The 72,089-nt window shown below is 37.2% G+C and overlaps 1 protein-coding gene across 3 annotated transcripts; it reads left to right on the top strand.

Annotated features, from left to right (window-relative positions):
- Positions 1-23,415: 23,415 nt before the first annotated feature.
- On the top strand, positions 23,416-70,298 carry RBM26 (RNA binding motif protein 26). Of its 3 annotated transcripts, none has more exons than XM_054271448.1 (22): positions 23,416-23,529; positions 34,208-34,326; positions 35,022-35,158; positions 36,078-36,166; positions 36,733-36,944; positions 38,812-39,072; positions 41,205-41,444; positions 42,934-43,074; positions 43,457-43,597; positions 44,616-44,727; positions 45,502-45,661; positions 47,051-47,215; positions 50,641-50,772; positions 51,763-51,834; positions 54,973-55,101; positions 57,246-57,320; positions 57,971-58,141; positions 58,806-58,910; positions 61,375-61,584; positions 63,285-63,371; positions 66,185-66,298; positions 69,564-70,297. In XM_054271448.1, the coding sequence occupies exons 1-22, from the start codon at positions 23,459-23,461 to the stop codon at positions 69,651-69,653; spliced, it is 3,033 nt and encodes a 1,010-aa protein (XP_054127423.1). In that variant the 5' UTR covers positions 23,416-23,458; the 3' UTR covers positions 69,654-70,297. The 3 variants fall into 3 exon arrangements, with proteins under 3 accessions (XP_054127423.1, XP_054127422.1, XP_054127424.1); XM_054271447.1 differs by having other exon boundaries at positions 42,934-43,101; XM_054271449.1 differs by lacking the exon at positions 54,973-55,101 and having other exon boundaries at positions 42,934-43,101; positions 69,564-70,298.
- The last annotated feature ends 1,791 nt before the right edge of the window (positions 70,299-72,089 follow it).

Below are 72,089 nucleotides of genomic sequence, written 5' to 3'. Positions count from 1 at the left end.
ACTGGCTATATAGCTCTGAAGGGCATGAAATGGGGCAGAGGGAAATATGGCAGACACCATCACTGAAGTGGAAAAGATCTGATGGAGAATGAAAATGGATATCTTTTTATTTTAAAGAACACAGTTACAGAAAAATTGAGAGAATGCTTGCTTAAGCTTCTTAATTATCTCATAAGCAAACAGCTTTTTCTGGAAATTAATATAGCAGAAATATTTTTTTAAATTAACAAGAAGAAATCAAACTGCTTGGAAACAGCAAAATGACATGCTGGTAAATCTCTTGATTAATTATAAAATGCAAAAGGACAAAACAAGAGGACTTAACAAGCTAAGTTTAGAAGTCAGAAGATATCTCAGTGGAGCAGATCAACAGTTAGACATAACAAGTTTGGAGAAAGTATGATTAGATTAATTTGAAAGACTATCTTAGCATCTCTATCATTAATACCATCTTCACTACACAGTCCCAAAATCAAAGGAAATGAGAAGGCAACATCAATAGGAGACTTAAAGCTACTCCTAAGGGATCAAATGTTTTATATTTGTCAGCTACTTAAAAAAGAACATGAAAATACTGTTAAATTTATTGATTTTATAAAATCAGTTGCAAGGGGGAAGGCATATTGTGACATTTCATAAAATAGCCTTGGGTTGTGATGAAAAATTAGTAATCTTAAAATACTTGAACAATAAAATTAGGGGCTGGAAGGCAAAAAATGTACTATATAGATAAAGAAGGAAGTCTCTTCAGTATATCAGTTAAGGAGTACTCCAGGTTACACAGTGGCTTGTTTAAAATGAGTACTGAAATTTTTTTTAATAACAAGATAAATTTTTCAGAATATCACAACTACAGAAGAGTTCCACCATCTTTTTAGATATGCTAATAATTTGGTTATGAAATAAGATAGACTTGGGGGGAGGGGGGGAAAGAGTTATTGGATTGGACAAAACAATTTGAGATCAATACCAGCAACAAATAGAAACTTATTGTAACCTGACAAATTACATTAGCCATCAGCCTGTAAACATAAACATTAGTAAGTTAAAGCAACTGAAATTAGTACAAGCATTAACTAAGAATAATTTGGGGACAGAGTAAATGATGGCCTGGGGACAAAACCAGAAGGCTTATAATTATTCTTCAGATAACTTCAATACCAAAAACTAACTGTGAAATACTTTCTCACATACAAGATTTTTAACAAGGTTTTGTTTGTTGTTATTTTTACAGGTAGAACATTTGAGTGAGAAAGACAATTCAATATTGTTATTATTGTATTGCAAAGCTCCCATACCTTCTCAGTGATTTCTCACGGTCATCTCCTTCACAGCACAGCCAACAAACTCCAACTCTCTCTTTGCCCAGCTAACCCCCTCTTTTGTGGCACTTGTCTTCATTGGACACAGCTGTGGCCTGTTAAGGGCAGGCCTGTTCCTAATCTTTGGTGATTTGTACAGCTGCAACTCCTCAGGGGTGAGATTGCCTTCTGCACTATCTTTATTTTCTTACATTCTATCCCTCCACACAATATATTATAAAATTGAGTATATATTTGGGTCAGTGAATTTCATTTTTTTGTAAATTTTTAGAACACAATTTTCCTTTAAATTTTCAATCCCTTCTTCAAGAATACCTTGAAAGCATAAATAGGTTCAAAAGGAAGAATACACTCAAATGTCATTTTCATAGAAAATAAGCTGATTTTTTCACTTTCCCTGAAAAATTTTCTGCTTTGAGTTATTAAAGAATCACCACCTCATAAGGACCATTGAAAATTCTGTTCTTTAAAAGAATTAATTAATTGAGACAATCATATCAACAGAAAAAAAAAAGAAAGTTGAAGCATGTAACACATTGCTGTACAATACTGATGCCACTGTTCTTCTTAGTAAAGCAACCTGAGGACTGAGGAACATCAAAATACTGAGTTGTAAGTTATCCCTTTAATATTTTCATGGTTCATTGAAGCCAAAAGAAGCTGCGCACTTCAAAGAGTGAAGTGTCTGTGCAGTGTCTTTTTCTTCCAACTTTGGGCATTTAACATGAGGATATATTTTACATATTTTCAGCCTGAAACTTGTTAGTTTGTCAATTAGTTTTTAGGCATGACTTGTTGGAAGGTGCATTGCTGTAACAAAGACAGTAAAGGAAGATAAGCAAATCAAGTCAAGTAATTAGCATTGCTGTTTTATTCACAACAATTTGCTGACAGTAACCTAAGTCTTTCTGTGTGCCCAAATTATAACAAATGGGCAATGGAGGGAGCATTTCTGGACATTTACGAGCAGCCAGAGGAGGGGAAAGCCAATACAGTGCTCAGGAGGAGTGATCCAGCTGGCAAGTGGCATCTGGCATGTCTCCTAGCCATCAAGTTCCCTCCCACATTAAGGAAGAACTCTTTGCCCTGTACTCATCCAGTTATTCAGGCCAATGTAGTTTTTAAAACAGGTCTATAATTAGGCCCTAAATCCATACATTCAACTCAAGCAATCGAACTTTCTAAATTATCAGGCACCTGGAAATTTCCACATCGGCTTGCTGGGCTATATTAAGAACTCAAATGTACCAAGGACTCTTTGCTGGCACTGAAGGCAATTGGCATGGAGCAGCCCTCACCCCCATAGCTATGTGAGAGGCTGTCCTGAGCAGGGTGTCCTGACCTAAACTGCCTGTTGGGAAAGGTCCCTTACCCATGCTGTTCCCCATACCATGCCTAGGAAATGTTAGATAGCTGGGCAAAGCCCTCACTTCTCCTAGGGATTGTAGTTGCAGTTTAATGATACAAAGCATTAAATTAAAGTGCCTGAGGATTCTCTCCAGTATTTTGAAATTGCTAGCACAGTCATGGCTAGTAAGCACTCCTCAGTGCTCAGGATTTCTGAAAAAAGAGCCTCTCATTTGGCTGGGTTTTGTACTATTTCACTGTTCCTGTTTGCTAAAGATTAGCCTAATCCACTTGGTTCTTTTATACTAACATCAGTGAGAAAAGACCTTCCCACCACATCCTTCCCACAATATCTTTCCCACTAGACTAGGATGTTCTTTCCAGCTTTTCAGCACCTCACTTTCTCAGATAGGATATTAAAATATTAACCTGTGAAAAGCAGACTTTGATTGTGCAATCCTTTGTGGATTCAGTCTTGTTCCTTGCATTGTATTTTTTAAGCAGGCAGACTATGATCCTCTTGCCTGTATTAAAAAGTATCTCACTCTGAGTAGTCCACTGGCACCAGTGTGATTACCTCTGCTGGAAATAAATAACAATGGTAAAAAACACATTGGTAAAAAATGGTATATGTAGTTCTTGGGAGTCAATCCCCACCTTATTTTCCATGAGTTTGTGATTTTTTTCCTGATCTCTGTCACACAATAGTTGAAACTTGGACATTTCACAGGGTAATAAATCAATAAAGAAAAGGAAAACCAGTATTGTGATGCTGGTTTAAAAGTAAAAAGTTTAAAATGCTCATGGGAAGACCAAAGCTATTTTAAAAGGAAGAAAGATTAGACAACTATTAGCATCTCTTCATGCTTGTTTAAGCTTCAGCAAAAAAAAAAAAGTAGTCATTTGGTTCGAAAGGCAAAACATAATGAACTTTTCAAAGACAAGACAACTCTTGCAAAGTTACCTTTGTGAATTGCTGTGTTTCACTGTTAAGCAGAAATATGTCCTTAGTTCCTCAAATATCTCCAGGCACTTCCCAGCACGAGTGAGTGGTGTGAGATGTACTGATGGGACTGTGCCATGGAAGGACAGATGGACTAATCAGAAAGGAGCTGCCATCAGCATTACATGAAAGGAAAATTAGAGACAGGAAAATTCCATTATCCAGTGGGCATTAAAGAGTTGTATCAGAGTCTAATGACACGTTTTAAGAAAACAATATTCTCTCAGACCTCAGATTGCTTTGCGATTCTTTCTATTCAATATCTAGAAGGTCTGAGAAAGAGAACAGTGATCTACCTTACATAACTCTAATTATGTGATAGCTGACTTCTATAATCTGAAAGTTGATTCAAACTGAATTAAATAATTTTAAATCAAAATCTAATTAAGGAGATTTCTGATCTGTTTGAATGAAAACTACAAGGAATCATAAAAGGAGCTGCTATTCCTCCTGGTTTGCTATTAAAAACAATGTATTTTGTCTAAAATGCTTACTTCTGGCATGATTTAAGGAGAGAATTATCTACACATGAGATGTTGAACCAATGTTTTTGGGTTCTACTGTAAAAGAGAGCAGCTAAATAGTAACAAAAGCTAAGATTAAGGCTTCAATTTCCTCCATAAGTAAGCAAAAAGGCACTGCTTCCTATTGAGAAAGCCTTAGGATCTCTCAGAGAAAGAAAAAAAAATCTTAACAGAACTTTGAGGAGAAGCTTTCAAGCATCTGGTACAATTATTAGAGTGGCTGCCTATTGTGCTCACGTCTCCAATTGAGCGACCTCAGTACATCAGTACAAACACAGATGGAAAAGGAACTGGAAAATATTTACTGTATTTTTCTCCATTCTTCAGAGAGGTCCTTTTCTTTTCTTTTCTTTTCTTTTCTTTTCTTTTCTTTTCTTTTTTCTTTTCTCTGAAATGACATGCAGGGTAAAATTCATCCTTTCATTACACCAGTGAAATAAGCAGAACTGAGCCAGAGATTATTTTTCCCAAAGCATATAAAGATCTAATTTGAATATGTTTTATAATTTACATTTATAATATCGAAAACTTCCTTATAGGTTATACTGCGAACAATCAGACTTTAGAAGATACTTCATGAAATGAGAACTACAGAAATCCTGATTCTCATTTTTTCATCTTCATGTTCAGGCTGTGCAAAGGACTGTACATGGATTTTGAGACTCCAAATTCCATTTGAAATATTATGTAATACTCAAAATGCATATTACTGTTACTGACAGCAGTAACATAATTACTACAAGAGTAACATCTAGCAAAATAGAAAGGCATTATTACAAATAGGGCGTAAAATGGCGTACATATTCTCATATAACCATAATATTTTTTTTTTATTTAGACTCATCAGAACACAAAATGGAATATTAAGTGGCAAACCCAGTCACTAGCATTTGTTTTTCTAAAAAATGAAATAAGCAAGAATCTAGTATGGGGTTTTCATTCTTCATGGATACACAAAAAAATCTAGGTAATTACTTCAGTTTACTGTTTATCAAGTCTTTAGCAAGTCTGAAATCTGTGTTTCTAAACACCTTTTCTCTCTGAAATCGTCACAGGCATTCAAGTGAGAGTGCTTTAATCAAAGGCCACTTTCTATTTTATCACAGCGTATTTTTTATGTGTGAGGCATAGGCATAGTTGCTTGCATATTTGAGCAATACCTTCTTTAATAAATAGACATGAATATCAGTTTTAACAATCAGGCCTTAAATGAAAAACATAGAAAGCTTGTATGAAAGCACATTTTAATAGCATTTATTTTCATTTCTGCCATTAAAGTAGGAGGTTGTTTGGCATATATTAACAAAAAAGTACTGGCTGGTTCAATTTAATGGAAAGAGAAACTGCAGAGTTCCACATCTAGAGACTGCTCAAACTAAATAATTGGACTGAGTTCAGTAAACAACATGAATAAAGACAACAGAAGGCTGACATGTAAGACTTGACTCTTTTTTCTGCAAATATCTATTGGAAATACATTCAGTAATTTCACCTATCACAGCTGCAAGAAAAATACGAAGGAGAAAGAGAAGTCTTTTAATCCTAACTAGATAATGATAACAACACCAGCCTGAAAAAAGTAAACCTAGGCTAGTAAGATCTGTCCTAGGCCACTTATGGTCAAGAGCCCATATTTGAAAGAAAAATTCTGGTAACATAATGGTAATTAATTTTACTGAGTTCCTAAACTCAGTAAACTCCACTTCCTAAAGAGAAAATGTGACTCTTCTGCAGTGGCCTTCAGGCAAATAAGTGAAGCATGTCAGCAAAGAAAGATTCCTGTGTACAGCAGATGTTCCAATGAAGACCTTGCAACAGCATTAATGTTGTCAAGTGACAACAATAAAAAGGATTAGGTTAAGTTAGAGTTTTCTGTAATAGACTAGTACAAAATAAATCTATCAATATGTCTGAAGTCTACAGTTTGCAATAATTACAGGAGAAAACGTACATGTCTGTGAGTGAGATGCCAAAATAAAAGAACGGTAGCCAGTCCTTATTTCTGTGCTCAGGAATCCTGACTTGCACCCTGTTGTGAATTAGCAATGCAAACAAAGTCCAAAAGGAAGTACACATTCCCAAGGTTCAGTCACACATGTGCCTCAGGGTGGTGATGTTTGAAGACGAAATATACCGTATAGAAGGAGGAGTTGTGTTAGGAAGATGTAAATTTTCAAATGCAGGATCACATTCTTGCTTTGAATTATTATGAGCAGAGATGATGTTGCTCGAATCACAAAAGAAAACGGTAATAACATGCTAAGTGATAGAAGAAGAGCAACACAAAGTGCCTTGGTATAATGAATAAATATGAAAACAAAGGTCATAAAGCATTGAACACTAAGAAGGCATGAAAAACCATGAGTATTATTAAGCTAAAGGCATGATTTTGAGAAGCCTAGAAATCAAAGTGGCATTGACACTCCATGGAATTATGGACTCTTTGTAATAAAAACAGGCAAGAATGGCAAGGGCACTTCTAGGAAGCTTAACCTTTGGGATATTTTTCTCCTGTGTAGTAGATCCATACATTGAAATGGATGGAAAACTACTAACCTTTTTCATACAAATAACCTGAATAGAGTTTTCAGGGAAAAAATCAACAGTGTTATCCGTATGATAATTTATTGATGTACTAAATTATATTGTTTGTTTGCCAACACCTTATTAGCAACATAAATAAACATGTCACAGTTTTTTATGTCTATATATAAAGCTACAAAATATATTAAGGAGTTCATGCTGAGTTAAAAGGACTGGTAAAAAGAACAAGATGCTGTGGTAGCATGAATGTTATTTCTCTAGCCTATTGACAAATTACATGAAGAAAGATATTTTTAAATAATTCAGTTTAAAAATCAGATTGTGTCCCTTTGCCACAAATCAAAGTCCCAGCAGAAGCAACTAAATCAGCTACTTATAATTTTTCTGGTGCCAACAGAGGCTAGTTTTAGCAGCAGCCATTACATTTCCTGAGGAACAGAACTGGCCCTGTGGCTGGTTCAGGAAGAAGGCATGCATCCATGGAAGAGAGGGACAGAGCATGGCCTTGTGCAAGGTGTAAGGGGCCAGAGATGGGAAAGGGAAAAAATCAGAATTAACAGAGATGGAAAATTCCACGCTCTACACATTTATTAGTTTGGTACCAAAATATAAGGATTTGAGGAATGCATTCCAGATTTCAGGTATCCTTCTCTTGGAGGAAGTGTTTCAACTGCTCTAAGGCTGTACAGAAATAACTCCTTCCTTCCCTCCCTGGAATCTAATTGGGCCCTTCAGGGAGCACAAACACCCAGATGGGATCCACCTGACCTAGTTTTGGACACTTAACGTCTTGATAATTAGATCTGAGTTAGCTGTCTGAGCTGTTTTCATGGTGAAGAAACAGTTGTATAGCACCATTCCTCTCAGTTTAAATAAATACCCATAATAAATAGGTCCAAGTAATAATTTCCTAGACATGTTGTTAATTATAAAGGGAGACCAAGGTGACTAACAGAGGCACAGGGTGAGTTCGTCCTATAAAGGACTTCAATAAGTCTCCAGACCAACCTCCTGCTCACTGAAGCCAGACCAGGTTGCTCAGTGGGTGTCCAGTCAAGTCTTGACCACTTTCAAGGCCAGAGATGGCAAAGCCTCGCTGGAGAGCCTGCTTCCCTGCCTGACTGTCCTTGTGTGGAAAAAATTCTTCTTATGCCCAGTCTGTCTCACTTTGTGCTTGTCATCTCTTCTCACCATGCACCACTGGGAAGAACAAGGCTTCAACTCCATGCTCACCTCTCCCCTGGCACTGTTAGGTGAGGGCTTCTACAAGATGCCCCCAAATCCATGATTTTTTCAGGCTGAACAAGCTCTTGTCCGTAGCATCTTTTCACAGGTCCCAAACACTCTGATGGTTTTCCACTGAACTCACCTCAATTTCCTGTACCAGGGAGTCCAAAACTGAATGCAGTATTTTCAAAACCATAGAATGTTTTGAGTTGGAAGGGATCTTTAAAGACCATCTGGATCAACTCCCCCTGCTGTGGGCAGGAACACCTTTCACTGATCATGTTGCTCAAAGCCCCATCAAGCCTGGCTTTGAACTCTTCTGGGGATGAAGCATCATAAATTTTCTGTGTAGCCCACCAATCAGTGTGGGCAGCAGGAAGGGGCTAAACACAGGTTAAAACTAGGGACTTGAGGAGTAAATGGTGGCAGGAAAAATCTCAAATCAAGAAGTGTTTCTGCTTAGGATAAGATCTAAAGAGCCATGTTAAGTCTCTGTCTATGTCAGGTCTGTCTGAGCTGCTGGGGCCATGCTGTGCAGTCTTGAATGCAACAGAACAGACATGGAGGCACTGTGGGGCTCTGGTTTTTGTCTAGTCTCAGTACCTCTTTCTTTCCCTCACAAATGAATAAGAAATTGATGTCACAATCTGCCTGTGCCTTGTAGCTGTCTCTGCATCTTCCCTGAGAAATATGAAAATATTCCTGGGTTTGATAATGCAAACATTATTATCATGGTCACACACTGCTCAAGCAGTGAAAATGGTTCACGCAGTATAGTCAGAGAAAAGAAATCCCCTAGTACTGACTCCAGTTGTGTGTCATGGCCACTTCCAGCTAGGAATACACAACTGATAGTCACAACCAGGGAACCTGGACCACTCATCAGCCAAATGATGGACAGAAGACTTGTCTTGCACAGAAATTGTGAAACAAAAGTTTAGGTCTTCTTGTATAATTTTGGGTGAGTGCTCCTTCTCACTTGGAAAATAGGGCAAATATTGCTATTTTCTGTTCAGCTTTTAAACTTTTCTACTACAATCTTTTGCTAAGCATTGACATTCTGACTTCTCAGCATCAGCTGTTTTAAAATCAGCTGTTTTGTAGGTATTTCAAAAAATAGGAACAGTCAAATTGAAAAACAGCAATGTAGTATTTTGCCATGTTGCTGGCAACAACAGTGTTTCAATATTCGAGATGAAATGCTGACTAAAGCAAAAAACCAACCATGTATCATTATTTTGAATGGTTGCAAGAATCCTTTTCTGATCCACTTATCCATTATACCAGAACCATGACCTTGGATTTTCCTCACCACTACAGGCTTGCCTGGAGATCACTGGGTGGTTAGCTGACCTTAATATTTTGTCACAGACACAATCCTCAACACTTCCCTTGACTTCCCAGACCCCTGCCTCATCCCCATGGACATGTCTAGTTGCCTGGATTGCTGGCTGACCTGGTTCCCATCACCACCTCTCCCCTTTTCCCTTGTCTGGGCGATGGGAATTGCTGTCCTGCCAGCCCCTTCATCCCTCCCTGCTGCCAGCCCCACTGGCCTTGCAGAGTATCCCAGGGCTGCTGCTTCCTGACAGAGCCTAGCTGTAAAGCAGGCAGCACACACAGCTGTGTATTGAGCACCAGGAGATGCAGATGGATAATTTAATTATAGGTTGTTCTACTGACATTCAGGGAAGTGCTTGCAATGTTATGAAGCAAATAACCCTTCTTCCTCATCCAACTTTCTCCTTATAACACTGTCTCTCTTCCCCTACAATGGCCTTGTACTTCACTGCTTTGTGTATGCCTCAAGGTATCAGTAGCTAATGTTTTGGATAAGGTTTAGGCATGAGCACAGCTACTTTCTATGTATTTGCACAAACACAAACATGCATTTGAGGATCAATAAATAACAAAGAAATAGGACCTCTACGTGTAGAAGATGCCATAATTACAGTGCAAAAAGGCCAAGTATAGAGAGTATATCTGGCCAACAGCTTTTTTATTGTCTAACTATAAGAAAGTCCTTTGTCTTTTCTTCCTGTTCATTATGCTGTAGTAGAACAATCATCCAATATATATTGGATTATTTTGGCCACATAGATGTTGGTCTATCTTTAGCTCAAATAATCTTGGGCTATAACCTTGAGAAAATCAATAGAAAATGTCTGCAGCTTTTTTTTAATGCTGTTACTTCTTTAATTTCACTTATTAGAATAGTTTTTCTATGTGTGTATGTGTGGGGAGATTAACTATACTCCACTTAAGGTATAATTTATTAACTTCATAACTTTTGCCAAAGAAAAATGAGATTATCACTTCTAAAGTAATTTCATGCATTTAGCTGAAACTGCCCATTGACTCCATATAAAAATTGACTTTAATAGGGTCTTACATGAATTAATTAAAACCACTAAAATCTGGTGGGACTTCAAAGCCAGCTGGTATTTTCCTCGCATGACTTAGCTGAGGTCTCCTCAGTCAGCAGAGCTGGGTCTTCCTCTTACTTTCTCCTAATTTAACATGGTATCCACCCACAGGCTTTCAACAACCTCTTGAATAAATAGTGAGGAGCACTGTTTTTTAAACCAACAAGATTGAAATAAAAGTTGACAGATTCTGGAGCTGAAAGATATCCCTTTCTGTGTGTCTATGTCTATGTTTCATTGCAAATAAATTCAAAGGAATTATTTCTGTAGAAGTCCTGTTGTAACCTGTGACTGCATTATTATCAATATTTTTAAAACTTCTGCTAGAATTTTATGTGTGAGTTTTGCCAAAACTCTTTGAGCTTTGAGGAGACTTCCCTGTGTGACCATTTAGGAGTCACCCTAGCAGTCACACTCCCACCACCTGAGACTGTCACTGCTGGGACAGAGGTCCCTTCACAGTGGGCAGCTTCAGAGAGCTGTCAAGAGCTGTCTTGACCCCCTACACAGCCCACTCTCACACAGTCAGACCAGGTTTCCATACTGGCTCAGCCCTTGGATTTCCACGGCAGAACCTCAGACATCTGGATCCCTAAAATAATTTAATCATGGTGCGACCACAGAATAGCAGGCCAAGCTGGTGCCTCTGAGGACTGACCCTGACCAAAGGACTCCTGGGCTTTCATACCCTCACAATTGGTGCATGGTACAGTCTGGGGTCTTCCAGCTGAGTGTCCCTGAGTTCCTGGTCATCTGACTGGGCCTGTGGCTCCTGCACCCTCTGTTCTGCAAAGGGTCAGCAGTTCACAGCCTGCAACACCCAGAGCTGAGCCTGCACCTCGAACTGCAGCTGCACCCCGACCTATCGGCACTGAATGTATTCCTCACCATGAATATCAAAGTGATTTCTAACCATGATTTACTGATTACAGATCAACATGGAAACATAAAAAGAATATAGAAAACAAATAAATTATTCTTTTTAAATGTTCTCATATCTCTAACTCCGCGGCCTGAATTTTAAAATGCCATCAATTATTTTGAATAGGAAGCTCACCTGAATTACAAATATGCCCAGTTTAGATAAAAAGCCACATTTAGAAAATTAAGCAATCACCCTCTGAATGTCTGTCCCTTTTCAAGTATCTCAGGTGGAAAATTTAAATACTTGAAACCAGAGGATGATATTTATAGATGTAAGATAAATATAGAAGAAATCCCATTACTGTTCAAATTCTTCCTAAAATTGATTGCCTTATGTAAGGACAGTCATGAACAAGTTCCTAATGCAATAGTTGCGCAATCTGCAAGAAACATTTTGTTGCTTTTTTGTTTGCAATGAAGGCATAATATTAAGGAGTTTATCTAGCAGTTTCCCTTGAACTTCCTTTTCTTTTCATCCTACTTCCTCCATTCAAAGGAAGCTCTCCATTGGTTTGTTTACATACACTTCATTAGATTAAACTAATCCACATGTATCTTAGTATATTTATAGTATATATCATTCCCTCGTGGATACCCTCTGCTGGTGCGGTAATTTCTATTTTTAGTTGAACAACATATTTACTGACTGCTGGTACAAGTGCTTGGCTTCAGATTTGTAACACAGTCAAGGTTTATTGAGCCAAGAATTTTGTGCACATATTAATATGGCTGATAATGAAGACACAAATACTTTTGTAGAAATTCTGTTTATTCTTACATTTCCAAGAATTGTATATCTAAAATTCTGTCAGAATTACTCCTCAGAATGTGCATAGGATTGTTGCTGTTTATTTTCTTTAAATTAAACCCCAGAAAATCCATACCTACATAACAGAAAAAAAAAAAAAAAAGAAAAGAAAAAAAAGAAAAAGAAGAGCAAATACCATTACCCAGTTCTTTTTTTCCCCAAAAATCCTGACAGAAATTTCATTTCTTTACATTTCATTACATATCATTTCATTGCAGGGTAGCCCTTACCATTAGACGCAAACATTCGTAAAAACGTTTGTTTAGAGTAGAAGAATCTCAGTCAGTGGAACGGTCTCCCATGAGTATTTTGGGAGAGCCCTCCCTCTAGCGGGAAAGAAGGAGAGTTTTTGGAAGGAGTGCTTTTCTGTCACACCACATGACACAAACGGGCGATACACACGATGAATCGATGTTGCAATATGGGAAAAGGTAAGAAAAAAAGGAATTAAGCTAAGAATCAGAAGTTGGATGCAGGAAACAAACCATTGTGGACCAGATCGGAGTGTTTTATGGGACTGTATAAATAGTGATTGTCATCTTCCACCTTTCCTAAAGGGAAAAAAACCCTGAACAAAATCAACAAAAAACTCCATACAAAACTAGTTTTCTTGTATCAGAAGTGCTGCATCTTTTATATAAAAATATATCTGAAAATCCTTCAGAACTTTGCATAAACAGCAGGTAGAAAATCCTTGTATACTTATTGATTATTCTAGTAAGTAGTCCACTCTTATTAGCTTCTGAGAAAATTCTGTGTTCTTGTTATGTTATTTATGTTATTTATATTATTTAACATAACTGTCGTCCCCTCATTCACTGTGATTCGTCAATTTTGATAAGCTTCATCCATTTTGATAAGCTTTACCTTCCTCAGAGGCTGCAGAAGAAAATGTAAACATACGCTGGAAAAGTTGTTAAGAATGGGAAATCTTCATTTACTTTGTATTGCTACACCTATTCACTACAATTGCTACACCAATTGCTACACCTATTCACTACAATACTTTGAGCCTTGTCATTGAGGGAGCTCTTCACCCAGTGCCCCATGTACTGCTCCTCCCAAAATTGCACAACTTGTCCAGAAGGATGCTGTAGGACGGTATCCAAAACCTTACTAAAATGCAGAACTCTACATCCACTGCATTCTCTTCCATGAGGTGGATGACCTTGTCATAGAACAATTTCAAATTATAGCTGAATAGGAATTTCTCCTTGTGAGCCCAAGTAGATTGTGACTGATGATTACATTATTCTTTAAATGCCTTTCAGTAGTACCCAGTATAATCTTCTACAGTGTTTTTTACAGAAACTGAGGGTAGAATAAAATGCCTCTATCTTCCCTTGCTCTTTTTGTGGATGGGAATAACACTGGCCAATTTCCAGTCAGTAGGGACCCCCCCCAGACATCCAAGACCTTTGCTGGATGGTCAAGAGAGGTCCTGCCATAACATCCACTTGCACCTTGAGAATTCTGGGATGAATCCCATCAGGTCCCATGGAATTGTGAACACTCTGCTGATACAGCTGGTCCCTTACAATTCTGGTGTCCACAAATGGAGAACCACTGTTCCTGCAACCCTGTGACTCAGTGACTCAGCACTCCAAGGTTTATCAGTAATACTAAAGACTGACTCAAAAAAAGCATTCAGTGCCTCTGCCTTTTCTTCATCACTGTTTGTCAGGTGACCAGTTTCATCAGGTTTGGTACAGTATTTTTCTTAAACCTCTTCTTGCTCATTAAAAAGCCATTTTTATTGTCTTGACACAACACTGACCAATTTCAATTCTTAGCCTTTAGTGTTTTCTCCCTATCCATGAGAACTACAGCTCTATGATCCTCCTGCAAAGCCCGACCTTGCTTCCAGAGAACATACAATTTCTTCTTCCACCCAAGTAGCAAAAGAAGTTCCCAGTTCAGCTAAAATGGTCCTCTGTCCCACTTGCTTGACTCACAATTCCATGGCATTACCTGCTCCTGGGCTTGCAGAAGGCAGTTCTTCAAAATCAACCTGCTCTCGCAGAAATCCCTGCATGCTCAAAAGGCAGGGCACTGTAAACTGGCTCCCTCAGCAACTAAAGGCTTACTCTCTTCTAGTCCAGGGTAGTGACTTCACTAACCTTTTCTCTCATTACACTGCAAATTTCAAACTCCACCATTTCGTGATCAGTGTGGCCAGATGATTATAACTTGTGTTACTACACCTATCGTCACTTCTCCTATGAGTCCTCTACACAGAGATAAGAGGTGATAAGGTCTTATCTGTTGAGTATTTAAGCAGCCATGGGGAGACACACAGGGCTACAAAGTGACCTGACATGTTGCCTTGTGTCTCTGAGGGAGAAGCCAGCCTCCTGCTCCCTGAGCACCTGGGATAGAGAGTTTGTGGCCCTGAATGCCAGAGCTGGCCATCAGGACAACTGGCAGCCTTCACTTGGGCATTGCCTGACTTGCAAGATGTCATCCTTGTAATGCTGTCAATGCTCTTTGGACATAGATCTCAAACCAAAGACATGAGCGAATATTTTTTCAGTACTACAAAGCCATCTCACAGATTATACATTTTTATTTTATTTAGGGAATTCTTACAAAAGCTTCGCCCAAGTTCTGCTACAGGAAAGCAGTGCAAGTCTCCTATATCAATTGATTAGGTAGTAGAAATTATTATCAGGGTGAAACAAGGCACTTTTGCATGGTTTTGTCTCTAAAGTCAGGAATATCTAAGTGGTATGGGAAATTATAACTGAGAAATTGAGGAAATTATAACAGAAGTGAGATATGGGAAACTCTAAGAATTGTTATAAAAAGTTGGAAAGAATTTATGTACCCTTTCTGTCTTTAAAATAATTTTTTTAATACCTGAAAATTACTGAGTTAACATATAATCTGAAGTTGGGCTAGAACTATGAAAACACACTCAAAGACACTTTCTAATGTTAGACTGCAGTGAATGAAGTTTTTCTCCTATATTTGGATTCTGGTAAACTTCACCTTCCTCAGTATCTACAGAATGAAATGCAAAAATACCCCTTCAAATTTCTAAAATGTTAAAATACTATACCAGCCATTCATAAAAATTGCAGGGGTTTTTAATTTCCCCTAATTAAATATTATTCAAAAACTTAGGAGGAAATAGAATATAAAAAGAGGATTCCACAATGCCTCCTCTTAAGTTTAGTGATTTTCCTCTGGAAATAATCCAAATTACCTCTAAAAGCATTACCAAGGAGCGGCAATGTCGTGCTCCCTCTCCTGGCTCTGCAGCAACATTGACCTGGGCAAATGCTAACCAAGATAATATCCGGGCTGAAGCCTGTGCACAACAGAAAGAACAAAAATGTGAAGCACTGCACTGTTTCAGCTTCCTCAATGAGAAAAATAGAAGTTGCTTCAAATGGAAACTAAAATTATTTTTAAATATTGCCAAGCTTCTTGAAAATTTTCCCCAATATCTGACAATTAAAAAATATAAAAATGTCTTGCACAAGGGACAACAGCAGTTTTCTCAGTTTGTAATACTGCAGGTAATTTTTAAGAAAATTAGTTACAGATATCCTGACCTTCATGGTGGGCAATCTGAAATATTTAAAATAATAGTTTATCTAATAAATTGTTCACAAAGAAGATTTAAATAACCTTTTTAATGCTAAAATTGGATCCTTTTTTATTGTGTAATTGTAAACCCAGTAGCTCCCCAAAACCAAACAGTACCAGAAATAAAAAGAAGACAACTTCATCCTCTCAGGTGCAATTTATTTCTATAGAAAAAACTCATAGAACTAACACTTTATTGCATCACCATAGATTTTTATATATAGTCTACTATGAAGAAGAACAGGTGTTGTGAACAATACAACTTCTACCTCAAATATGACAGAAGGTATCCTTTAAAATTCTTTAGAGTGGTTCTACTACATTCAACACAGAGCTCTTTCATCTGTAGGATGAAGCCATCCTTGCTGGATTAATCATGTGTCTTCTCAGCAGCCTTTAATAATGGCTGGTTATTTCAGTCTTAACTAAGAAAATATATTCATTTATAATTAAAAATAAATTAGTGGTTACACAATAAATGGATAAAGTACATTCTGGCACTTGAGATTTCTTTTTCATTCATTACAATTTTATTGTGCTCTTAGATAGCTGAGCCATCTCAGAGACAATAAGGTTCATACTGTGACTCAGGAATGCCTTCTCTCTAGTGTGGTATAGCCTAAACAAAAACTAGGAAAAACAACTTTCCTCTCCTCTGTGGAGGGATAGAATGTGAGAGAATAGTGCAGAAGGCAATCTCACCCCTGAGGAGTTGCAGCTGCACCAATCACCAAAGATTAGGAACAGGCTTGCCCTTAACAGGCCACAGCTGTGTCCAATAAGAAGATGAGTGCCATAAAAGAGTGAGGTAGATGGGTAAGGAGAGAGTTGGAGTTTGTTGGCTGTGCTGTGAAGAAGCTATGAAGAGCTGTCCATGAGAAATCACCAAGAAGGTATGGAACTTTGCAATAAGATGATAATGCTCCTCTTGTTCAATTTAATAGAAAGGTGAGCTGGGCATGAGGGGTAGCAGGAAGGGCAAAATAAAGATCCTGCTTTCTTTCTCCTACATTTTTGGTATTATTAACATTTGAAATGGAAAGGATACCTTTTTATTTTTTTTTTCCGCCATGAGATTTGGGAAGAAAAATACACTAGACAGCACTAAGCAAAAATCTGCTACTCCAGGAAAGAACTGTCCACATACTGCACAGTGTGACCCAAAACTGGGGCAGAACATTAGATGGTGTCTAAGACACACTGCAGACAGGACTTAGAAAATAACATCTGGAAAGGACCAGGTTAATTACTAGGGAAGCAGCCTCTCTTCCCTAGCAGTAAATCCCAACCACAGCATATGTTCTCCATGACATGACAGCTGAGACCACAGCACCATCAGCAGCGTCACAGTTGCCTCCAACCTCAACCCCTCCTTCACAGCATTTTGCCCAAGGGAACTGGGGAATATGGGCAGCCTCTTACTCCACATGCAGGCATAAATTCAGGTGTGGCTCTGCCCCGTAATCATTTGCTCGTGCAACCCAGAATGACACAGTAGCTTGAAACTCCATTAAGATTTCTGGAAGAAGTTGTTCTGCTGGTTGGTGTCATAGGGGCAGAGTTATGACCTATGTATTTCCTTTCCTGCTACTCTGCAACTTGGGAAGAAAAGGAAAGAGCTATTAATTACACCCTGGCCCTTTTTTCAGTCATCCTTCCCCATAGGCACAAGCAGGAGCTAAGGTTACTTTTGCTGCCCTTGGCAAAGTGAAGCAAGCCTGCCTCTGTGCTGGTACAAATTAACAAGCAAGTTCACAACAAGCTATCCTGGCATTAATACAAGTTGATGAGGTTCTAAAACACCAGCATCTTGACTTACAAAATCAACACTTTGTACTTTTCAAACACAAAGCCATTTAGAGTTATACAATACACGCTTAGAATAGTGCGACTTCAGAAGTGTGATGTATGCTGCTAAATATCTCACTTCTGGTCTCTGTATTTAAACAATAATTAAACCCACAAAATTTGTAGGTTTGACTTCTGACAGGCTTCTGTTGCAACCTTGGCTTTCAAGAAAACCTGTCAAACAACTGTTAGGTCATTTCAAAAAAAGCAATGCTTATTCAATGACTTGCAATCCCAAGCTAAATGCTGCATGCACCAGCTGTGAATACTTCAAACACTTGTGGCTTTGGGACACTCTGCACAAAGCCTTTCCTAGAATTGTAGGGTGGTTTAGGTTGGAAGGCACCTCTGGAGTCCTCCCCTGCTCAGCAGGGCTGTGTGGATCCCTTTTCTCCAGAGATGTCACCTATGCGCTTCCCGCAGCAAGAGAAAGCCAGAGAGATATATAACATAATCCCAAAGTTTAGGGCTGTTGCATAGAAAGACTATGGACAAGGAAGTTGTCTAATGTCCAGAGCTTATTTCATAATTAAAGTTTTGGTTTCAAGGTTAGAGGAAGATATTTACATCTTACAGACCATCTGCTCTGTGAGCCTCTACAGACCCTGCTTTTTAAGTAGCAATGGTTCTATTTAGTTAAACTCACTATTCAGGAGTCAATAGTAAAAAAGCAAAGGACTAAACATTCCTATGAACATTGATCTTTTTGGACCACAATCAAGTGAAAGTATTACAAAGCTGACTTGCTTTGTTATACCTGTGGAAGCATTAGTAGGTGTATTCATGGAGAAAGGCAAAAGTGCCTCAGCTTTCAGATGCTCAAGAACTGATAAACATTTTCTGTTTGTGAAGGATGGAAGGGGCAGTCTTCAGGTCTGGATCAATTCTGAGAAATGATTCTCAAAACTCATATTGACACCTCCAGAAATGAAACTTACCATAGACAAGGAGCATCAGGAGAAATATCATTTGATCCTTTTAGAGAGAGTAAAGGCAGTGCATTTACAGATATTTGTCTAGATAGCAACCAATGGCAAGCCCCAAAACTAAATGACAGTACAAACTAAAAATCTGAGCTACATACAAAATGGTTTAGCTCATTGACCCATCTTGATGCCAGCCAGTTTCAGCAGCCCTGCTTTTTAGCCTGTGTGTTAATGCTAGGGCTTGTGTTAAATTTCAGGGACAAGGAACCCTTGATAACAGGTCTGATACACCTGAGGTCTATAATACTGAAATGCTTTTTCTGGGAGAAAACAGGAGCCCATGTTTTCTCACAGAAATGCTTTTCCTGGGAGAAAACAGACACTAGGAACCCCAAGTCTGGTGTGTTATAATCGCTACACAAAACCAGAATCACATTTAACACTAGAAGAAACCTCCAGTCAGAGATTAATGTTTAAATACAATTGCAAATGCAATTGCCTTTTCCTAAATCAAAAGGTGAAGTGTTAGAAGCATAGATTTAAGAATTTTTTTAGTAACATAGACCAGTCTGGCTTTCTTCAAAAGAAAATTAAACTCAATAAAGAAAAAACCTAAGCCAAACCAAAACAACCAAACCATAGACAAACAAGTAAAAAAGAAGAATTAACCTTTTTTTTCCCCTGTATGGCAGAAACAGGGACTAATGATGGTAGTATAGGTTTGGCAAAAAGTTGGATGATGTGTCTGAAAGTTATTCTCTTCTACAGCTGCTTTTTGTATTTAAAAAAAGAGGGACAAATCTGGGTTAAAAAGACATCTATGGAAAATTTCACCTTTCAAATAAAAATCTTTAACACTTAAAAATTGCAGCTTTACACATTGACAAAGATTGCATATGGGTAAAAGTTCAATGGCTTTGGAGAGGAGTCAGTGAAAAAAAAAATCTCAAGAAATGTCAGGAAGGATCGATCTCTCAGCTTCACTGGCCTCATTCAGCTCTCATGTTAGCAGGGGATCCAATAAAAATGTGAATAAATACAACCCATTGTTTCTAGACATCAAAGGTCACTACATCGAGTTAGATAAGATTACTTCAACCTAAGTGCGCACCAAACCTATGAACTTTGGGAGTTATTACACATGAAAGCATCTATACTACTCTAAAGAACTTAACAAAGTTTTCGTAAGCCAAAAGGGCTGTTAGGAGTCTGTGATGCATGAATTAAGAGAATTAGACTTGTATCACTTTATTTTCATAACAGTTTATTCATAGTTTGGGTTTATTGATGTTAAAATGTATCATTTATATTAATCCACAGTATAAGTCAATTTTCAAAGATTTGAAATTATTAGGTAGTTATTTAGTTCCTAATAAATGTTTGGTACCCATATGATGTCACTATCATGTATCAGCTGTAACTGATTCCTTAAATGAAAGTATTAAATTATTGAAATCTAAGGATAGCTGTTCAGCCTGTTCTCTTTTCCTTCTTACCCCCTTCAGGGCTTTTTTGTACAGCTAGGGATGAAATTTAGGTTATGTTCTTTTTTCCCTTTAACAGTTTGTGAATTTTATATTGAACAGCTGCAGGAGAAATAAAAACTTATTTGTCTTACAGAATTATGACACTGTAGAAGTTAATTATTACTTTGACCCTTTGCACAGATTCTTATGTTGCCTTAAATGAAACATGATCTTTATGATTTTTGTTGTAGTTGAAGTACTGATTTCACATGTGAATGAAGTTTGAGTCAAGTAAAAACTATTCCTTCTTTGTGTGTTTTAAAAACTATTAAGAACATAAAGGTATTTCTATCTTAAATAGTAGCCACCTTATATATATATATAGACATTTTATATTTTAGAGAAAATTATTTCCTCAGATCTATTAAATAATTTTATTTTGTACTCTTGTAATTCCAGCTGTGAAATGAAATGGACATTGCCCAAAAGATGTTACAAAACATTGCAGTCACTTCTGAAGAGGTGGGCTGCAAATATTTATAAGGCTTTTGGGATTTTAAGTCTGCAAACTCTAGAACTAGGAATGTCAGTATTTATTTATTAATTTATTTATTACAGTTATTCTGAATATTATTACAGAAGTGTGACATCATCACATTTCTATAAATACAGAAATGTTCAGAAACTACCACATACAGACAAGTCTTATCCAGTGCATAAAATGTGATCTCTAATTTCATTTTTGTGATCTCTAATTTCATTTACTAACAGCATTGTGCTCCCAAATGGCTGAAAAAGCAGTTTAGAAAATTAAATATCAGAAAAGTTGCTACTGTGATTATATCCATACATTTATGTGGGGAAGCCTTAGAGTCTGTGGTTTTTTGCTGGCTGTTGTATATCCAAGGATCAAAGGTAGTTGCAGTGCTTGTCTGAGTGCAGTCTAAATTATTTTCACTAGACACTGGCTTTTGCAAAGAATTGAGGGGACAGATCCAGAAGCAAATTAAGATTCTTATCACAATGTTTAATCTCTATGTGCCTGTCCCTTCAGAGACCCATCAGAATCCCAAGGTTATTGACCCTTTTTACATGTTCACGGGGAGTAAACGTACAAGTTGGTGACTGTGAATCAAGGACTTTTTACAGGTTTATAGAACAGTCTCCAGAAAATTTCAGGCTCTGGTGATTTTCTGTCTACTGACAGGATGTGCTGTTCCTTCTCCGCTATGCAGGGAAACTGAAGTGTATCTTGTAATTGGGAAATCCTCACCAAAGTACCTACTAAGCTGGCAGCGTATTTGGTTGGCTTGCCACACTCTCCAGTCTTCAACAAACTTTCAAAGATGATAATCAAGTCACAAATAATTGTGTGCAGGCAGCCTTAGCCTCCTCCAGCTCTCATTTAGCTGTCTCGGTGACAGTGAATGACCTGAAGTTCCTCTCCCTCTGAGAACACCAGGCAGGCAGCTCAGGAGTCACCCCAAGAAGGCAGAGTGAGTAATTTCTGTGAAACACTCGCCTTTGTGCAGAACGCCTGGCTCAGGTGCTCAGGTGGGATGCAGATCTTGGGGAAGTGCAGATCAATCTGACTGAGGGGCATCAAACAGGAGGGTTTTCTTCCAGGGCTTGGTTAACCCCGGGTACTAGAGAAAGCAGCACATACATAACTTTTCAGGGGAAGGTGCCACACTGGTGGGCAAGGTGTGCAGGGAGCCGTCCTACATTCTCCCACCACTGCTGTCCATGGGGGTCTGAGCAGCAGCGGGGGCTGGGCTCTCACCAGGTGCACCCTGAGGAGCAGGGACCCCCCCATGTCAGGAAGACACAGAACTTTGCTGCCAAATCCCGTGTTTTCAAACACTTTTATTGTGGTCCTACATCTTCTTTTAAAAAAAAAAAAGTAAAAAAAAATTTGGATGTTTTTCCTTTTCCTGTCATTTCCAAACATTTATGGGAATTTGCATGTGGGGAGCTGAGGGAGTACAGGCTGTGCCTCCCTTCCTGCTTGTCCAGGGTGTGGTTCCCTATTGCAGCAACTCCTGGCTGCCTGGGAGATTGGGGGGCTGCTCTCTGCTGCACCCCAGAGCAGCAATTGTGTCCACCTTGTGGCTTATTACAAGGACTAACCCCAAGCACCAGTACAGATTGAGGGTGACCTGCTGGAAAGCGCTCTGCTGAGGAAGACCTGGGGTTCCTGACGGACTACAAGTTGTCCATGAGCCAGCAGTGTGCCCTGGTGGCCAGGAAGGCCAATGGTATCCTGGGGTGCCTCAGGAACAGCATTGCCAGTAGGCTGTGGGAGATGATCCTGCCCCTCTGCAGTGCTGTGTCCAGTTCCGGGCTCCCCAGTATAGGACAGACATGGAGCTCCTGGAGCAGATCCAGATGCTGTGGATTAAGGAGCTGGGGCATTTCTCTTCCAAGGAAAGGCTGAGGGAGCTGGGCCTGTTCAACCTCAAGAAGAAACAACTGAGAGGGGATCTCATCAATAATTATCTGAAGGGAGGGTGCCAAGAGCATGGAGCCAGGCTCTGTTCAGTAGCGCTGGGCAATAAGAGGCAATGGGCAGAAACTGCTGCACAGGAAGTTCCACCTAAATCTGAGGAAGAACTTCTTGACTGCGCAGGTGACCCTGCACAAGAACAGATTGTCCAGAGAGGTTGTGTTCCTCAAAGGAGTTATTCAAGAACGATCTGGAACCAACCCTGTTCAACGTGCTCTAGGATGACCCTGCCAGCGCAGGGAGCCTGGGCCAGGTGACCCAATGTGGTCCCTTCCAGTCTCACCCGTTCTGTGATCATATTAGGTAAGACTATCAGTGTTCCAAGAAACAAAACAAGTACATGCGCATTTCAAACAGCAGTCGGGAATATACCATGGTATTTCTTTTGTCCCTGGAGCACTGTTGCGCCCAGCCAAGGCTCCGTCACGCCGTGGGCTCCGAAGGGTCCCCGGCCCCTCAGAACCCCCCACCCGCCCCCGCTGCGCGGCCTCCCCGCCCGGCCCCGCCTCCCGGCAGCCCCCGCGCGCCGCCCGGCCTCGCGAGACTCTGGGCTCTCGCGACAGCGGGGCGCCGCCATCTTACCCGCTCGCTCGGGCGCTCGCTGTGTCGGGCGCTGCGGCTCAGGGCGGCGGGGGGGCCGCCCGTCCCTCTCCGCACCGCCCGTCCCGCTCCGCTCCGCCGCCACACTCGGCCGCGCCGCCCTCCGGCGGGGGGGACCCGCGCTGCGCCCCGGACGCGCTCCCCGGCAGAGGAGCGGCGAGAGCGGGGCCCGCGGAAAGCAGCCGCTGCTCGGCTGGTTCCGCCCCCTCCGTGTCGCTGGGCCTCCGGCCCCTGCCGGGCGGCTTCTGCCCAACCGGGAGGCGGCGGAGAGTGCGGGAGGCGCGGCGGGAGCCGGGGTGCCAGCCGGCCGGCGGGCGGCGCGGACCCCGCCGCCGGGGCTGCTGCTGCTGCTGTTGCTGCTGGCGGGGAGGCGGGGGGCCCGGGCCGCTCTGAATGGTGGTTAAAATGATCATAGAAAACTTCGAGGCGCTGAAATCCTGGCTCAGCAAAACCTTGGAGCCCATGTGAGTAACCGCGACCCTTCTTTGCCCTCTCGCCCCCTCGAAATAAACCTTCCCCGTGTAGAAGATGGGGATCCGCAGGGGCGGGAAACGCGGTGCCGGCGAGTCCCGGGAGGGTACCCCGGGAGATGCCCTCTCAGCACCCTTCTTCCCGGCCGCCGTGTGTGAGGGGCCGCGTCGTTCTTGCGCTCTCCCGCTCCCCCGTCGCCGTCCTCGGCCGGGAGGTAGGACCATCTCCCTCCAGAGGATGCAGCTTCCCCCCCTAGCGACCGCGTTCCTCCTCCCTTTGTAGCCCGGGGAGAGCGGGAGCCGCCGTGTGTGCGTGTGCAGCTCGGCGTGCCCCGCGCTCGGCCCCGGAGATGCGCGGGGATGGGCACGGCCCGCCGCCCCGTGCGGGACCTGCTCCCAGAGGGCTCCGGTGTCGCTGGGACGTCCAGCGGGATCCTGGCATCGTCCCTGCAGGCTCGTCGCGCATCATTCTTGGTTATTTGGAGTATTTGACGCTCTCTGGTTTCCCTTCCCCCAAATAAAACTTGCATCAGTAGAGGACTTGGGAATAGGAGCCCCAGAGAATAATTTGCTTGTTTGTGAATACGTGCGTGCCCTCTAAGGATAACATTCGTGTGAGTAAGTGGGGCTCTTCTGTAAATACATCTTCCTTCTCTCAGTGGTATTTTAGTGGAACTGAAGCGTGAACTTAGTTTTAAAGGTGTATCTTCTGGAAGTATGGTGTCTACAGATGAAAGCATGCACTTTTTTTGTCATTCTGGACCACTATTTTAACATGTCTGAATTAAATTTGCTGGAGTTTGATTTGAGTTAAATGAAGTAGAACTCCTGAATTCAGTCTGGTGTTAGCTTTTGTGCTGAGGTGTTTGCCCACTGTAGCTTTTACTCTTGACGAGCTCAGATGGGGGAATAAAATTTTCCTTATTGCTTCCATAACCATTAGTTATTTGTATGTACAGATACACTTTGTAGGGCTTATGCTGTAATAACTTGAAAAAGTTGTAAGATGCTGGGACATTTTTAGGAGAACTTCACTTGGGTTGTTCTTTTGTTTGTGGCTTTTTTTTGAGGTGGTGGGGAGGAGGTAGTGGTTCTCTTTTATTCCGTAGGGTCTAATCAAGACCACACTGAAATAGATGAACTGAGTTTACTTTCAGTGGTCTTTGAATTAGGCTTGCAACAAATTACACAGAGTGTCTTTGTTATAAAAGGTTTGACGTTTAAGATTTTTATTTTGGGGGGGTAAAAAGGGCATCATCTTGTAAAGCTGTAGTTTGGGGAAGGTGAATTGCTTTTTATCTTGAGTTGGTATAATGCAATATGTTGTGTTCTGGGATAATAGACTTCCCTAGTCCTCTGCTGCATAATGCTCACTATTAGTTTCTGGATACTTTCTTGTATGAATACTTTGTTTAGGGTGATCAGCAGTTTGATGCCAGTATTTTAGAATGTGCTGGTTAAGAGGCTTAGAACAGAGGCAGCTTGATCCATGTTTCTTTGTTTGAATATTAAACCATGAGCTCTGTTAGCAATAGCCACCAGTTACAAGGGTAAAATTGAGATTTTCAGCTTTCATGATCTGTGCAATTTTCTGCTTTTTCCCACTTGGATGACCAGCATGTATCTGTTAGGTTAAATGTGGTGTGTGAGCAGATCAAATGTGGTTGTCATTTTGGAAAACTGTGGAGAGCTAGGGAGATGCTTGTCTGGAGGATGATGAGTTCTCCGCATTTTTAGCTTTGGGAGAAAACAAACCAGCAGTGACTGTCATTCATTCAGTTTTCTGAATGTCCTGTGTAAGTGCATTGTTGAATAGGTATTAGAATTGGTGGAGATGTATTGCCCTTTCCTGGAGTCAGGTACTCCTGGGGGTGCTTTTGGTGTCAGCTGTCTGAAGTGTGTGACTGCGGCCGTGGCTTCTGGCTGTATGAAAACTTCAGTGTTCAGCTACTTCTAAAGAAGTAACTGTTGCACTACTAGTGCAGTGAGGTGCTAACTGCTGATCCTCTGAAGGTGTTGCTGTAGCCCAGAAATGCTTTTTGGTTTGTCTTTTCCTGTTAATGAAACAAAAGTGCCAAATGTTGTGTAGTGGCTCTTTCAGAAACCTTCAGCTGCAAGATACGTGGCTGAACCTCCTGCCTGCACTGAGAAGGACACCGCTGTATTAGGTCATTATCCAGGTGGTGTCTCGGCCCTTTCAAGGGGAGAAGTGCAGTTAAGAAGAACCATAAATAAATTTTATACAAACATGTCTAGATCTATATTTGTGTGCTAGTTACCTAGAGCTGAATAGTTAGAACATGCTGCACTTTCCAAGTTGCCTTTTGCAAGGAGCTAGCCTTTTTTAATCAGGATGGATAACTTGTTCCAAAGGCCATAATGCATGTACTTCTAAAACATAATGGTTCAGAATTAAAATATCGCAATAGCCACAAAAATTGTCTCATTTCATCTTTAAACAGTTCTAAAAATGCTTGTTAATATAAAGAAAAAGGTGCGTTATGTAATTCTATAGACTGGACAAGATTTGGTTGTTGGATTGCCTTCACGTGGAGTCTCTGGGAAACTGTTCATAGACAAGAATGTTTGAAGGGGAGAGATGGTGGAGGATTTAAGATTTGGAATTTTGTTAGTGGTAGGTTGTTGGGTTTGTTTGTTTGTTTTGGACTACTCTAATGCCTCTGGCAAAGCCTTGGTGATCATCCATACAAAAAGGCCTTATGTGAGTTTTGTCTTGTTGCAGTGAGGCAGAAATTGCAAATGCTGCCATGCTGGAGCCTTTGCAAGTCCAGCTCAGTTTAGGGCTAATAGGTCTGTAGGAGCTTTCTACACCTCTTCAAGAAAAGGCTGCTTTTGTCATTTTGGAAGTAACTCTTCGTGCAGAATTGCTAAATATACACACAGAATCATTGCAGATACAGCCATGTAAATGTAGTACCAGTACAAATAAACTTGCAAGAGGCTTTTTGTGCTGTGGCTACTGTGCGTTTGACTAGAATTATCTTGTATATTCAACTCCAGTCAGCTCTGTAAAGAAGGCATTTGTTACCAGTCATCCTTGTTGCTTGCAGACAGCAATGAGCTAAGTTTCTGGTGTTACACACTTTCTTGTTTGTGGCATGGTTTATATCAAGTGTTGGAAAATGTTAAACTTGGAATATAACCGTCTGCCTATCACTTCTGATTTCTGTACTAACAAGGCACTCGCCGAGCCTGTCAATTGTGATGAGTTTCTTTCCTGCAAGTCCGTTCCAGATACTCTATAAACTGTATATAGTCCTTGCTGGAATATTAGGATCTGGCTTGGCAAAGTTCCAAGTAGGGATTTCTTTAATTTTTTTTTCTTGAATTTGTTTGAATCTCTACTTGTGAAAAAAAAATTAGCTTTTTGTACTAATGCTACGCTCACAATTTTGCTTTTAAGACATTGTAATATTCTCCCCCTTGCCCTAATTCTCTACACTGGAAAGTTTCCTTGGTTTTAATTACTTTGTGTAAAATAAATTAAATTGAAATATTTGTGGCCTGCTGAATTTTACTTTCAATTTGATTAAGGCTCACATATCTAATTTTTTTCCACTTCACTGTATTTACATTTTTGTGAAGGTTTGTTCCTGTGCTAAATCAAACTTGAAAAAAAGATGAAATGCCTACAACAACATTGTGCACTGTTTAGGCATACCTCATTTAAATGGAAAGATATTTTTCATTGGTGAATTCTGTAAGAGAATGGGGTGTTGTAATGACTTTCATCAGATGGAATAAAATGAAAATTGTTTAAAGAATATTTTGAGTATATTTATCATTGGAATATTTTTTGGCCAGTGATCTGTGTCCTCTGGTGTTATGCTCTCACTACTCTTTGTTTGTCAAGTTTTTCAGCCCCTTTTTTTGGCTTCACAGGTTACTGAGAAAAGGTAGCAAATAAAAAAGTTTTAACAGTGTTGTAAGGACTATGCTAATAAGCCAGGACATTGGAACCATAGAAATAAGTTAAATGAAAAACCTTGTCATTTATTTCATATGGCACATCATCCTACCAATAACACTTACTGGGCCACCATGAGATTTCTCTGATTTTCCATGAAACTTCCTAAGAAGTTCAGAGGCAATAAGCATTTCTCTTCATTTCACTTATTTTGTTAACACCTCATGTGAAGCTATTTGTAACTAAGACAAATAAAGCACAAATGCACATCAATGGTATGTAGTTTTTAACACTAGTTATTTTTCTGCATCTGCTATGAAACCTGATAGTTTTTTCACCTGACTCACAGAGAGCTACTGTGTTTGAGAAATCAAGGTACCTAAGCTTCTGAGTAAAAATACTATATTAGTATTAAAAGATTGGTACTATTAAGTATAGTTGAAAGCAGAAAATAAAAAGGAGAAAATTACTCCTGTTACAGGAAACCTTTTTTGTTCTTGCAGTGAAGTGAAACCCCTTTGACTGCATTGCGAGTCACAGAGACACTGATGAGTTTTGCTTTCTGCACTGAATGGGTGTTGGAGAGCCAGCAAGCTGACAGCTGTTCTGCCTCATGAGAGCTGTCTTGAATCTAAGGGTGGTATTCTAGGCTGCCAATTACTGCTTGCAGCTGTATGAGCATGTCAGATCTGGGTATCAGAATAATTTCGAACTGATTTAATGGCATCATTAGCTTGAATAGCAGCTCTGGAGGCTGCAGCGTTCCTCGATGTGTTTCTATTGCTTTAAGTACTATTAGAGAGGTAGTTCAAGGGAGGATCATAAGAGTAGTCCTCCTCAGCCACAGTAGTGTCTCAGGATAAAAGTTGGATCCTGCTGAATGAGTTTGTCATTCATTTTACTTACTGAAGTAAGTTTGCACCGTATTACTTTACACCAGAGCTCTTTATAGATTTTATTTTAGTACCAACAGAGTAGCACAACTGCCTGAATTAAGCTGGCTGCACTGCCCAGTAGGCCATGTACATCTTTCTGCACCCACTCAGCCCTGCAAGTAGAAAGCATTTCCCTCTGCCTTCAAACACAGCCGTGTCCACCTTGGTTCATGTCAAGAACTGAGCAGTATTTTAGCAGTTGGTCTTCAGGCAACAAAACTCGATTCTGAAATTTAGGTTATTAACACAGGATCAGAGCATGGCAAATATCATGCACCTACATGTCATTTCCTCTACAGCAGCACCGTTTGTTGCCTGGAGGACTACAGACGTGCTTCTGAGGTTTCACTGTGTTGTGGTAGTTTAAATTTGTCAGGGAACTAGTTTCAGGATTTGCAGCATCTTTTTGGTTTGTACATTTAATTTTAAAACTGAAGAAAAAAATCCCCTTTTGTAGTTCCTTTACATCTTAAAACAGTAGTGTGTGCATACAGCTTAAGGTATGTGTTAATAAGGGCTTTTGAACATACAGCTACATGATTAACGTGTTCTTGCTAACACCTTTTATATCTATTCCACATATGCTGCATTTCTCACCTAATGCTAAAGTCTGTAGTTGCCTGGTGATTCAAAAGTCACAGTGGGTTCTCAGAACATATTTTATATTTAAAAAAATGTGAGTATTGGAAACAAGTTAAAAAGTGTTTAATGAATTGCAGAGTATTCAAATAAGAAGTAAATACTGTACTGAGAGGTCACTCAGCCAAATTACTTTTCCTTTTTCAAATATTATTTGCAACAAAAAAAATAGGACTTACATTTACCCTGACAGTTTAATCTTTTCTGGTTTATCTTTATTTGAAATAGTAATTTCAAATAATGACCACAAAACAACATGAGGTCAGAAACATGAGTTTTTGAACTTTCCTGTGACCTTTATTGAACTGTTCCTTCTGTGATTGAACAGAATATTTGATTGGGAATTGCTTTCCTTTTTGAAGCTTCTATCTGTTGCATAGCAATTGGAGGTATCCGTATAATTCTCTGAAGAACATGTAGAGATCTTGCAAGAGAATTCTTCCATCTATGCCTTCATATCCAATACTGTTTATTAAAGCAGGATTACATGAGCATTCTCCCTTGTTTAAGAGAGAGGAGTAGGCACTGTGTATTTTCTGACTTAGAGAGCACAGACTGCAAAAAAGTATTACTAGAGGTAAAAGCATTTAACTTTGCTAGGAACAATGATAGATGTATATTTCTGAGTATATGATATATATTCAGAATTTGGGTGTAACAAAACATGCTGTGGTGTTTAGTAGTAGCACACACTGGGATGTACTTGCTGCAGTGGAAATGAATTCGGATTACTTGTGCCAGCTGGTGCTTGTTTGTTTGTTAAAGAAAACAAGTGAAAACAGAAGGAGAAATTGGTGATTACAGATGTGTATTAGTGCTTGCAGCACATGGCTGCAGTATGTTGAGGGGATGAAGATAGGGAAATCAGAGTTGAGAAAAGTTTTTCTGCATGCTTCAATGGATGTGGCCATTTTTCTAGCATCCATGAGTTATCATAAGAATGAAGTTATGTATAAAGTTCTGTCACACCTGTAATGTACAAATTGTGTTTATGGTGAGGACTGATGTGCCACACTATATTCAAGTTTATTAAATTCAAACCTGCATTTAATGACTGAAAATGTATATTATTCAATGAGCAGTAGAATCAAATTACAAACTTTTTGTTCGTTTTTAGAGCAACTTAGAGTATTTGAAATGTGTTGGTGGTATTCTTATTTTTCTGAGATACCAGTTAAGGATCTTTCTCTGTTATCCTTCAATCTGCAAGAATATAGCATTATACATGTATTGTATGACAAATCCTTGTGCTACACTGTATATTTGCTGCCATCAGCGTGGATGCCTTTACTGTTTTCTTTATTCTCACATTACTTGTTAACAAAACAAAGTCGATTATAAGAGCATAAAATGCAAGACAAAGAGGTTTAGAAAAACTGACAAAGCTAGCTGAAAAATCAGTGAAAAATCCATGTATGCACAGCAGAGACAGAGACAGAGCAAGCATATTGCGTATTATTCACACACAAAGGCTGCTATTCTCTAAGAAAATACTGTTAAACTAGAGAACATAAAATCTTGTTTGTCAGAAAAACTCAAGGCCCCATAATCCAAACCAGCGGATTTTGACTAAACCAGTGGATGGAGAATTTATACAGAACATTTCAGAATTAAGTTTGAGTGAAAAAATGGAAAGGAATTACTTTTTAAAAAAGTTCCCCCAAACAAAATTATTAAGATTATGTCTAGAACTCTTGATAGCTGTAAAGAAATTTTCAGGCAGACTTCCTTTATTCACAGTTTCATAAACTTAAATTTTTTTTTTTACTTTGTGAGACCAATAAGTCCTGTCTTCCACCACTGGAGGTTGCTAGCAATTTAATTTTAGCATCATCTTAAAAAAAGGCATTGCAAGAGTTTTGAAAAGCCATAAAAGATCATATTATACACTTGACAGATTTATTTAAGATACTATCTAGAGAAACAGTCTTCACATTATTGTGGGGAGAGCAGATTAATTGTGGAGTTTTTTAAGCTTTGAAGAACAGATATAGAAGAGACTTGTGTTTCAAGTCAGCCTCTATCTGTGTAGAGATCATTTGCAGTTTCATTTTAAGAAATTAAAAGAAAGCACAGAAAATCCCAGTGCTGGTTTATAAAAGCATCTTCATCTCACTCTGCCACAAAACTCACTGTATTCATTATTGCTTAATTAGTGTCAATTTGAAATAATTTGCCTCTTAGTATTTTTTTAAAAATAGTATTTGTTAAGTAGCCAGAATTGAAAGCATGTAAATTGTTATTGTAGTAGAAATTCCCCTGTACACACTGAATGATAATAATAGTAGAATTCAGTGCAATCGTTTTGTTTTGTTGATATGTGGCTGTACAGGGTGACAAATGTTGAAACATGTGCACGAGTGCATAGCAGAAAGTGATTCTGTGTTTTACAAATTAAAAGTACATTTTCATTGAGAATATTTTCATAAGCATATCTTGGAGTTGGGTGGATGACTTCAAGTCTTGGGGTGGGCAGGATTGCTAAGATTTCCAAAGTCATCATTGCAGGGAGGATGAAAGCGTTAACTGTTCATTATTTTTAAACATCATCTGTTTGTTTGGGTTTTGGGGTTTTGTTTGTTGGTTTTGTATGGTTTTGTGGGGTTTTGGGTTTGTTTTTTGGGGGATAATTTATGGTTTGTGTATTTTGTTATGGTCTAGGTGGCTTTCCAGAGAAGATTTTCTGGTTTTTATCCTGCTCATGAAAGGGGAATTGCTTTAAACTGAATATGAGGTTGTTGTGTAGTCGGTGCTGTAGGAGCTGGAGAATTAAAACACGTTGTAGTAGTTCAGAGCAGTAGATTTTTACCTTCTAGACTGATTTGGGTTTTTTCCCCCCTTTTTCTCCTTCCCCCCTCCACTAAGTTTTGAGTGTGAGTGTCATTTAAGTAAGTTGTAGAGGATTTTGAACAACAGCTGACTGTTCATATTATTGAATGAGAACCAAATTTATGGAAACTGAAATTAAAAAAGGAAAACTGAGGATAATTGTGTGAAAATTGTCGGCTCCCCTCCTCACCTATCAGGATGAAAACAGCACATTAATTTTCCATGGCAGAATTCAGCTTGAAACTGGGAGAGTACTGAAAATCTGAAGTGCCATTGAAGTTGTGTGAAGAAACAGTAATACAAGTTAATAACTTCTCAAATTCAAGGATTGAGGTTATGAAATGCTGATCTTAGTGCCTGCTGAAGGCTTAGAGAGAACCATCATTACAGACTGTGATGGATACTGTTCAACACTGGGCTTTCAGATAATTTGCTTGGCTGATGTGCTCAGGTGCTTGCAGTGTTAGAGTCCTTCTAGGAGGAGGTTGTGTCAGGTTGTGCATTGACTTGGTGCTCAGACTGTATTTTCTTCTGGATAAAGAATTGTTAGATCTGAATGGGGCAAACTAGGTTTGAAAAATTTCTGAAGAATTTCTAGTCAGTGTGCAGTCTGGTTTTTGATTAGCAGTATATATTTTGTTCATTTAGTGTCCATGGGTTCTTCTGCAATGATTATGAACTCCCATTTCCTGTATCTATAAATAATGCAGACTAACGTGGAATACAGTGGTACATCCACTAGCAGACCAAGTTGCTTTTTCAGCATGAAATTCTAGTATTGCCTCCTTTCTAAAGGATGCTGGGTTACATTTGAAGCTCTGACCTTTAACTTCAGGGTTCTTTGTGCTGGGCCCAGGCTGTCCATAAGTAATGCTGACAGATTGGCTTCCTTTGCTTAGCAGATGTGTTTGCATGGGGGATGTTGCTTGCTGTGCAGGAGATAAGTTTCTCTGGTGAGAGAAATTAGGTTGTGTGATATGTTTGCTTAGGGATTTGGGTTCTTTTGGCCAGTGTCCAAAATAATATCATTTCAATGTTCAACATTTAGATTAATAATTAAGCTCCAATATTTATATTTTACTCATTGTGGAAGGGATTTCAAACTTCTTATTCCTTTAGATGACTATTGGACCTCTATGCTAGAGCAGGATTTGTGTAATGTTCATATTCATTCTGACCATAGATTAATTTTTCTTACTGGTTATTTTTGCTAGAAAGCATGTACAGTCAGGATGCATCAGTGCAGTTTTTTTTCTTACTATTATTCTTTAAAACATTAGTACAAACTTTGATGACCACCCAAATGAGTTGTCTGTATCACATGACCGGTATGCATCCATTCAATCTTGCATTGTTTTGTGGGGCCTGAAGTCTTCTTTGGTATATGCTAAATAAGGAGATTAAGTTGTTTAAGACCAATGTCTCACTATTTCATTAGTTACTCTTTTTAAACATGAATGGTTTTGTGCAGTAGTCTCACTTGCTTTGGCAGGCTTTACACCACCGCCACAAAGTTCATTGTAGATTGCTGTTTGTGAAACATTCTAGAAAATCTGGCATTTATATTAAATAATGTTCTACTGAATGTGGATACATGGCTTTCTTCATTCAAGTTCTTTGTAGATATGCGTAAGACCATCAACTTCTACATCGAGGTGCTCTGTATTTAATTGTAGGTTGAATTCTGAATTCAGATGCGAAATGGATAATGATCCCCTAAATTTCTCTCCATTTTCAGTGTGCCTCTTATAGAAGTGTCTGTTACAATATATGAATTTAGGCTTTTGAAACTGAAAAAATCCGTTTCAGTTTTCATGGTGTTCATATATAAGTAGCAATAAGAACGTTCAAAAGTGTATTTAATAGAATACTCAGGGGTGTGACCTTTTTTTTTTTGTAGCATAGATCACTTCTACTGTATCACTGTATTAATTTGTAATTGGATAGACTGACTTTTCCCAGATAACAGTTACTCAGTGTTGCATTCAGAAGTATTGCCTCCATCTTTGGGAAGTTAGGAAAGTATTCATTGTCTTTGTTTTTTATACAAAACAGTTAGGCAGTTGAAGCTGTTTCTTATGAAACAGTTTGTTCTAGTTAGCTCTGATGTTCTCTGTGCAGTATTGTTAGGAAATATTCTAGGCAATTGTTCTCTTGAAAGGAAAAGTGATACTTAGAACTGTTATCTATCTGGACTCTGTTTTGAAAAATACACCCGAGTATTTTTCAATTGCTTTGGTAGGAAATTATTTTGCCCTATGTATGTATAGGTCATACCAATTTCAGACACTAATTTCTGTAATTAATTTGCTTTTTTTTTTTTCTAACTAATTATTTGCAGATGTGATGCAGATCCATCTGCCCTAGCTAAATATGTTCTGGCTTTGGTAAAGAAGGACAAAAGTGAAAAGGAACTGAAGGCATTGTGTGTTGATCAGCTGGATGTATTTCTTCAGAAAGGTATGGGCTTTGTCATGACAATTAAGATTGAGTGAAAATTCTGTCTTGTTCAGTTTATTCAAGCAATTGTTTACCACAGAGTTGGGCTTTGATCTCTTTATTAGCTTTGTTACTTGGTAGAATGTAATTCAGTTTTCATGAAGTAATTTTAAAAAGCCCAGGTGTATAGGTTAGCATGCATATGTTAGGTATATGTTTTGTTAGTACTCACAGAGGCCCAGAATCATAGAATGGTTTGGATTGAAAGGGACCATAAAGATCCTGTAGTTCCAGCCCCCTGTCCTGGGCAGGGACATCTCACACTAGACCAGGTTTATCAGGGCATGGTCTGACCTGGTCTTGAATACTTCCAGGCTGGGGCATCCACAACTTCCTGGGCAAGTACTGAACCTCTCTCTCTCTATATATATATATGCCAGAAATATTTTCCCAGGTGCTTTATTAAGAGACATTAAATAATGGAAGAATTGAAAACTTACATGAAACATACTTCATTATTGACATGTTTTTTGATTTTGTAAATGTCCTTTTAAATATTACTTAGGGACACAATATTTAAAGAAAATACTCTTTTTTGCTGAATATAGGTTTTGGTTGCTTGTCTGGGTTTTTTGTGTTTATTTATTTTTTAATTTTTAAAGCAAATGTTAACCGTGGTTTTGTATAATGGATATTTGTACACTCCTTACTTTTAGAAACTCAGATATTTGTGGAAAAACTGTTTGATGCTGTGAATACAAAAAGCTACCTACCTCCACCAGAACAGCCATCATCAGGAAGCCTGAAAGTAGAATTTTTTCAGCACCAAGAAAAGGAGACAAAAAAGGAAGAGGTGGGCATTGATTTTAATTTATTTACATGTACATCTTTTTCCTCGTTCATGTAATTTGCTTATGTGTTCAACTTCATAGTGTTTATTAGTAATAGTTATTAGCAATTTATTATGGTTCATATCAGTAATAATTTATGTTTATTAATCATATTATTAATAATTACATGACAGCATTAAAATAAGTCAGAAGATTTGTTCTTGGCTCACTGTGCACTGCTGCACGATTTTTTTAATACAAGTGGGTGTTTCAAATGTAAACCAACGTGGTTTTGCTGAGGCAAAGGTAAATGAGATTATTTGGTGGTGTAGGAGCTGCAGTATAACCTGCATTAGTTCTCTGGTCAAAATTGCTGTTGTAGTTGTGCTGCACTTTATTCTCCATAAATTCTCGCTGCCATTCTAAATTGCAATTCTCATTCCTTCAGCTGCTGGATGCAGATAATATCCTTTTGTCACATGTGTTTATGTTGTTCATTGAGCCAGAAGAGGAAGTTTTTGCTTTTCAATAGCAGCCCAGGTTTGCCTCTGTGAAAGTGTTTTAAGTGTGAACTCAACTAGATAAGCTGCTGATGAAAGAAAGACTTTGGTGCTGGTTGTTGAATATCCATGCTTTCTCAAATCTTCCCAAAGCCTTAATATGGTTTTTTGTCTACCTGCAGTAAAAGCAGCTGTATTTTCAGTGCAGCACTATGAAGATTTATTTTATTTTATCTCAAACAGAGATTTGGATATTCCTAGAAATAGAAATAAGCATGTAACGAAGATTCTCTTATTATGTTAGAGACTAAAATATTTAATTTCAGTGTTACTGCTGATTGCTCAGTGTTCAGAGTTTTTGGTTTTTATTTGGTTGTGCAGAAGTTTGCATTTTAGTGTACTCATATTTTGATCTAATATAATATATATGCTTTGAATGCAGATCGTTAAAGAGGAAGAGCGAGAGAAAAAGTTCTCTAGAAGATTAAATCACAGCCCTCCTCAGTCAAGTTCTCGCTACAGAGACACCAGGTAAAAATTTTTGTTTAACCCCTTGCATTATATCAGTAATCAGATTTTTACTGAATTAAATACTTTGTGTCTGTATTGTCATCTAATAAGCCTGAAAAGAAGGCTTCTATTGCTTTTACACATATGTAGTAAAGTGGCAAGTGTGTGTCAGTGTAACCTGTGTCTTGAGTTGTGCACAGCTATTACCCTTGGAGTTTAAGAAGTAATTCTGGTGTTAGATTTGCAATTTATATTGCAGTATTTGTTCTGCTTGATATTGAGTTTGAATTTTGATTTAGAAGCGTTCCCTTCAATAAGTCTTGGTGCTTCCAACTTGGGGAATATGCAGTACTGGGCAGAAACAGAAATTTTTATATGTTTTAAAATCTTAGGTATGGTAAAAATAAAACAAATAAGCAAAATTAATTTTAAAATCCTTCTGAGAAGAAAGGAGTAGCCATAAGTTCCATACAATTTGTAGCTCTTCTCTAGTTTTCCACTGACATTTCTTGAAGTTTTTAAGTAGTTAAGATTTCAAATTATGGCTTCATAAGTCTTGTAATTAGCCTCTAATATTTCATGTTTAGAAGCCGTGATGAAAGGAAAAAAGAGGAACGTTCTCGGAAGAGAGATTATGACCGAAATCCTCCCAGAAGAGATTCCTACAGGGATCGATACAACAGGCGGAGAGGGAGGAGTCGCAGCTACAGCAGGAGTCGAAGTAGGAGTTGGAGCAAAGAGAGGTTGCGGGACCGCGATCGAGACCGGAGCAGAAGCCGGAGCAGAACGCGAAGCAGAGGTACCAACAGTTGGTCTCTAAAATACGGTGAATGTTTTCTACAAAATTTAGAAACTAAACTTGAAAACTGTGTTCAAAATGTACTAGAATTTCCTCTGTTGTTCTTATTCCTTTATTCAGATTTAGCTTTGTTTTCTGTGGAAATGAGGCTTTTGTGATTGTGTTCTCAGTGCTTGTTTGCCTCCCTTACCCTCTGTTCTTCTTTAATATCTTTGTATTGAGGTGGCTGTGCTGGCCACTTTTAGGCATTGTTGCACGAGAGGCAGAAAAATACAAGTTATTTCCATTTCATTAAGTTATAGGAAACTCGGAATCTGGTTTAGGGAGATAGAGAAACTATTATTGATTTATAAAGGTGGAACTAGCAGAGAAATTGCCCGTTTGGCAGTAAATGACTTGTCAAACAGAACAGTACAGCTCAGTTCTTCTGGTCTTGTCCCCTCTTTAGTGTAGTAGGTGAAGGGCTGCAATTGTTACAATAAATAGTTGCATTTGTGCACATATCCATAGGACTTAAGGCTTCAGTACAGTAGTTTGTAGAATTAAACTTCTTTGAAAAGGGGACTACTTTTTCAGCTGAAAAGAGTGTTTTTTCCCTCAATTGTTTTGAATGGTAAATTGGAAAAGACCAAAGTAATTGAAAAGTGAAAGTAATTTTATATCTTTGTCCTGCCTTTGACAATGTATGGGTAAAAAACACTGTGGTAGAACTCTCCTTGGTGTTATTTTTTTTTTCCCTGTAAAACAGGCCTTGGTAACTCAGCCTTAGAACTAGAAATGCAGATTTCTGGAAAATATGAGAGCAGATATTTTCCAGACAGCTTACTAACGAGAAAATTAAATGACATGCAGCAGTTTAACTAAAAGATGACAACAGGATTAAATCTTAATTTAAAGATTATTTACAGAAACTGAAATGACAGTACCTTATGGACAATATTTTATAGTGAAAGCTTTGTTTCTTAGAACATGAAGAAAAGCCGGTTTTAACCACACTAATGAGCCATCTTTAAGATATTTCATAATGTTCCTTTAATGTGGAGTTACTTAAGTCTATTAACTCATGTCATGACATAATTAGTCTGTCTTAAATGGGGTACTTACTTTTTATTTGGTGGTAATACTAGAAAATGAAGATAATAGTTTGTATGTATTCAGAATGAAAGGTTATTTTACTTGCTGTATCTGCCCAGGAGTGTTCCACACCTGTCAAGCATTATTATTTCACCTATTAAGACAAAGCTTTGCATGCAATAAATACATTCATTTGAGTGCAGCAGAAAATGAAGATCAACAAAATGAAGACACAACAATAACATTGTCTGGAAACATTAAAGATTTGTAACTTTTATAGTATTTTCAAGCTGTGGTTACCCTTTTCTTGCCATTGCTTCCCTTTATTCAAAATAACTTTACATCTGAAGTTCTTACATCCATCACTAAAGAAAATGTACTCTGCCTGAAGTTAAATAGAATATCTGCTCTACTGTGGATATATCTGTTATTAAAATTGCCCAGGGACTGACTATGTACTTCAGAGATTATTATTTTTCTGATTAAAACTTTGGAATGTAGAATCATGGAATAGCTGAAGTTGGTGGAGACCTCTGAAGGTGATGTAGTCTAACACCGTTTATCCAAACAAATAAACTGGAGCAGATGGCTTAGGACCAACTGGGTTATAAATAACTCCAAGGGTGGAGACTCAACAGGCACTTTGGGCAACCTGTAAAACATTTCAATTATTGTGGATATGTATTGAGTTGATGTGGAGTAAAGATACTTAGAGAGTAGTGGCTGCTACTGCTGAAAAGGTGGATAAGGAATTATCGAGTATAATTTTTATTTTTTTTATTTTTTGTTACAGAAAGGGATTTAGGAAAGCCAAAATATGACATGGATAGAACAGATCCATTAGAGAACAATTATACTCCAGTTTCTTCTGTGACAAATATTTCATCTGGCCACTACCCTGTCCCTACACTGAGCAGTACTATTACTGTTATTGCTCCTGCTCATCATGGAAATAACACTACTGAAAGTTGGTCGGAGTTCCATGAAGAGCAGCTGGACCACAACTCCTATGGAAGACCTCCGCTGCCAAAGAAACGCTGTAGAGATTATGATGGTAAGTGCATTTTAATTTTTTAATTGCTTCCTGCAGGTATGATTGTCCCCTTTATGAAAAGATTCAGGTAATTCACCCTCCTTTTTCTGATTTTCTCTAGTATACTGGTGTTTTTCTATTGCACACTTCTTGATTGCAAATTTTTCCATGTTACCACTTCTTGCTTACTTCAGACAGCTTGCTCTTTTAGTGTTTGTCTAATTTTTTACTTGCTAAGACTATTTTGTATAAATTAAAAAAAGTAGATTAAAAAAAATCCATTTTTACCCAGGTTTGCTGTCCTAGGTCATGTTCTAATCAAATACTGCGTGTGCTGGTTTTGACAATGGTTGGCACCTTAGTGGTCTCATCGTATTTCATTCTATCCTAACTAACAGGCAATTTTTAACTAGAAAGGTCTAGAGCTGAAACTTCCCAGGCTCATTTCTTTCTGTGTAGGTGTTTCTTAAAACTGGCTAGGTTTTCACTTATCTCTGTCTTAAGCTTTCATTTTAAATATCTTGTGCCAAAATACACACAAGAGGCTGCTGCAGCTGGCAGTGCCTTAACTAAACTCAACCCGTCAACCTGTGAACTCAGGAGAGTTGAAATCTTCCTGTAAAGTTCTTTCTGATGGATTTTGTTGTTGTTTTAGTGCATACCACAGTGAGGAGTTTAAATTCTAGGCCAGTTTAAATTCAGAACTCTGATTAGAATTTTTTTTAAGTAAAAAAAAATGGGAAACTGAGCTTTCAAGTGTTGGCAGAGTTGTACTGACAAAGAATAGCTTTGCCAGTGTACATCACAGCAATATGGAGCAAGTGGAATTGTGAATGTGTCATTTTGTTTTGAAGTTTTCTCTCTTCAGTGGCTCCATGTTTCCATCATACTGTTCTTCCTATCTGCACTTTCAAATTTTCAGCTTTACACACTGCTGAAATTCTGGTTTTGTTCAACATTTCAATTTAATGTGCTCTATAACTCTTCTTGAAGATGCGGTAATACATACATACTGCTTCCCCGCATCATGTTTTGAGGAAGTGAGCTTTTCTTCCTATTTACCAGAAGGTGTTTCAGCCTTTTCCCTGTATTGCACTGACTGGTATTTTGGTGTTGTTTCTGTGGACACTGTTGCTGAACAGATAATAAAGAAGAGTCTGGGCTAGAAAGGCCCTTTAAAGTCATCTAGTCTGGCATCCCTACAGTAGGCAAGGTCATCTTCAACGAGATCTTGTTGCTCAGAGCTCACTCCAGTGTGACCTTGAATGTTTCCAGGAATGGGGCATCCGCTGCTTTTCTGGGCAACCTCTTCCACTGTTTAACCACCCTCATTTTAATAATTTCTTTTTCTTATATTTGCTTTGAATCTACCATTTTTTAGTTTAAAACTGTGACCTCTGGTCCTATCACTTCATGTCCCACTAGAAAGTTTGAAGTATAAAGGCTGCAGTGAGTACTTAAATTCACTGCTCTGAGCCTTCTTTTCTCCAGTCTGAACAGCTCCAGCTCTCAGCCCTTCCTCATAAGAGAGGTGCTTCAGGCTTTTGGTAGTTTTTGTGGCCCTCCTCTGACCTCATTCTATGTTTGACTTGTATGTAAAAAAAAGTGAATGTGTATTCATTTTTATTTATATATATTTAATATTTACAAATGCATATATTATTTGTAAATTACAAATTTTGTTCTTATGTAACCACATTAAACTATGGCAAATGTTTATGTTTCCTGAAATAATTGCAAAAGAAGAAAAAAGTGAGTGAATTTGCTCATGTTGGAATTCCATAATATTAACTTCTAACTTTTAATTGGGGTTTCTCAATCCTAGCATCTGCACTTTTTGCTTAGAAACAAATTGATTTTGTTAATGTGATGACATCTAGAGTTCATTCTTTGCTTTCACCATTTGTTACAATACAGTGCAGAATTAGTTCTTTAACAATAAATTAAACACTTTTGTCCTAGCAAGTTTCTGCAATGTCTGTTTGTGCTGAGTGTTTAGAATAAAGTTAAACAATTTCATTTTCTAATCTAAGCTTCCGCTGGTATGTGGAGCTCTTAATTTACAAACTGCTGCATTACACATTGAATGTCTTGTATCTACCCTGAATGGAGCCACAGCTGAATACTAACGTCAGTTCTTTTTGATGTTTCAGAGAAGGGTTTCTGTATGAGAGGAGACATGTGCCCTTTTGATCATGGAAGTGATCCAGTAGTGGTAGAAGATGTGAATCTTCCTGGCATTCTGCCTTTTCCAGCACAACCCCCTGTTGTCGAAGGACCACCTCCTCCTGGACTTCCTCCCCCTCCACCAATTCTCAGTCCTCCTCCTGTTAACCTTAGACCCCCAGTACCACCACCAGGCCCCTTACCACCTAGCCTTCCACCTGTAACAGGTAATTACAAAAGATTAAACCCAGGGGTTTTTTTTAAGAAAGCCTGGATCTCACTTGAATTGTATGCAGTACAAAAAGCTGTTTTGAAGAATCCCAGCTGTATTATGTACAGTTGAACTGTGCTCTACTATGGCATAGCTTACCTGAAAATTATTCTGTCTGATGATAATTGTTGCAGAGTTGGTTATTGTAAAATGCTGCATGCTAAATGTGACTACCCTGTAATATGGAATAATATTTTCATTGTATTTAAGCAAAAGCCTGACATGGCAAAATTCAGTTCCTTGAGTATTATAGGAGAAGTTGTCGAAAATTGACTACTGTCAAAGAAATGAAAATCCTGGAAACAACTGATCCTTACTGTTTCATTCACAGTAATGGAAGTAAAGATAATTCATGACCACATCAAATTTATACCTGAAAATACCATTTAAGATAAATTTTAAAACTAAACTTGTAAACTAACTAAGAAAAAGTCTCAGCTTTCTGTACTGTTTCACTGGGAAGTACTTCAGCTGAAGCACTAAGAATTACATGAAAATTTATGAGCCTGGCTGTCATTTATAAAGTAGTTAAAGTTTAGTGCTCAGTTGCCTTGTGTGGTTTAAAAGCTGTTATGTTAGTTTTATATGATTATTCCTTTCTCTCTTTTTTTCCTAACTTGGGTGTGTCCCACTTCATAAAATTATTCAGGAGTAATTGATATTTGATCTTGCTTAGAAGTTTCTTAAACTGTTTTAATTTCCTGTTGATAGTATATTTAAGAAATATATGAATGAATGTATTTATTTCAGTTAATATAGAATGTAACTTCCTCTGGTTTGGGCAGTTCTGCCTTACATGCTATTTTCAGATCTGGTTCACAAATTCAGATATATCACTTTATAACTTTTCCCAAAACCTACTCTTGTCAGTGATTAAACTGAACATCAGGCTTGACTGCTCAGCTTCGAAGGATTCACATTACCTGTTTTAAAAAAAGTCAAACCAACCAAACAAAAAAGCTCCCTCAATTTTAATAAGAGTTCCTTTAGAGTTGAAGGTTTCTTCTTGAGTATTTGGAAAAATAATTTCAATCAAGTTAGTCATTGTCATCATGGCATATTTTTGTAATATTAAAAAAACCTTTTTTACTTCAAAAGTAGAATTTGTTTCTTTGATCAGCTTTTATTGAGCATTTTGAAATGCTTCATTTGGTAAAGATGAATACTGGTCTAGCAATTAAATTTTACTTGTAGAAAGAAGGTGTTTGGAGAAATGTTAAATGATTCAAATGCTTTTCTGTCTAATCCAAGTTGTGAGTCATTTGCTGTTGGGGGTGGTTTCATGAGAATTTGTGGTACAGCATCAAGTCTACAGATGTGCCCTCTCAGCCTCTTTTTTCTTAAATAACCTTAAAAGCATTTCAGATCAGTTTCTTTACAAGGGGAGTGTAATGAACATGTAGTGGATAATAAATGAATGCAGCGTTTTCCTTTGTTTCTGACAGGACCACCCCCTCCCCTTCCACCACTGCAGCCTGCTGGCATGGATGCCCCCCCAAACTCAGCCACCAGCTCAGTTCCTACCGTTGTTACCACGGGTATTCATCACCAGCCGCCTCCTGCTCCACCCTCTCTTTTTACAGCAGGTGTAGTACTGAGGCTTTGCCCACAAGGTTTGCTAAGTAGAATAACATTGATTCATATTATACTGTACTTTATAGAGATTATAATGTCATAGTTTGGGAGAATAAGTTTGTATCGTATAGATTGTGACAGTAAATTAACATTCTTCTTTTGAGACTTAATTCAAGACGTAAAGTAAAATTTGCATATAAAGTGTGAATTTTGACTGGAGAGTAATATTTTCATTGTGTTAAAGCAGAAGACTTTGCATGATGGTTTTTCATGATAGTGGTTATACCACTCTTTTATTGTAACTTTATATTGTAATTAAATTAAATATTATATCTGAAAGCTTAAGAGTTTTAACTGCAATTTATTTTAATTAGACAATTTCTTTGTTACCAGAAACGTATGACACAGATGGCTATAATCCAGAAGCTCCAAGTATAACAAATACTTCAAGACCTATGTATAGACATAGAGTACATGCCCAAAGACCAAATTTGATAGGACTCACATCAGGTGATATGGATCTACCACCCAGAGGTATGCTCTCAAAGCTATACTTAGTTTAGCTGATTTTTTTACATTAATGCAGGTTGAGGAACTTTGCAGAGAATACTTCAAAATACAGCATTTTCCTAAAGTCTTCTGGAATTAAGAGATGTTTAGTTAAATAGGGAACTATGTCTGTAATTGCTTTGTATGTGCATTTTTACAGGTAGAATGAAATCTCTTGCTAGAGTATTGCAGTTTACCTCTAGCTGTAGTAACTGGTCACTTTGTGTATCTTCTGAACAGAAAAAATGTTAATGTTTCTGTAGTAGAATCTCAGGATGATTTTTTGCTTATAGAGGAGGGAGTCATTTTTATCTGGTAGCAGCAGTTTATGCACGAATAATCTTAACCTCACAGTTCCTGTGATCCTGAGAAGAAGCAGCAGCACACAAAATAACAATGGAAAAGGGATAAAACCATTTTTAATGTGGTTTTTATTTGCATTTGTATGTATTTCTATTTAATCTTACTATGTTTCTGTTGGTGTATTTTCAGTGAGGAGTCCCCCAGTGTGATTCCTGTTCTTCAGCAAAAGTGACTCCTTTCCCAGTCCATCCATAAATCTTGCTCCTAGGTGCTATTGCCCTGGAGTAATGTGCATTTCCTATCATGACCATTTTTGTGTGTGCCATCTAATAGTAGAATGGAGGTGTTAGCTGGAGTGGTGTGAGCCTCAGAGTATTGCATGGGACATTGTGAATCATTGTGAATCAGAGCACAGTCATCTCAAGGCAGATGCCTTCTGTCACACCTCTTTTGTTTTCTGTATGTGTGATGTAACTGTGACAAAATGAGTGCTATTAGCTACTTTGATCTGTCACAACATCTGTTGATAGTTAAGAAGTCTGTGACCAAGGTTTGATTCAGTCAGAGCAATAATCATAGTAATTTCAAAATAAACAATTGTGCTTTTCAGTGCAAATTCAGTGTGAGCAGAATATTGTTTTACAATCAAATGCACAGAAAATAAATTATAAAAATGTAAAATCTTCTCATCTATTTACAGAAAAACCTCCTAATAAAAGTAGTATGAGAATAGTGGTAGATGCTGAATCCAGGAAAAGAACAATTGGTGCAGGGGATGGTGGAGTTCCTACAAAGAAGACTTGGTTTGACAAGTGAGTGACTGTTAACACAGTGTTGGCTTTAGAGCTGGAATTTCATTAACTGTTTTACTGTAATCTGAAACATATATATATGTATATATATAAATTGCAAGCAAGTGAAACTGAGTACACTGATGGTACTAAAGTAAGTCATACTAAAGTGTGAGCTGTATTTATTTGACTGTTTCCTATCAAAGATAGTATACAGATAGATGAAGTTTCTTTGGATGATACTAAGATCTGTTCCTTGAAAGTTGGCACGATATAAGAAACAGGGAAGCTGCAGTGTGATGGTTGTTAGATGACTGATTTAGTTGTGAAATGTGAATTTTATCACTGCTAATTTGATTTGAGTTGCCAGGTATGTTACTGAGAAAAAACCAGAAGGTGCAAGGTTGGAAGGGATTTTAAGAGATTGCTGGGAGTGAGGAAAGCCTTGAAGTAATAGTTATTTGAAACAGTAGTGGGGAAGTTTCATGGAATAGCTAAGAAGCAGTTTTTGGAAAGAAGCAATGTAAAAGTCAGCAATTACACTGACATGAGCAAATAAATATGAATTATTTCACAGATTTATGTGCTGAGGTATGCTGAGAATATCAGTGGGGAAGATAGCAGTTGTATGGGTGTGTGTCCTGTACTCTCCTTCACTCTTCTAAAATTGCATTATTTTTAAGTCTGCAGATCTTTGTGTCTCATACACACATGCTTCTGTGTAAGCATATACAATTTAACATTGTGTTTGCTAGTTTGCTATGGATTTCTGGCTTGATTTTTTATTTGTTGCAGGCCAAATTTTAACAGAACAAATAGTCCAGGTTTCCAGAAGAAAGTGCAGTTTGGAAATGAAAATACAAAACTTGAATTGAGAAAAGTTCCGCCAGAACTTAACAACATCAGCAAACTTAATGAGCACTTCAGTAAGTTTGGAAACTTAGTCAACTTGCAGGTAAGAGTCAACAAAGAGAAAGCAATATGTTTTGATGTAAAGGTAGTGGTAGTTGCTGAAAGAAGAATGCCATTTTTTTTCCTGGTTCCCTGAAACTCCTAATTATTTTCCTAACTTGTTTCTTAAACAAGATCTCATTGTTTTTAATGATATTGCCATTCAAGAAGCAGAAATGAAATGTTATAGTCATCTTTTAGATTTTGAACAAATGTGTTCCTCAGAGATAAGACTTTTAAGAGACATTGTTTAAAACATTGAAAATTGATTGCACATGGGTTTTTCTCACACATTTTATCAAGTTTGGATATGCTCTCATAAACACTCTGTATATTCAGAGATAAATTGTAAATACAGAAAACCTGCATTTCTCATCCAGAAGGCAGTCCCTGTGACATAATTGCTTTCCATGGTAATGACGGTTTGTCCCTTAAAATCACTTTGTGATTTATTGGAGTCACCCAATAAGCAATTGAAGAGAGAGGAAAGCAATGAAAGAACTAGGGCCTGACTTAGGCTGATGTTACATATTGCAGGCTACACGGGTAATGTCAGTATTGCATACCCAGTTTCTGAGCTACTCAGTGTGACCTTTCACTGTGCTTCATTATCAACAAGTTTCAGGTGCTACCATGCATTTTTCTAAACCCTTTCTTGTTTCTACTGAGGGCTGGAATGAAGAAGTGCAGCAATATTTTTGTGCATACTGATACAGTACAGAATAAACACTCTGTGCCTGTCTGAACACTGGAGGGATTTTAAATCTCTCTTAATTGCTATTAAACATTTCTTAAGCTTTTCTGTAGTTTACCTAAGAATATGGTGTATTAGCAGGCAATATTATTCATTAAGGCAAGTAAAACATGGCTGTGTATGGAGAGACAGATATGTATATGGAGATTGCAAGCTGTGCTCTTCTTGCAGAGTATAATCTTGGCTTTGGAAGCTAAAATGATGTGTTAATGCTCAAGGGAGGGAAATCAAAATGAACTTTGCTGTCTAGCTCTAATATTAGATACGACATTTACTATCTGACCCCTGCATTTTTCATAGTAATTTTCTTTATTTTGCTGATGTTTCCTTTTGTCTTTCAAACAACTGCTCATATTTGCAAACAGAAATACTGTTACTGGTTGACTGGGGGTTTTGCTTTACTTTGTTAGTTTGAGGTTTTTTAAACTATTCTTAAAGTTTATTAGCATAAACTCGAGGTTGATTTTGACACCAGGCCTTTGAAACGGACTCATGAATGGGAAGTATCTAATGACACATATTGGGATTTGGGTGCAAATTGTGAGCTTCTAAGCCTAAAAGCTAATGATTTAATGATCATTTAGACACAAATGAGAATCCTCTGTATGGTAAGTTTTGTTCTTCTGTTTTAAATCCTAGGTTGCATATCAGGGTGATCCAGAAGGTGCCCTTATTCAGTTTGCCACCCATGAGGAAGCAAAGAAAGCTATATCAAGTACAGAAGCAGTATTAAATAATCGTTTTATTAAAGTTTATTGGCATCGAGAAGGCAGCGCACCGCAAATCCAGCCTACTGCACAGAAGGTAGAGGATCTAAGTCTGTTTTAGCATATTATGTAAAAAAGAATCTTCTAAACATTTTTAAGAGACTGTTTATATCAAGTAAACGAAGTCCTTTTGAAATAATGATTACTTCATGTAATTAATTTCCAAAGTCACTCTTCAGTTGTAAATTCTTTGACCTGATAAACAACATTCAGCAGTTGATTAGCAAGATGAGACCGAAGGTATTTAAGGAAAGCCCTTCTGTGACTTTCTGTGTATTCCACTCTGTTATCATGTCAAGCAAGATTTGATGAAGCTCTCTGCTGAATAACGTCTGTTTTGCTTTAATTAATATAGGCTTTTTTGATTTCTATTGGTGAGCATAAGAAAGGCAGCAGAGTTATATTTCTTTTCATGAAAGATGATCTCCATTTGCTTCCATTAGATTCTGGTCTTTCCCTTTCCCTTCCTGTTGAGCATGCGTATTGTTGTACAAAGTAACAGAACAATTTGGTTTACATGTAGGTGTCTCTGTGTATACACACGTAGATCTAAGGACTTGCAAACAACAGTGGAAAAGAACTGCATTACAGAGACTGATTTTCTAGGAAGGGATCAGGGATGTTTTTAAGTAGGGAGGTAGTTGATGATCTCTGTGATATCCAGGGATAGAATGTCTGGGAATGGATTGGAGGTGTATCACAAGAGGTCCAGAGTGGGCATGAAGCATTTCTTTGCTGAGAGAGTGGTCAGACAATGAAACCAGTTTTCTAGAGGGGCGGCTGATGGCCCCAAGCCTGTCACTGTTTTTAAGAGGTATTTGGACAGTACTGTTAACAATGTGCTTTAACTTCTAGTCAACCCTGAACTTTTGGTCAACCCTGACCAGACAGTTGGACTAGATGATTGTTGCAGGTCCCTTACAACTGAAATACTCTGATCTACATTTTTTTATTGAATGGCAGAGACACATTTGGAAGTTGTCATGTTCGTAGCAGCATTGGCAACATTAAAAACAATAAAACAGCAATTACTGTTGTGAAGGGTAGATTTGTAATCTGTGTCAGGCCAAATCAGACTTGTCAGCAGTACAGCAGTGGCTGTAGTCAAGCAGAAGAGGAACCTTGGGTTTGCCATGGCTCTCTGGATTATTGAGTTGAGTCTTCTCAGTTAGTGGCTGGTGTAACAAGTCCTTCAAAATATCTGTGTATCCTGCTCTATTGGATTTGCCATCAGTGTGGAGCACACATTCTGCACTTCAAAAATAAGAGACAGGCTCTGTAGAAGAAATGGTCGCTTAATTGTATATGCTGATTTGATGTGTGAATGACTTTAGTTAGGGGATTCTTTCAATTGCTGCTCTGAGTTGAGAATTCCTACTTCCTCTTGATGGTTCGTGTCATCATCATTTAGAATCAGTGACCTGATTTTCCATGGCAATCCTGCTGTACTGCATTTTAACAGTTTTCTTTCTCTCCTTCTTTGTAAGAAATGCCCTGATTTTTATCTTCAGAAATTCGGTTTTAATGACATCTATCTCACTGTCTTCCCTCTTATTGTCTTTAGATTTTATCAGTATCTTTAATACTATATCTAAAGTAGTGCTGCTCAAAAAGGGTATTTATTTTCTAAGTTTGATTTTCATCTCAGCCAGAAGAGGGCAGTGGAGTACATCATTTGCATTCCGTTAGACATTTGTCTTACTCAAAGGATAGCTTGGACTATGCTATCAGCTTATTTGCTGATTATGCTATTCAGAGTATTATTGGAGTATTAACTCTATATTCCCAAACAAGCATTCGATCTATGTAGGTCTTATTTGCAGTAGTCCCATAATTTTTAGTAGTGTTAACTAACAGCTTCCAATCACACCACCTTTAGCAAGTTAACTTTGCTGGTTTGAGAATGAATTCCCCTTAGTCCTGGGGACAGTGTTAGATGTTCCTGCCTCACCCAGAACAGCCATTTAGCACATGTCAGCAGACTGCATTTTGAAGTCTGTTATCAGCAATAGAAGGCACACAGTAAAAAGAAAAACTTTTAACAGGAAAATAAAGTTTTAAGTACAATGCTTCTATGTTCTTCTACTCCAAGGTATAACATTTAACAAATTGTTGAGTCAGTAAACAGGTGTTTTTTGTTTGTAAGTATTTCAGGAGCATGAATATTTACTTCTCTTTTTGTTGAAATTAATAATTGGTATCATATCTGTGAATAGTATGGAAACTTTTTACTTCTTCATATACTATAAATACTTATATTTTGGTCAAGATTTCTGTTACATTAATTATGGGTTAATTAATTTCACCTGTAATTGTAATGACTTCCAACCAGGTTTTGTCTATCAGACACCAAGTGTAAAGTCAGTTGACTTTTAAATTGTCCCTTCAGTAATATCTGATCCAGCACAATTGCTTAACCATTGCTATTTTATCAGCAGGATTACTTTGGAAATTCTTTGCTGTAGAATTTCCAGAGAGATGGAAGTACTTAGGTAAAAATGGTGGGAGTCAACTATAATAAATCATCAAATAAAAGGCTTCTGCCAAGAAGCCGAAAATAATACGCTTTCCACATCTGAGGCAGATAAAACAGGAAGTTGTAGGCCTAAAAGGCAGCACAAAGAGATTTAGGTTAAATATTAAAAAAACATTTTCTAGTGCCAAAGCATACTGAAGCACTTCTGCCTAGAGAGGTGACAGGACCTGTTTCATGTGAAATTTGTAAGAATGAGATAGATAGAAACTGTCAGTAATGGCATAACTGACTTTGCCCTGCAGTGGAGAGAAATGGATTAGGTGACCTTCTGAGAGCTATAAATATGACAATAAGCTTGCTTGGAAGCATATTTTTTGGTCTTAACCGTTGAATGTTTTTGTCGAAGTAAAAAAAAGGAAAGGTGTTAGCTGTCAGGGTATATCCATTGTAGATTCAAAGATTATCTGCTCTCTTTTCTTATTCTTCAGTCCCATGACTGCATGTTTCTATATGTTTTTTTTTTCTATTTTGTCCAAGTTAAACAGAGAGGAGATGAAAACTGTGACCTATCACTGTAAAAAGTGAGAGACTTTGTGATACAAGTTCGTATTCTGTTTTTTCATAACTAAACAGTTGATGGTGCAAGAGTTATGAGAGGAATCAGAAGACCTCTTTATTGTGTTTTATTTTGTTCTAGCAGGTAGAATTTAAGTTAGGCTGAGTAAATGTAATTAATAGAAGTAAATCAGTTGTTTGGTAACTTCTGTAAGTGTAGAATGAATGTTATTGCCACTCACACTACACAGATATTTAGTATAACATAATAAATTTCATGAAGGGCTTGTTTATCCCATCAGGTGAATGGTAGAAGGGAAGAAGTGTAAACATAAATTCCATTGTAATTTCATTGTGTACTAACTGAATGACGCGTGTAGCAGCCTTCTGTTGTTAATCTTGTGCCTTTTGGGGGCTGGGTGGTGTTGCAGGTGATCCAGCCCTTGGTGCAGCAGCCCACTTTGCCTGTAGTGAAGCAGTCGGTGAAGGAGCGGCTGGGCCCGGTGCCTGCGAGCAACATCGAACCTGCAGAAGCACAGGGTGCCAACGCAGAAGTCGCTCAGGTTTGTATCCTAGGGAGGAATTCAGTTGCCTGTTCTTTCTGAAATAGGTTCTGTACTGTAGGAATGTACCAGTTATTTCTGTGGTGCAAGTACACATTTACTACTTCAAAGTGCTTTTTCTTACATTGTTAGTGGTGTTTTCCTGTTAAAGTTTTCCTCAGTGCAATGATATTTGGCTTTGTTACCTGAGCCTGGTACTTAATTTTTTAGTATTGTAGCTTTTTATATAGTTTAAAAAGAAAAACTGAAAGACTTTCAGACTGTTTCAGGATTGTTGTCTTATATTGCTGCTGTCAGATTTCAAAATAAAGTGAATCTCTATCCAAAGAACTAAAAGCTAATTTTTTTCTTTATATATGTATTTTATCTGTTAAACACCTAATACCATTAGAGAATGAAGCTCTGTATCTAGAAGAGTTTTTAGAATTTGTTCCTCTCCCCTAATAAAAGGGAGAATGTAACCACAGTACCAGGGTGAATAATGACAGAATCTGGTGTGTTACTCCCATTAGAAATAGTCTTCAATGTTTTATTATATTTGCAACATTTCCTTATTAGCATTATGCCGCTCTTTGGTTTTACCTCTGGAAAGGAAGACCAGCACAAATCAGAACACATTTGTAATTTAAATTCAAACAACTTTCTGCATTTGATACAGATGTAATCTGCAAATAGCAGATTATAGAATACAAGAGCTGTAGTGTATTTAAAAGGGCCTGTGCAGATTATCCTCTGCCAGCTAGCATGTCTGGAACTTCTTGCAAAAAATATGTAGGATAATCTTTGATTCCAAATTTGGCTTTGTATTTGTCTTACCAGTTGTAGATGTATATTAACTGAAAAATCAAATATCTAAAATGAATTTTATTAATTATTTGAATATTTTTCTTCTATTGTTGCTTGAAAGTCTATGATTTTATTAAATATTTTTTCTAAATTGCTAGTGCTTGTAGTGTACATTTGAACTATAATTATGCTTTGTTTTCTTAGAATGTGACTAAATTATCTGTGAAGGATAGACTGGGTTTTGTGTCAAAGCCAGTTACTCCAACAACTGAAAAGGTAAGAAAACGTTTCCTATTCTCTCATATTTATTTTCAGTAGAATTATTTTTTTTATCAAACCCCTTGTGTCAATATTGTTTCATAACTATGAATAAAACAATTTGTGAAGGATTAGTATTAGGAAGTATAATGAGTCAAAACTCAGCAGATGGCTAAATGATTATAAGAAGGGCAGAAGTCGCTATTTTGTGGATTTTGTTTAATCTATCAGGTTCCTTTTATTCTGTCATACAAAGAATTGGATATGTTTCATAATCCTGACTTGTTTAGAAATATACAAAAAAAAATTAAAAAATAAATAAATTTTTGACATTACATATGACTCTGTAGAACACACTTCTATAAAATGTTTCTGGTCTTCTGTGACCTTTAAAAGATGATGCTGTAAACATTTACCGTTTTATTTGGCTTTGCGATTTGCAGTACTTGTGAAAAGATAAAGGTGGAAATTAATCAGTATAGAAAGGACAAAGGTAAGGGGGGAAAGGTGCATCTGAATTGTGGTTATGAGCTGTGTATTTTGGCCAGTGTTTCCAATTTTCAGAATACAAAGTGGTTGAAGTGTTTACTATAGTAGCAAAGTTTGTAACGCGTGTTTCCAGATCTATTTAGCACTTCAGGGGATAGGCTTCCCCAATGGTCTTAACATTGATTTGAGAAAACTTGTAGTAGAAACACAGAAGGTTTTGCCTCATAACAGGATTCCTCTGTGTAGGTATCTATCTTTTCTATTGGGAGTTAGCTTGACCTGAAATAAATGAAGCATCCACTGTATTTCCCCACACACATCCCCTCCCACCCCTTTTCAGTATTGCAGTTGATGGATTAAGTGGCATCTAACAGGTAAAATTCACTTACATAGAGTGATACTTAACATAGAAAGGCAACAATACTTGAAGTTGATAATATTAGTTGTCATATTAGAGAATGTGTCTTTGATTCATTTCAAGCCGAGCAGTCCCCCTAAGTGCATGGATCAAGGCTTCTTGCCTGTATTTTGTTGTTAGTTTGATTAGTTCCACTCTTGGTACTCTAAATTAGTTGCAGGTAAATACCTTGCAAAGTATTCCTGATCTGCATTTTACATACATAGTACATGCTTACTTTAGAAATAGGAAGTCTGCTTCATCTTGCAGCTTGAATGGAAATACTTTTCCTCATTGTGTAAGAATTGAGTTATCCTGAAACACTTTTCTACAAAGAGTAAATTTTATGCTAGAATGTTTTTCTCTTCTGTTGTCTTATAGTACAGATGTGATTTTGCTGAGTGGCTGTTCACTGGATGTGTTGTGAAACAGCAGTTTCCTTTGACATTTTTAGTAGGATTCTAGAACCTGATTTGACTTATTTTTACCTACTACTGCCTCTTTACAAAGAAATACCTTGCTTAGTTTGCAGGCATTGTATTCTATAACGATTAGAAGTAAAATGATTGACATCTGTCAAAAAATAGAGATGTCATGTTGTAGATGATGGTTGTAGATGCTCTCCTGATGGAGAGCACAGTTTGACAAGAACTTTGCAATGAGAAGAGAGATGGCTGTTCTTCCCAAAGAGCAGGAAGAAAAGGTGCTGAAACAGTCATTGTGAGATTTTGTAGGATCTGTATAGGGACTTATAATTTGTGGACTTGTGAAGAGATGCACGCTATTCACACTATTGCTTCTTTTGAATAGCATTAAGCAATTTAGAAGACCTTAGTGTTGCTTTTGACTTGTCTGTGTTGGTGCTGTGGCTTCTCTCCTTACATCTCCTCCATAAAAGAGACGAGGAGATGTGGTTCACTCTGCCCTGAAGACAGTTCAGGCCGAGCGGAATGTTACATTGTCAATATTTTTGTCTTTGCTTGATCCTCTGTTTGTTTGTCTTGTAGCCTGTCCTAAAGCTACTTTGTAATAGAAACTGTATGATTCAGATATGCATACTTAAATGTTCTTTAATAGATTTATAAAAAAAATCCTTCATCTTTGTAATGGCCTGCTTAGAGCATTTTGTACCACCTTCTATAGTAACTCATAACATGTGTTGCTTTCTTTTTGCTGCTGTTTTCTATGCACTGTGTACTCTTGAAAACACTTTACTGTGGGAAGAAATAATATCACACTGAAGTGCAGAGGGTTTATATGAACTGTTCCTGTTGTGAATTCTTCTGAGCTCTTGGTCTTTTCTTCCTTTCTGTTTCTTGCCTGTCTCTTTTTTTCTCCCCTTCCTGTTGGTGGGCATTTTGCTATTTTATGGAGTGCATGGTGACTAATAGAATCTGCATGCATCTTTTAATTTTCCACATAGATAGAAAGTATTTTTAAACTCTTGGAAACCATACTGATTACAGAAGTTTTTCTATTTTCTAACAAGGTGGACAAGATCATACCTATATTATCTCAATGACTTAGCTGTGTATTTTTCAATAGTAGAATGCCAAAAAAACTCTTTAAGGAACAGGCTCAGAAAGCAGTTCAAATCTTCAGATATTGTGGAGAAGTGCATAGTATGTTTTAGGGAGATAATAAAGCAGTTCTCAGTGTTCTCAGTAAGTCATGAAGAAATTTCATACCTCATTACAAATGTAGGAAAGAGAACAGAGAGGCATAGGAGTCTCTTCCTGTGCTGTATAATGTTGAAGACTTCCTTGTTCTTGAGTTACTTCTTGCTGATTGTGCAAGCTCTACTTTGCACCAACTGCATATGAAAAGAAACTGTTGTCTCTATGTTGGACCTTAGTCTCTAAAATTATGTTGAACTTTTTCTTGGAAAGTTCATGCAGCCATGAAATACTGTATTTTAGACTTCAAAACACAAAAACAACAGTTACTCTTGCAAAAATCTCAATCTTCTGTTTCCTTAGTTATGCTCAAATACATAAATATTTATGTATTTGAAACTTGGAAGTGCATACGAAATCTCTGTGGAGAGGATTTATAAGCTGATGTTAATAGCTTACATACCTGATGTAGTGCTGCCTCTTCAGAAATTGTTTAACTTCAACAACTCCAAATATAATAGCTACACCAAATTTTTAGATTCCGTATCATCAAAGGAGACAAAAGAAAATACGCTTATATATTTTAAGCACTCATGCGGGTTTTTTAAAGATTTAAATTCACTGGCAAAAAAATAAAATGATTTCCTCCTATAGGTTTTATCTACTTCTACTGGCTTGACAAAAACTGTGTACAACCCTGCTGCTTTGAAGGCAGCACAGAAATCTTTGCCTGTTGTTTCCACTTCCGTGCTAGACTCTAATGAAGCACAGAAGAAAAAACAGGTAAATTAAATATGCTTCTTTTTAAAATGGACCTAGGTTGGGAACTTGTGGCCTAGAGATAAAGCACTATGTATATTCATCACAAGAACGTAGGTGAAACTTGTTGCAAGATTGAATTCACTATAATGTTTTTTTTCCCCCCCACATATTACAAGAAAATTCAGCATTTATTTTGTTATTTTTCAGTGTATGTTCAGGCAGTGTAAGCAGGTTTAAAACTGTAGAAATTCAAAATGTGAAACACTTTTTCCTGGAATCAGAATCTACACGTTGAGGTATGAATTGTCTGTTGTGAGTGAAAGGGAGTATAGTTTAGTCACTGGTCTTCTCTCTTAAACTATTCTGGAACTGGCCTCTATTCTCAGTGCATTTTGTACGTGTGACCAAAATGGTTTCTTCAAGAGAACTGAGAATTTTATGATTGCATTTTGTTGTTTCTAAGCTCTAGTTCTTTTGCACCCACTTTCATTTTTACGTAGTGCTAGGCTTTCTCTTTTTTGCATATGTTAGAAGAGAAATGCAATAAAAATGTATTTGGACTCAATAAGTCAGTTATAGTTTAGCTTGCTTATAATTTTCAGGAGAGCACAGCAAAGCTCCTTCTTCAGGTTTATTCTTATCATTTAGAGAAACTGAATACAGGACATTGTTTGCCTTACTGTTTTTTAACCACAAATTACGAATTACAGTACTAAGGTTACATCCAAATGTAAGCGTTGAAATCAGTATAATTGTTAAAGATTTTGGTCAAGTACCACTAAATTTCTGTAATTTATGTCTAATGTCATTTGAACTAGCAGTTTGTTGCTGCACATGAATTTTGCCACTGGTCCAGAATTTATAGAAAGCAGTTCTGATTTGAGATTTCATTTAATGTTTGTCCCCTAACACATGTTTTTAGAATTAGAGCCTTTACCTTTCAAGTTAAGATGCTAAAGGCCTGTAAAATGACAAAAAACTTGTAATAAATTTGTTGACTCATCATAACAGTTGTAGAGGGTTTTTTGAGAGAAGACAATGAAGTTGTGCCTAAGTGATTGGCTCCTTTTTCATGTGATCTTGTGCTCCTTCCTGCCTTCAGAGATTTCTGTTACAATATAGCAATACTTGTGGAAAAACATTATTTTGTGGGACTGACTCCCTTCTTTTCCTCCTGTCTCCCTAGCTTTTTTTCACATTCATCCCATTATCTTACCTTCCCTTTCCCTTCAGAAAAATGATTGCACACTGTATTGAAAAACTAACATTTTATGCAGCAGAATTTGTCAGTATTTGGGAAGACATACAGAAATTTGACTGCTATTTCTTTTTCTGTGGCTGCTGTGGATTTGCAATACTTGTATAAGATATTCCACTTGCAATTGATCCCAGCTGATCATCTTCTGCCTCTCCTCTACTACTCCATGAAATATGTTGATATCAGAGCTCTTAAGGGTTTTCTACCGTCTAAGGCTTTTGTATGTGAGAACAAGAAGCAACAGCTTTCTTACAAGCACCATTAGTAGGCTCTGAGCACAGCAGGGGTGTCGTCTCATCCTGCTTCTCATTTGGAGTGCAGTGTTGTCACTTACTGATGAGTTTCAGTTCATTTTGATTTGCCCATTGCCTGCTCAAGGTTCTGTGGTTGGCAGATGGAGTAGCTGTACTGTTCATTCCCAGTTAGAGTGCTCATACACAAGAGGTACTTTTCTTTGGGTGACACTTAAAGTTTAGGGGAAAAAAAAAGGGGTTTTTTACTTGTAAAAGTTCTGGAGACTGTGTTTTAATTGATGGGCTTGATTTACAATTGCTTTCAAAATAATTGTGCTCACGTATTTAAAACTTGCATGCTGTACCTCTTGAGGTAGTGTAATATGTTGCCTTTCAGCTTTCAGTGGAGTTGTGTAAGGTGTTACTTTATATGTGAGCAATAATAAAAGTCTTCCCAGCACAGATCTAACTAAAAAAGATAATTAGATCTTTCTTTAATTTGGTAATGTGTTATATTCTAAAACATAGTTGGAAGTATCAGTACCTTGCATTTTCTGTTACTATTTTTTCCCGTTATTGTAAGTTACTACTGTGTAGTTGTCAGGCATAGTATATTATTCTGGCATTAATGCTTCAAAGTCTAGAAACTTTCTGTAATCTTTTTATGCTTCTAGGAAGCACTGCGACTTCAACAAGATGTGAGGAAAAAGAAGCAAGAAATCTTGGAGAAGCACATTGAAACACAGAAGGTAAAATACTGGTATTAAAGATAGTCACCAATTCAGTTACAAAATCTCAGTTCAGTTTAAAATATTTCAGAATTTGTAAGAATGAACAAAAAAAAAAGTCTATAAAATAAGCATTCTCTTTGAATGGCATTATCATACTATTTCAAGTTTATAGTTTTAACTTAACTTGTCCTATTAGTTCACTTAAATAAAACCCTACAAGCTCATTCAATTTATGTCAAATTTAATTGATATTGCCTAATTTGGGAGTGACATGTAATGTTTGGGAGAAGGGAAAGCCTAAGTTCCGTTTGTCAAGAGCAGGAGAGAATGACGTAGAAAATGATGCATGACTGCACTTAGGTTTAGGAAGAGAAAAAAAGCCAGAGTGTCTTTTAAGTTGAATAAAACTTTAAAATAATTCAAGTGTTAAGTTAAGCAAATCTGTCCAAGTGAATTGGAAATATCAGATGTTTATTTGGAGATGAATCAGAGATTCAAACAAAGATTTCCATTTATACAAACTGTTAAAAGTTTTGTGTGTTGATTTGTAGGTCAAAGCAAAAGAAATGCAGTATTTGTTTTTTCCATTAGTTATAATGACCACTGGAAAACAGGTCTGTATTAGTAGTTGCTGAGTAAAAAGACTTTTCTTTTTCTGAACTGGACAGATGCTGATTTCAAAGCTGGAGAAGAATAAAGCCATGAAGTCAGAAGACAAGGCAGAAATCATGAAAACACTGGAAATTTTGACTAATAGCATTACCAAGTTAAAGGATGAATTAAAAGGTGTATCACTAGGAGGAGGGCCTCCTTTGAAAAGCATGAAAACTAAAACTCAGGTACTCAAGTTTTGGTCAGCTTTTTAATAGATCAATTCACATGTTTGTTTCAGAAGAATAAAAATAAATAGTCTCATCAGCAGTTTTTAAAACACAAACTGGCTTAGTTTTTAAGTTCTCTTTGAAGTGAGATTTATTTTGCCTTCTTATCAAAGGATCATAGTATAGTTAGGCAGCACAAATATCTTCTGGTCAGGCTTTATACACAAAACAAACTGTACTGGTATGTAATTTCCTATGACTCTTTGTGTTACAGAAATTTGTTAATATGGTAATCTTTTAAGATTGAAGATTATACTGCTCAATTTTCTTTTGATCTGGGTGCCCATATTTAGATTTTACCTGTGAGAAGTACTTTTCCCTCGGCTTGTTTTAGTTCATCTCATCACCATAACATCTTGAATTTTTATTGTATGTGTCTTTGGAAAAAATTCCATTAGCTTTGGCTTTGCTTGGTAGTCTAAAAGGTTTGACATCACAAAGCTCAGATAAAGTTTCACCTTGCCATGAAGGCTCCTAAGCTTGTGCTTTGTTTGTTTTTGGAGGTGGAAACCCAGTGTAATGAGCAGTATACCTGCAAAGTTACAGCTTTTTACTTAACAATTGTTTCCTTAGTACAGAATGTGAACTGTGGAACTAATAATTCACCATAACAATTTCTTAGATGCAGAAGGAATTACTAGATACTGAACTGGATTTATACAAGAAGATGCAAGCTGGGGAGGAAGTTACTGAATTAAGACGAAAATATACAGAGCTGCAGCTGGAAGTATGTTTGTGTTTCTTTTGTAGCAATTAAGTTCTAATCAAATATTTTCCTTTATGTTTATTAGCTTGCATATTGTATCATGAACTATTTTATCCAGAGTGCACTATTAAGTTGGATGTAGATGGAGACATTCAGCAATAATGTTTTAAAAACACACTTTCTCTATTGCAGTGGAATTGAGAAATAGTATTGTCTCTAATTGCAATTGCTAATCTGTTTAAATTCTGTAACTATTTAGATGACATGATATTTTATAGATTTGTGGGTATTAATGCTTTCTTGAGAATGTGTAGTGTTTTTAAATTGTTGCCTGAAGGTCGTTTTGTGTTTAACCCAGACAAGTTAAGAAATACTGCCTAATCTTTTGTTCCTAAGTGTTAGCATCCTTTTAATGAGATTAATCAAAAAGCCTGAGATGCCAAAAATAATATTATTACAGTGTTGGTTTCAAGAGGAGAACTTAACAGAAGCAAATACAGTGTTTGAAGAAGTATTCATTGTGTAAAAACACAAATTTTTCTTCAAGTATTTAATTTGAAAAAAAATTGAGATGGCTATACAAAATTCTCTATATGTGTGTCTAGTTTTGAGACACTGTAAATACTGTGTGTGGTATTTATAGTTACATTGCACTTTCTTGCAATATCTACTTGAATCACTTGATAATCTTATTTCTTTTTGCTGTTAAGCAGGGCTGCTGTGTCACTTAAAACGCTCTTGTCTTAATGAAGTTTGTGTATTACTGCACATGAATACAATGCACATATGTGTGGCCAAGCTGCTTTAAATCCTTTAAAACTAAGTTGTTATGCAGCTTTGGTAATTGTGAAAATAGTTTTGCTAATAACTCAAGCCAATTGAATAGAGATGGTACAAAAGCTTATGTGAGTAATGCTGTATAAGTGTACTGAAAGCTTGTTTATAAATTCTGCATCTCATACAACAAGTGAGTTGAATGACATGTAAATTAGGAAAAGTAGGTGCACGTTTAAGATAAAGTTACATCATAGCTGAGTGCACTAATCTTACGCTATCTCTAAGTCTGTTTGTAGTTTGAGTTAGGTAAAAAAGAGCTCTTTCAGGACAGTAATATTTAAATGAATTTTCTGAAGCCTTTAGCAAATACCAACAGAAGTAGATGGAGAAAAACAGGCTCATCAGTAATGCACACTTATGTTTCAGGGAACAGCATGAAATATATCCCTTGCCCAGATTACAAGAGGCATATGGGGTTTTTCCCCCTTTATGTTTGTTTGATTTTTAAGTATTCTTAAAAATTCTTCTAAAAACTTTTATTTACACATTATGCTCGTGGCTTTGACTCCCACAACATTTAATGTGTTGTTTCTTTGACTCATAACCTGTTTTTCTGTTCCAGGTGACCCTGACTTTACTGAAAGAAAATCCAAGTAGTTTACAGCTTGTTTGTTGAGTCAGCATGCCCTGAATTACTTAAACATTTTAAAATGCTTAAAAAACTCCAAACACAGAACAAAACTAAGAAAACCCAAGTGCCTCAGGATTATGTTTATAAAAAACTAAAAAGCAAACTAGATACTATTGTAAAATTATCTGAATAATTTAATGAATAAAGCCATAAGAAAATTATCTCTTCATGGGTGGCATCACTGACATGGATTAAAGTAGTGCCATCACGGCTTGAGTTTGTAAACACTGTAGGATTTATTAAGAGTGTGGTGATTTCATATAACATTTTATTCCTATGGCAGATGTATTTGGGTTCAAAAAGGTGTATTTTCTTGCTGTAAACATTGAAATTAGATACCTGAAAGTGGTCTTTCAAAGCTTAATGTAACTTTTTGAAATTATTTTTTAAAATGACTGTCCCTGTCATTGGCCTTTTGATAGTTCTTGAAGAGCATATGCTAGTTCTTTAGAAGGGGTACACAGGTACTGTGGAAATGGAAATTTTTGAGTACCTAGAGCCAAGTGTTCATTGAATACTTTGTCCTTGGAGGTGCCCCTTTAGAAGCCTTTGTTTTGCATCTCACAGTCCTGTGGCCAAAAGCTCTTAAGCGGCAATAATTCTGGTCAGAATAAAGGTCTTGCCTAAACTTCAGAGACAAATGCATAAAGTAAAGACACTAATTAAGTAGCTAGACACCATAACAAGAGATTTTGATAATGAAATTTCAGTTATGCAGCAGTTGTTTTTTTCCTATGAGGAATTAATCTTCACAGATAAGGGCTCTTTTGATACCTGGTTCTTGTTTCCTATTTCCATCCTATTATTGGTCTGGTAATAATTGACCCTTAGATAATTAGCTTTTGAATGTTACTTAAATGTTCACCTTCTGTTATTTTAAGACCCGCAAACTGTTCTTTCTGGGGCTTTCTTAGGGATGTGTTTTTGGGAAACATCAGTGTATGTGTTTGTTAATTCTATCTAAACATGCAGACTGTGAATTTTAACCCGTCAATCTGTTACGTGTGCCCACCGCAGGCTGCCAAGCGGGGCATTCTCTCCTCAGTGCGCGGCAGAGGGGTTCACGCCAGAGGCCGGGGCGCGGCGCGCAGCAGAGGCAGAGGGATCCGGGGCCGCGGCAGGGGCCGGGGGGTTCCTGTGCACGCCGTGGTGGATCATCGGCCCCGGGCGCTGGAGATCTCCGCCTTCACCGAGAGCGACCGGGAAGATCTTCTGCCGCATTTTGCGGTATGTCACATTTGCGCTCTTTTCTTTCTCCTTTGGGTAACGTCTTTCCATTGAATCACTTATTTTCACCTGATTCAGTTCGTCTGGAAATATTGTCTAGGAATGAATCTTTAGCATGATATGCGGAGGAAGCAGTAGGAAAAGGTAAAACAGGAAAAATACACGATTGCTTCAACTAGTTATAGCTCTAATCACTTAGCGTTTACAAGGCTTTTTTTTTCTTACAAAGACAAATGGCTTGTAATATTTATTTACATTTTTTTACAAATGTTAATTTTTTACATTTTTTTAGGTACAAAAAGATAAAATAATTGAAGGGATGGTGAGAACAAAGATTTGTTGCCAAACTTTCAGTACCTGACGTCAGTCTGTCTTTTTGAAGTACCTTAACAGGTCCTTAATGGAAATTTTCTTCAAACATTTTCCATGCTTTTGCCCAAATTTCTGAGTTTAAGAGTTAGAGTAAAAATTGTGTACGTCTTGAAAAGGCATCCAAACATTTCTGTCTGATCATATACTTGAGCTTAAAAGTCAGATATTTTCCTACTTTTTTTTTCTATTTTCAGTCTAAAAAATGATAAATTGGCATACATAATTTTTTAGCAAATTTTTGTTTGCAAATGTAATAGTGAAAACTCAACATAAATTTATAAAACCACTTATCCTCCAATTGAAAAAAAGAGTACAACAAAAGCAAATTTGTTTATTTTGTGGAATAAATGCTAAGAAGATCATGTGAATCTCCATCTGTGCAACCCTCTTTATTTGTTTGCGGGTTTTCCCCCAGCATTCAATTGCAGTGGTCCTTTCTGAAGGGAGAAGTCTACGATCCAGTTAGTCCCTAAATTCTACTCCAGTCAGTGTACTTAATATTTCTTGTCAGGGAGTCATGCAAAGAAGCTTTGAAACAAAAATCAAACAAGGACCTGTCTCTCTTTTTATAGGAACCCTACTATCTTTAACAAGCAAAAATATCAATCAGAAAGAATCTTAGTAACATGAACAAAGACAAATCCATTCACAGTGTTAGTAGGATAACTGAGAAAAAAAATTAATTATTCAATTTTGCAGATTGCAAGTTTGATGTTTTAAACTTCCTTCAAATTCCATTGGAAATGCTCTGAGCTGTATTGCTGGTTTTGTGGTGTGATACCACAATCCTCTGCACGTCAGCAGTGCAGTCCACTTGCACAGATGTGTTTTTTTGTTGGTCTTTGCAGCTTACAGTGATGGCAGTATCAAAGTTAGCAGTACCATTGTGATCATTAATAGCTAAGTCATTTTATTAAGAGGCTGAAATACAGTAAAGTTTTCAAACTTTTTCTGCAGTTCCTGTAGAAATATTTCTGTGGAATAATTTCATAATAGATTAATGTAATCATTTCAAGATCCCATCTTTCTAATCAGAAGAGAAATAGCGAAGCAGAGCGGCCTGTTTCTATAATATTTTTACCTCATACCTATAGGAATTGGGAAATCCAGAGGCAAGAGCACTTTGATGGTTTAGAAGTGCAAGTACGAGTAACTGTATTCTTGTCTAGGACTAGTACTCTGGCATTTAGACTGAAGTATACACTTGTTCCAGTGTAAACTGTTCCAGTTTTCTACTTTTTTTTAATGACATTTTATTTAGGACTGCATTTTTAGGGGTGGGAGAACTATTTTACTAAACTTTTTTTTTGTTGTTTATTTATCAAAAGCAATATGGTGAAATTGAAGATTGCCAGATAGATGACTCTTCTCTCCATGCGGTGATTACTTTTAAAACAAGAGCAGAAGCTGAAGCTGTGAGTATAGTCTTTCTTGATAATACACTGCAGCATTCAGATACTTTCTGTTTATGTTACACTTCTGTATTTGATTAAATGCAATGCTGTTAACTATTTTAAAACTATTGACACAAAAGTGTAAATTAAACACAAATGTCAGAACTGTATGGCACTGAAATACTTAAGAAATTAAGTTTATAGCAAAGCGAGGTGCAGGATGTAAGAGGGAAATTAAGAGAAACACTTAGGAATTTATATTTAGATATAAATATAAATAGTCTTGGTTTATCTTCATTTAATTGCCAGGTTTTTTCACCTGAAGACTTAGTACCCTCATAGTCTACCTGTCATTTTCACTGACATCCTGCAGAGTCAACCTATATATTTATTTGGGGATCAGTTTGGTTTACCTTTGTCTAAAAACCTCTGGTGCTGTAAATGGGATTTGATCTGATATTTTTCCCCCCTTTTAGCATATTTTTAGAAATTTGTGGAATTACAGAACCATAGGGTTGCAGAAGTAACTTCTAGAAACTAAAATCTAGAGTTGACTTAGATTATAATTTGCTATCATTACATTTGGACCATTAGAACTTTATACATTTGGCTCAGCGGGACTCCTGCGTTACTTGGTCCATGGTGTAGGCATATAATATAGGTATATTATGTGATCCTGAACAAATTAATGAACATACTTGTTCTACAAAAGCTTGTTTTCCTTCACAATCCTTGTGTCACTGTTGGGATGGAATAATCCTGAAAATAGTAGTGACTACAGCAAGAGTGGATTCATATTTGCAGTATTGCTGTATGAAAAGATTTCAGTTTATGTTTATATTTTGTACAAATTTTATCTTGTGGAGTTTACCTGAACACAGTTTTTATACCTGGCCAGACTGTTCTCTTTTCATCTTGAGACACCAGTGAGGTGATTGACAGAAAAAACTGCTATTTACAATGCACATTAACCACTGGGGACAATAGCTTTGAACGCTCAGAGTATCATTTATGGTGAGATATTTTGATATCCATGTGCCAAAGATGTTTTAGAAAAACACAGAGTTAATTTTTTTTGTGAAATTCTTAGCTATAGGAATGATGAGCACTAACTGTATGGAGATAGTATTTATATAAAAAAGGAGGTACAATTAATGGTACATGGTGGATACTGACTGATAGAGGAAAGCTAGTATTGTACAGCTGTATTGAAGGAACACAGTTCAACAGTGAACAAAAGTTCTGTTCAAAGATAAAAGCTACTGTAATTAGTATATTCTTAAATGAATTGAATTAAACTTGGGATTTTAGTTCTGGTGCTTCCTGGTATTGGGTACTTCCTTGTGCAGTTTCCTATTCTTTGATACTGTAGTTTACATAAGAAATACTCTTAAGTGTGGAGGGAAAGTTCTGCTTCCCTGCAAATAAAAATAGGTCACCTAGAACAATAATCTGTTTTTGTGGACTATCCAAATAATGTCTTTATTTCTCCCAGATGAAGTATGACTCAGTGCAAGGATCAGGATCAGGATTCATGATCAGTGTTTGAGATGTCCATGTTTTAGTGAGCATTAAAACATTTAACTGTCAACTTTGTGTTTGATTAGACTTTGTGCCTACTTTTACCTTCTTTTTTAAAGGAAGATTTTATGAAAACTGGATTCAATCAAATCTAGGAAAATTTGTATTTTCTTTAAGATTTTCTTACATATTCAGTGTATTTCCATTGTAATGTCTGTGTTTACAACTAAAGCATTAAGGCTGGTACTTTGGGAAGTTGTAGAAGGTAATCATTAAAAACATCTGCTGAGGCAAATTGTGAAGTAAATGCACCTAATATTATACCTTCTTAAATGAAAATAGACCTAGACTTTATGATCATGTATGTTCTAGCCTAGAAGGAAGAGGAAGATTCCCTGTTGTAAAACGTTGCATTTTTATGTAGTAGTAATTTCTTCCAAAGATTGCAAGTTATTTTTGGACCTAAATGTCACTTATAAGTACTTTTAAAAATTCTAGTTGTGTGACATTGTGATGAGACCATGGACAAAAAGCTCCTGGGCTGCATTTTAATAAGCATAGAATCTTTTAAATTTATCATAAATTTATATGTACAGATTTAAAATTTATACCTGGGGACTTTAATATCACACAATTCATGTTCAGATGTCATTGAACATGTAATTGTTTCTACATTTCACATTATGCTGTACTTTCAGATTGTACTATAAATCTTTTGTGACCATGACGGTTATTTCGGAATGTTGCTAACGCTGATTTATGCTCATTCATGTTACTTTAATTTGAACATACTATTTCTAAAGCAGACACTTAATGCAGCTGGTACTTAGAAAGACATGAATATCCCATAAGTTAAAAATTTTTACATTTCAGTTACAACAGCTTTACAGGAAGTGGAACGTTTTCCAGTAGATTAAATTGTAATCACAGAGGGGCTTTTTTCAGTTGTTTGGTTGTTGGGTTTTTAAAAATATGTTAAATCATTTGTAGGGATGTCTTACTTCTTCCAATAAGTTATGCATTAACAGTTTTGTGTCTGTCTTTGAAAGGTGGGGGACCCAGCAAAATAATACTTACTGAACCAACACCTTCCTGGTTTTTATGTTACCCACATTACGAAATAATTTATGGTTTTCCAAGCTTATTTTCTTCTGAATGTATTTTCATCATTTTCCTCAAAGGATGTATGAATTGCATGTGCAGTGAATCAAGTTGTTTCATTTAACCTAGTAACAGTACTTCAGTATGAACATATTGCAACTTAGACTTTCTTTTGTAGTCATGTGTAACTAAGATAGTTAAACTTGTTTTAGGCTGCAATTCATGGATCTCGTTTCAAAGGACAAGAGCTAAAGTTGGCATGGAACAAGCCTGTTGCTAGTATGTCAGCTGTTGAAACAGAAGAAGCTGAACCTGATGAAGAAGAAGTAAGCTTGCTTTTTCCTTATTTTTTATTTTAATTTTTCTTTTTTAAGATGAAATAATACAGCTTTTTCAAAACTAAAATTTATCTGTGGATTCATACTTGTATTTTTTAATCTAACTCACATTTTGATATCTGAAAGTAGGTTTCTGTATATTTCTTGGGGTTTAGGGTGTTGGAAGTCTAGATACTTTGCTTTTACTTGCAGAAATATTTCATTTCTTACATAACAAAAAGCTTTAGAGGATATAGCTAGAAAATGGAAGGCGCAATTTTGAACTTGCATGAGATTGATGATTTTGTCCAAAACATGGGTTTGTGCCATCTGCTTTTGGTACTAATTTCTTAGAGGATCATATTTTAGACTCTAATTTCACTTTATGGATATGGCTCAGGGGATACAGGTGAAGGAGTAATTCAGAGCATTTTCTGACTTCACTGAAAGTGAAGTGATCTGAAGTACCTTTGCTGAGTGTTAATCTTCATCACGGTCCATAAGAGATACTAAAGCCTTGTCCAAATAATCCTAATTGATTAATGTAGGAATAGTGGGGCAATATGTATTGATGCAGTCTAACTCATTACACTCAAAATACCTATGTTTGTGAATTCAGAAAAAGTAATGTCACCTGGGTATAAAGTCAAGCAATCTTTTTCCAAATTTATTTACTGTCAGTTAACTGTATCCACATAATTGGCATAGAAAAGTTGAAGTGGAAGTGCACCTTGACTTACTTGATTACAATATTTTGTCTGCATCTTTTTCCTGTGGCCTTTTGGTGGATCTACCCTAGAAGCAGCTTCACAGGTTTGCTTTGATACAACCAAATTTGGTTAGTTTTCTTGCATTGGTGGTGTTCATTTTCTGTTTTTTTCCCGAAGAAAGCCACTTTGTCTGCTGGCTTCCTGTATCCAAAAATGCCAATTTGTTTTTTGTGTGCCAGTTGAAGATAGGTGCATTTGTGCGTTCCAGTTTACTGAGTGCTACTTTCCTCATGTACACAAACCTCAAGCATTGTCAGATGGTCATGAGCTGTGAGTGAACAAGAGACTATATTATGGAATCTTCAGAGCATTGTAGGTATTTTGTCACATCTCCTTCAGGGAGGTACTGCCTTGGAAGATCAACAGCAGTGTGTTGATGCAAGGAGTCTGCATTTTTGAGAGGTCTCTTTTAGTAGCCACTTCACTGAGACTTTTTGTGTAGTGAAGGAAGGGCATGCAGGGATAGGCAAACATTTCAGCAGAGTAAAGGAAGGAATGTACAGATTCATTGGTAGGTGAACTACAGAGAGATCTGTCTTTTAACTCCCTTAGCTAGTTATTCTTGTGGAAAATACCTAGGAGTTGAACTTGGATCAAAACCCTTAGCTCTTCATGGGTTTTGTCTGCTTGCTACTTACTTAATTTGTTTTGTAGCAGCAGTTGTAAGCACATGAAAATGTTTTTCTTCAGTATTCCATATCTATAATGCCATGTTAGTTCAGCTGAGTACTATGCTCGAGAAGGTAGCAGGCTTAAGACTTGAATAAAAGTGAGTACTTTGTCTCAAAAAAAGAAAAAAAGCTATATAGTTCAAGTGAGTGAGATTCTTAATAACGAAACAGGTTTCCCAGTCCATTATGTGAATGAGAGGAAAGTCTTTTGGACTTGAGCACTTTAGAAAATCCCTGGTGAGTAGGCAGCTAATTATAAAAGCATCTGATATTCCTAGATGCCTTATGTTCTACACCTGGGTGCCTAACAAAAAAGTTGACTCTGCTGAGTCAACAGTTGACCCCTAAGAACAGTATAAAATGTGTAAGTAGAGATAAGCTTTTAATCATCAGGGGTTTGCAGTTGAGGGACCTCTTGAGTCAGAGATACGATGTCCTTGTAGTTAAAAGGCCTTGACATGTGTTTATTGTATTAATTTAGCTGGTTTCTTTAGAATCTGAGTATCATCTGTAATGTCCTGTATTAAGAAATGCTAGTGTTCAACTATGTCTACCCTGAATAAATATTGTTCTATTGGATCTGCCACCTACATGTTCTCTCTTCACTTTATGATACTTAACATGCAGGGACACTGTCATAGTTCCCCTCAGTTACTATCTCCCTGTAGTTGTTCCCCTCTATGGAAGCCTGGCTTTTTGATCATCTGTACTACCACTCATTCTTGTGCTCTGTAGAGTTCTGTGCTGTGCACTGCCCAGGACTACTCCTGTTTGACTGTTGCAGTGTTGTATTTTAGCTCACTGAACATTGGGGAATACCGGGAAAGAATCTAAGTCCTCAGAAAGCTTCTGTGTTTTAGTCAGGGTCAGACTGTGCAGGCATACATTGATAGACAGGTAAGGAGTTAACAGAGCTCCTTTTGAAATTGTGCTTTTCATATGCAAGACTAATGAAGATAGTAGTTTCTCTCTCAGAAGACTTCATAGTTTTTCAAATCAACCTTCACACCTCGTGCTGAATTTGGAAATACTGTAGCAAAAAACCTACCATTCCTTAGACACAAAGAATAAATAAGAACACAGCAGCGATCTAACAGCTGGGCAGTTTTGCTAGGGAAAGACATCCTTGTGTTTTATTCCTTTCTTTAGCAATAGCAGAGTTTGCTGTGTTAGGGGTGATGATCAAAAAATTTCCAAGATAGGATAGTTTATGTACACCTCTATGTCTATATGTAGATAGAAATTAAATCAACTTACATTCAAAGGCTTTGAAGTCTGTCAAGTTACTATCTTACGGAACAGAATTGAGAATATACTAATACAGTGTGTCTGAATTCCTCTAAATACCTGTCTCCCTGCCTAGTTTAAATTTTTATATTGATTTCAATCTTGATTAAGCTGTCAAAATCAAAAAATCCCAGATTCAGCCTTTTTGATATTCTGGAACATGTGCATTTACGCTCTTGGATGAAAATAGATGTAGATACTGTGAACATGCAAAAAAACATTAGTTTTCAGTATAGCATATTAAGTTTCATGTGAATATAGCAGCTTGGACATGAATGATATGCTGAAGAATCAGAAGAGCTGTTTAAGGATGAGGTGCATGTGTCATGGTCATCTTGAAGTCTATTGAAAAAGGTTTCATTTGCCATTTAGTAATATATCTATATAAGACATATATATCCAGTGTACTTTATTGAAAGCATTAATGTTTACCTATTCACAACCAAATTTTCTTCTGTATTAATGTGCAAGTGCCAGAGGTTCGTATTTTGCCTTTTGATTTTTAACATTTTTTGATATAATGGTTATCACATTTTTCTCTTGAAGTTTCAGGAAGAATCTTTGGTGGATGACTCACTGCTTCAAGATGATGATGAAGAGGAAGAGGAGAATGAATCTCGTTCATGGAGAAGATGATTCAACTGATCAACGACAATGCTAGAGCTGCACCTGTGTTGCATTAGTATTACCTAATGTACTTCTGCATCTTTGTATTAAAAGGGGTTTTGTGATGAAGTTGGATTCAGATATAGATTAAAAAGCAGCTGGTCGGTTATACATTTTGAGAGATTGATGTTTGAGTTACATTTCAGTAAATGATTGCTAAAGACATCATACTAGGAACATATGCAATGTTTTTATTACATAGTTCTACAGAAAGTTACAGAATTCTTTGGGTTCTTTGTAATTTACTGAATTGGTCAAACACAAATGACCAAAAGTTGTTATAACATAGATAATTTTTGTTCTATTCCAGATACGGAATGAAAATTTGCATTTAAAATCTTTGTGAATGTTTTCAGAAATGAATAGATAACAGTACTAAACTGAAGTCTCTAAAGTTATGTATTCATAATATTGCATAGTAGTATGCTTAGGCTTTACTATGTACTAGCCTTTTGTTGGATTTGTGTACGTATTTTACCTATGGGTTTTAATGATAAAGTGTATGACTGCTTTGCATATAAGTCCTTATGACTTTAAGATGTTAAAAAAATAAAGAAATGGAATGGTCTTAAAAAAAAAAAGAAAAAGAAAAAAAAAAAGCAATAACCAAAAAAGCTAAGGCAATGGTCCTTCATGATGAAAAAAAAAAAAAAAAAGAAAAAAAAGAGAAAAGACCATTCCAGATGGCAACCCCCACCCCCATGTTCACAAAAGGAGCTTGAATCACTATCACTTACACTAAAATAATACTGAATATATGAAACCAATCTCAATCGTGTTTTATCTACATTAACACATGGTGTATTCTTCATAAAAACTTTTGGATGTTCTGAAGTTGAAGTGATGCAAGTCAAATCTTAAATAGAATAGTACCCTCAACAATAAGGAATTTTTTTTATATATCTTGCACTGGGCAACTCTAGAAGAAAGTTTGATGCCACAAAAATTACATGCAGTACTGAAATACAGTTTAGAAAAATATGTGAGGAGAATCTCAGTACTTAGTAGGTAATAGTCTAAACATTTGAGTACACAACTTATGCATTTTTTTATATTCTTGTGTTTTTATGATTACTTTTTTTCATTTCAAATGAAGCACATGGAAAATCCTGTGTTCACACTGTAGCACATATTCACCATTCAAAAATAGGTGAAATGTTAGTGTACTCTACAGAAAGTCTTCATTGGGTCTTTCTAGCTGGTCTTTCTGGTATATGAGGTCTGAAGGTGCTTCTTAGGAAGGGGAACTGCCTACTCTTTTGCAGTAAAGGACTTCTCAGGAAGACTTGGTTTTATTTCTACTTAGTGGCATTTTACTGGACTGGTTTCAAAAGGAAACCCATGTTAAGTATTAAATTCTTGGGTTTTGTTTTTTTTTGAAGGGAGTGGGTGAGGTGTTGTTTTGATTTAATCTTTTCCCCCCATTAATTCATTAACGAGTGCATCATAAAACCACTGTCTTACTTAACAAATAGATGGATATGAGCCTGTACCACCATTCACTTCAGTGTTGGACTCGATGATCCTTGTGAGTCCCTTCCAACTTGGAATATTCTGTGATTTTGTGGTAGTACTTCAGTTAATAGGGTGTTTTCTTTAGTCTCTGTTTTTGTCTTTTGCTGGAAAGAGGGGTAGAATGGGTATAAGTCATGTCCCTGTGTTTTTTGGTTTTTTTTTTTTCAATTCCAAAGTAGGAATGGAGGAAAGTAGAAGTAGTAGCATTCTAGAGAGAAGAGCTCCAGCTGTAGAATTTTTGTTTGTGCTTTTCAGTTATTTGAAGGGATTTCAAGAACTGGATTCTGGGGTTTTTGGGGAGTTTTTTTGGGTTTTTTGGGGGTTTTTTTGTTTGTTTTTTTAGCTTTTTGTTTGATTTTCCCCTCTGTCCTGATGTGTATGCATATCTTGTTGCAAAAAACATGCACTTAAATTTTTGTACAGTCCTAGTTTCACATTGAAATGTCACAATTGACTGCCGTGCTTGTTACACTAAGTTCTAAATTTTGCCGTAAGGAATTGTATTTGGGATATTGATTTCCTTTTACACTGAATTTCAGGCAAAATAAAATATTTTAAGAACCTTTTTATCCAGTGCTCTGAATGAGCTGTTCTAATTCCCTGAATTAAGTGCAAGCTTTCCTACTTATTTAATTAATTTAATACATTTGAAGGGGGCCAAATTGACAATCCACGATGTGGAGATTTTTTTGTGTGTTGTCTTACAGAACAGGTACAGCACAGTGAAACACTGTCCATGCTCCATAAAGTGTTTGTGTGGCATGCTTTGTTGTTCAAACCTGCCTTTTCACTGCAGTCACTCAACACAAGCTACCACCAACTATAAGTGTGTTTACTACACAGGTGCTTCTTACAAATCACCTGAAGTTGCTGTATCTTATAATTTGAAAA

The sequence above is a fragment of the Melozone crissalis genome, unplaced genomic scaffold, assembly GCF_028551555.1.
Source record: "Melozone crissalis strain CALT ecotype California unplaced genomic scaffold, PUWL_Pcris_2 ptg000013l_1, whole genome shotgun sequence".
NCBI lineage: Eukaryota > Metazoa > Chordata > Aves > Passeriformes > Passerellidae > Melozone > Melozone crissalis.
This window is presented reverse-complemented; position numbering and strand designations above follow the sequence as displayed.

Coding starts and splice junctions, on each gene's coding strand:
- RBM26 (XM_054271447.1), top strand. CDS start 23,459: ATGGTGGTTAAAATGATCATAGAAAACTTCGAGGCGCTGAAATCCTGG. Junction 23,530..34,207: donor AGCAAAACCTTGGAGCCCAT/GTGAGTAACCGC, acceptor AATTATTTGCAG/ATGTGATGCAGATCCATCTG. Junction 50,773..51,762: donor CCAACGCAGAAGTCGCTCAG/GTTTGTATCCTA, acceptor TTGTTTTCTTAG/AATGTGACTAAATTATCTGT.